Source organism: Rhipicephalus microplus, chromosome 4 (assembly GCF_043290135.1).
Source record: "Rhipicephalus microplus isolate Deutch F79 chromosome 4, USDA_Rmic, whole genome shotgun sequence".
Classification (NCBI taxonomy): domain Eukaryota; kingdom Metazoa; phylum Arthropoda; class Arachnida; order Ixodida; family Ixodidae; genus Rhipicephalus; species Rhipicephalus microplus.
Window position 1 is genome coordinate 54,182,656 of NC_134703.1, and position 72,089 is coordinate 54,254,744.

Sequence of the window (72,089 nt, forward strand, 5' to 3'; positions counted from 1 at the left end):
ATCCCACACTCATGATGCGCTCGCGGCCGTTTCGCTAGCTTCACATGTACTACGCTCGGTATTACGTGATGCGAATGGACGACACGGGTAAATGACACATCCAGGCATGATAATCACGACATGCGTGTCAAGTAACAACATGACTAGATGCCACACTGATGATGCGCTCACCGCCGTTTCGCTAGCCTCGCTTATACCAAATTTGGTTTTACGGGACGGGAATGGATGACGAAGGTATGTGACTGGTGCAAACATGATAATCATGAAATGCGTGTCATGTGAGAATATGACTACATGCCACAGTCAAGGCGCCAATACATTTTAACGTGACGTGGTGCATGTGTTCGTCGGTGTTCATTTCGTGTCGTCACGCCGGCGATGCCACGCCAGGCGCTGGTCCTGCCAAATACTTGCAGTCGCGCGCCGCGCTGCGTTGCCTTGACGCATGCGCGTTTCAGTGCGTCCGGCGTCCCTCTATCACGAAAAGAGGGAGAAGCAGTGTTGTCTGGGTAATGCAGTGACGCGAAATGCAGCATGTCGCATTTCATGCTGGTTGCCGTCGGGCCGCGCCAACGGACGCTGCCACGGCCACGCAAGTCTCGCCTGGCGTCAGACTATAGAATGTTCGCGTTTTGCTAACGTAGCGTCACTGTGCCCAGCGTACGCGCCGTCAACGCTACATTGAAGTATACTGGGCTCTTCATGATGCGCTCGTGGCCGTTTTACTAGCTTCACATATGCCAAATTTGGTGTTACGTGACGTCAATGGATGACGAAATATATGGCTGATGCAAACATGATAATCCTGACAGGCGCGACATCTGAGAATATGACAACATACCACGCTCATTGCGTGCTCGCGGCCATTTCGCTAGCTCCACATATACTAAATTTGGCATCATGTGACGTGAATAAATGACGAAGGTAAACGACACAATCAAACATGAAGTGATGAAGTGATGTGCGGCATCATTTACCTTCACCTCGTAACGTTGTGCTGATTTTTAAGTTACATATCAACCTTTCTCATTCGTGCTTCGCATATCAATTCCCACTGTACGTGGAATCTGCCAATTTTTCGGTCCTCCAGTTTTTTTTTTTCTTTTGGGTAGCTTCCATTTCAGTCATTCTTCGCTTTTACTCTGGTCACTCGTGGCTAAAGGCTGAAAAAGTTTTGATAAGGTAAATATTGCTGAAAAAAAGCGCTTCATAATGGAGTTGGTAATTAAGAACAGAATTGAGAAAAGTGAGAATAGGGAGACCAATACATGTGTGTAACATGTTATCACTTATTTCGTTTATATATATATATATATATTTTGAAGATATTGCGCAATCGTTTCAAGTTCTAACTGCTTAGGAAAAAGGCTTTCAGAAGGCGTCATGACAAGGAAATGCCCTTTTGTGGCCCCGCCTTGCTATCCGGTTTAATTTAAATGCCATAAATATTGCACGTATATGACTCCTCCAGCTATATATAGACAAAGATCGTGCAAACAAGCCTTCGACTACTACTTATGATATATGTACACGATCACCCATCTTACAGCGCTTTTAGTAGCAATGAAATTGACATCTTTGGTCTCACGTGAGTGCCGATGTTACATTGGAGCAAGAGCTGCCTTTCACAGACCAGTGTAAGCCAATGTTACTAATCGGGACACCATAAGCACACGAATACTACATTTACCCAAATGCGCCATACCTCGAAGGGTTAGATTCCAAATAAAAAATGCAGCATAGACGGTGACTGCTTACTGGTTCAATTGAAATTGATGCGCACGGTGCGAAAAAATATGCCAAATTTTGCCTTCTACTTCACCATATTATCCCCTGTCATCGTTTGTTGTGGTGAAGGCCTAAATGACTAAATTGCGCAGTGTCCCACGTGTGAATTGGAAGTCTCTATAAGAAAATTACGTTGCCGTGTACCACCTCTTAATGTCTACTCAAACAGGTCTGGTCTGGTGCCATTCCCTCTGTGCTCAAGCTGTAATGAACCTGAACATATTGACCATTTTCTTCTCACATGTCGCTCTTTTAAAATCAAAGGACAAAGTGCTTCGAAATTTTGATCAAAAAGCTGGGAATATCACTTACTAGTCCTGATATTTTGTCTTTTGGGGTCGCTTCATTGGGACACAGCGACAGGAACATCTGCGGGGCTCTTTGCGAATTCCTATGTAACACAAGAAGATTACCTCGCTGAGCCATTGATCAGATCTTGTTTTTTACTAGCCAATCTACCATTTATTATTTAGCTGTTACACTGCAATGATTTAACCTTCAGAAGAATTTTATATAACGATTAATCCTCAGATATTCAACAAATTATAGTATTCGTTTCCTTGCCCCCCCCCTTTTTTTTACATTTTGCGAAATCAATATCACAGTCAAAACAAAGTAATCCTATTCCCCTGGTCTGGAAAACTTAAAGGTTTTGGCTTGCATTAAGCACCGACTTCTTGGCCAATCCCCCTTAGCTGGTGAGAGCCACAAAAGTAAGGATCAAGCAAGCAAGCAAACAATCACTGCGAAAGCTGGAAAGCTATAAAAGCTCAGAGTCCATTCTAAACATTTTTGGGTAGGTGCTACAACCACACTGCTGGGTACCAACTACGCCATAAATAATAATATATTTTGTGTAGTAGACCAAAATTCACTATGCTATCTTTTGTCATGTTTTGAGGAAGCGTGGTATCCGCTACACATTTGTTAGGAATTTTGTGCAAACTTTTTTAACCGCAGTGGCTGACGACGATCAAGAATTATGCCTGAAATAGGTATGCGCCACAGTCAATAGGTAATGAAGAACAAGTTTTCTAATGGGTTGGAGCGTTGTACGACACACTCGTTACGCAATTTACATTTTCTGACGCCGGGCGGTTCCTTTGTTGTTCTTAAACATTTTATTATTAATAACGCGATTCTTTTCCCGACTACAAGCCTGCCTAAGGCTAGTTTAGAAATGAGTTCCAAGCACTGGCACGACTCAGTGGTAGAATACTGGGTTAGCATGCAGCGAACCCGGGTATATCGTATTTTATCGTATTTCGTTTTCTTTTTAAACGAGATAGATAATTTTCATATATACGCCACCTGACGGTGAGCTTTTTGTCAGTTTCGCTTCGCAAAGGAGCGTGGGATAGCTAGCGCCATCAAGAGGGCATGCAAACCGAGCCGTCAAATGCGTGAGTGCTGTGATGTTTGTGTTGGCGGCTAGTTCTTCGTATCAGCCGCTACAATCGCACCGCTTTCTAGCTTGAACGAGCTCCTATTACTCTCCGATAAGCTTTCTGAGCTGTTTCCGCTGCACAATGAGCAATATTTTGTACCTTTCAATGAGTTGGACGAGCAGTTTTGCTTGTTATGACTGACAATGCATGAGTCATGGATCCAACCTGCAAGAGACTCTGATAGGCGTGCCCTCTCGACACGGTCCGCGTCCTGCAGGAACGCAAGAGGTGTCTGTGTGCACTGCAAGAAACGCGCATCAGCGTCGCTGGGACAAACAGCCTGCGTCGTCTGCTGCAGCATCCTCACAACGGCCGCAGACTGTAGTTCGCGTCCACGGTGCAAGAGGCACCCTTTTACGAAAAGGGTCTATAGTGCTTACAGACACCGATGGCGGTAGTGGTGTTGGAAGCGGAGAACTACGGCACCACTCTTCGAGCTCATAAGAAATTTTTGCTGTAAAAACATCAATACAAACGGAAAGAAGGCGTGCTAACCTTGTAAACAAGTTTATCAAGTACGCTAGCGAGGGATTCAGAAGTACAGGCAAATTCATTGAACAGTCTGCATCTCTAGTCACACTTATCATTTTAGGGGCGAAGCTCTATATAGCGGCACCCGTTCGTCCCTCGTAGCTGTTGTAGTAGTGTGTAACAAGTATGACATTTGGACCTCCAAGGTAGTGCCGGTGAGAAATTTCTTCTGTGCGTTGTTGAAAATAAAAGACGGTGCTCAACGTGCATGCCAATGGCTGCTAATGGGGGAATGAGAGACAGGAGAATTCGGCTTTTAGTTAACGCGCACGCTGCGAATTTCTTATTGTTCAACAACGCACAGAAGACAAGAAAGGGTTGCTACGTTATACTCGCTGGGCGTAACCTTCTAGGTTTTAGAAAGGGTCAGTGAGCATTCGGCCGCAGTGCCATAAATACAGCGAACTAGTATATACCATGAACTCGAGCTGCTTAAAGGTGGGAAGTAGACACGAAGCGCAAGCCGTAAGAAAGTGTGTGTGTGCCTCCTCTCGTTCAATCCTTGGAATGTCCGCTGGATGGCGGTGCTTTTATATGAGGAATATATGATGAAAAGATGAGAGATGGCGGTACTTGGAGTGTTGAATAGATGGACGAACGGACACACAGACAGATGCATGGACTGACGCACGGATGGCTGCACGGATGGACGCAGAAGCAGATGCATGGACAAAAACAGGGACGGACGCAGAGATGAACGTGCGGACGCACGAACAGACGCACGCACGGACGGGTGCATGGACGCACGGACGGGCGCATGGACGCACGGGCGGCCACACAGACGCACGCATGGATGGACGGAATCAAGAACGAATGGATGGATGGATGTTTCGCCCTACTATCCATCATTCACTCCGTGGATATGCTACCATTTTTATTTTATTGTTTTGTTGAACTCCAAAGTTAAGAAATAAAAACAAATTTTAATGAGCTATTCATCTGTGAAAACGTTATTTCCAATGGCGCGCGACAGCGAACTGCCACAATAGTAGGCCATTTGTTCACGCCTAATTTCTCGTGAGCAAATGTTTCAAAATACGGATAGAATCTTGTTCCTCTTTTCTCGAGCCTAAAATAAAATAATAAAATTTTTTTGTTTGCGTGTGTAGGGCTTGGAAAAACAAAAAAATACTGTTCTAGAAAGTACACCTGTATTTTTTTATACTTTATTGGCACTATTTGCATTGAAAAAAAAATGGATCGCAAGACTACAAAAAAAAAAAAGATACAAGCATTAGAAATCCGACGAGTAGATACAAAATAATAAATGTGTCTTACCACCAGAGGATGGAAAAGTGCACGAGCACAATTTATGACTGGGACAACAAATAATGTTCTTTATTTTCGAAAATTAGGTGGTCTGATAAATTATGAGGTTCTTTTAAAAAAAGAAGCCGAAATTGGCGCACTTGCAGTCTACAAATGAAATGAAATCAGTGTAGAGAGAGCAGTGGAAGAAGCAGACGGACTGTGATGGCTGGCTTGCATTTAGTTATCCCTTGCGATAAATAAATTTTTTGTTCACTGAGTAGATTCCTGCTTGTATAATATCCTTTTCAAAAATGTTGCTATAGAGGATCTAACATTGGGAACGACTACATCAGAGGACAGGGAAAAAAATATTGCAAGAGGTGTGTATGTTGAAATGCGCTGCTTTAATATGAATGCAGGACCTGTCTGTTCATGAGCGTTATTCATAGACGCTAACTCTGGCAATATTTAGGCTGATCGGAGCCTCATTTCAAGTTTACACTGTTTACCGGTTTACCGTTTAAGCTGCACGACTGCAGCAGCCGTACAGCGTGTTTCATTCTCACCTCGGGACGGCTTTAAGCTCTCCCATAGTAGAGTACCCTGTGCTCTAAATCGTTACCCCTTTTTTCTAACCCACCCCTAGTAATTGACTTTTCGGTAAATTTTGTCGGACAACAGGACTCAAGGCTTATTGCATGCATATAGCCCAAGACATTGATTGATGGCGAAGTGTCCACAAAAAAAAAAAGCTTCGTAAATGCGGCGACACGAGCTGATGCGGAGTTTTCGCCGAAAACACTCATTTCTTCCTGGTATCTTTGCACATGCTTGCTACAGCTCTTCCGTCCTCAATTCACAATATTTAATAAGCAGAAAGAAGCCCTCTGAAACACGCTCACCAGCGAATGGGCCACGCCTGCTTTGTTTGACATAGTTATTTCCGCTGGCAGTGTGAGATTAAGGAGGCACCACCCAAAAACATTGGCTGGGAGACGTTGAGTTTGGAGAGAGCCCAAACCCAGATAATAAATGAAGCGTTTTTCGAACGAAGAGCAGATTCTTGTCTAGGCGGCTGGCATAGAGACATCTGAGCGAAATAGAAAATGCATAGACTACGCGTGCAAGGGCGCGCTTAAAGGAGCCTTTCATGCACATGGCTTTTGTAAAATTTCGAACTCATTCAGCTTCGATTAGCGGGAGATTGTGGCCATGGGGTGTTTACTACAGCGTGTGCTAATTGAATCTCGCCTTGTGATGGGCGCAACAGCCACTGTTCAAAAGGGTTCCCCATGCGGAACATGCAGGTGATAAAGACAAATGCTCAGCGTAATCAGCAAACCTTGTAATGGGAAGCCAGCAATAACTATAAAATATCTGTTACTACGAGTGGGAAAATGTGAACGGAAATCAAGAAGTCAGTTCTTAGACCGGTGACGTTATATAACCTGCGTCTGTGTCTGACACAGCGCGAAGCGCCGTGCTTATAATACATAGAGGCGTTCCGAAAAAAAAAGTCAGTTACAAGCCCTGTCGTGTATGCAAACAGAGCTTGCCTCCGAAAAACGAAGTGGAAGCCAAACGAACACTCTGAAGATGGGAGTGAAAGTGTGCGTTCTCACAATAATTGTCAAAGAGGACTAATTTCTTTGTTAATTGTGGGTAAGAAAACGACTTGCAGAAAGGAATAATGAGTCCTTCGAACACATGTGGTCTCAGCTTTCTCCATTCACGCATGTGAGTGCTCTGAGGACGCTGCGATACAATGAGGAAGAATAACGATGAAGAGGGAATGGTGGATGGTCAGTTGGTAGTGATTTCATGTATCTGCGTTTGTAGAAACGCTAAAATATTCAACTTTTTCTCGAATGTTTTCAAATCTCCTGAGAAACTTACACATTGAATGTTTCGTTTTGACATCATCAACGGAGTTGTAAAGCCACTGACGTCCATGCAAAGCTCAGATAGTTTTCAAACTTCCTCGACGACTCAGTTACCACATTTCTGCATTGAAGTAGGCTTGAATGTTTAACGACAAAATTATCTGAGCCAACGGTCAGTAAGTGTTCGCAGTCATAAGCACCTGACAGAGTAAGTTGGTCGAAATTACAGAAAGATGAAACTTTAAAACTTATGTGGAGGTAAGCTTAGTAGCTTGACCTAAATCAATGATAGAGAGTTAAAAGTGTCCCCTGGAAATATTCTCTGTGACTCTCACGAAAATTGCTGCGAGAGGCAAAAAGGCAAAAAAATCTAGTTTTTGCCCTGAAGCATAAGCTGATGTAACAAATCTGATGAAGAAACTTCTTTTCTCGAATGGCTGACATCCCCGAATAATGAGCCTTCGTTTGAACAGAGTTATTAGAAAGTACTGAAAGGCCCATTGTTTCAACTCATGGCAGGTGAGCGCGTGAATGTGTATCTTCAACTCGAATAGACCCATGCAAGCTTTGTTAAAGTCAAGTATAGAGCAACTACACAGACGTAGATACGAATATATAAACATAACTTGCATATGAGAGGAGTAATGCCAGTTGTTCATGTTGCTAAAAGTACAAGAATTGATTGTTTTGAGGCACCACTGCACCAGTGCATTTTAAACTGATCACTAAGCTTTATATTGTGAAATCTCTTCATAAAAAGACAACCATTGTAGTCTTTAAAAAAACCGTACAGCTAGCCTTCATCGACCACAAAAAAGTTTTAGCTCAAAATTTGATAACTGTTGCATAGTTGCCAATATTAACCTCTCCAGGGCAACTAGTATACGTTGAACTATGGATTCTATGCCCCGCACTAAGTAGTGATAGAGATACTTGAACACAATATAAAGCAGTCTGGGCCGATGCCCACACTAACACAAGTAATTTATGACCTGAATACATGTTTGAATTCTATCTAAGGCAGCAGTATATACGTTCTTATGCTCACCTCCTCTCCAGTCAGCTGACTGAATGTCTTCAGCTAACATTTCTTTGAACATGTAATAATATTCATGTGCTTGTCAGAAGTCAGTGTGCTACGTCTGTAAGTGTGTTTACAATAACTGTAACGTAACCTTCAATATAAGGCAATGTCAGACGTAGTAGAATTCAGGTAAAGATAGGTACATAATCGACAAAAAGAAGGACCTACAGAGCTATTATTTTATAGTAATAGCTCGTCTTCCAATGGCGTCCGCATCTCAAGCAAACGATGCACCTGCGGTATTGCTACGCCGCAGGCATCTAATCTGCACACACCATTGAGTTGGGATCTTTGTGCATAGGCGGGACATTTGCGGAGGTCCTTTCCCTGTAGGATGGGTTGCATGAACAAAGAAGGTAGCGCCTGACTTTTTAAGAAACCGAAGATATAGCGAAACCATAAACTATGCTTTTCTCCCCCCTCCCCCGAGCAAGAAAAGGTTTTGACCCTAAAAAACGTAGATCCCAGCGTACGGCGATCACTTTGTTGATGTGCTTAGATCAGTACTGCCGGCGGTCATTCCCTTCGGTCGGGGCTGTTTTTTTTATGAAAGGTTTCCTCGTTATTGCCGAACGTTTCTCGTCCTTATTGCTTTTCAGTGAGTACGAGCAGCATTCTAGGTCCACCATGACCAATTGTCCTTCAATTGCTTCCAGTTAAAATGGGGGAGTCAGACTCGCCTTGAGAGGTTATGTGATACACCTGTGCACGCGACAGAAAGTCTGCGTTTTTTATGCGAAGTTAGATGGAAAAAGCCACTTTAGAAGCCTAGTGAACCATTATGACGATTTTTATGCTACAGCCGGAGACGCATGAAGGCCCTCAGTGGTGTAAGAAAGTAAAACGAGCACAAGTTGTGAGAGGAAGTAACCCTCACAAAAGGCAACACAGATCTTTTTGTAATCAGCTGTTTGGCGCATGGCTACAACTATGGCTGGCGTGATGGCTGCTTTTCATGCCTCACTAAGATGATGTTGTATAATAGAAACCAGAAGCATGCATGTAACTGAGGATGACTGTTGCACTTCCAGCAATCACCACTGTTTACAACCATACGCGCATATGTATCAGCACATGGACCAGTTGCTATTTACGGGGAATACGTTGTTACAACCTTCAATCATGGTGCATTTCTCTAGCGCCGTTTCACCGCAGCACATTTTTATTCCAGTTGCATTCACTTTTGAGCTGTGTTTTTTCTTCATCAATGAGTTTTTGGATTTTTATAGTTTTATTTGATTTTTTCGCTTTATAGACTTATTGCAACCATTGGCAATCACTTTCCCTAATTGCACTTCTATGTGCAACAAATAACTCATGCGTTAGCCTCACCTGTTGCAGCAAAGCAAGAAGCACAGCACCCTTTACAGGAAAGTCAGTAAAATTTGCAATGGTTGACGAACCCCTCTCTCCTTCCTAAAAAACAATAAAAAAAACAAATCACAGGCTCGTAAATACGAAGTTGGGCTGGGCTGTAGTGTTAGCCATGTTCTTTATTCCAAACACTTCTTTCTTTGTTATCTTGCCCGGATACCATCATAACTTCTTGATAGCGTCCACGTAAAAACTTATAACTGAGAACTTGTTTTTTTCTCTTATAAAGAAAAAGAACCATCACTATTTCTAAAGAACTTGGCTTGAAAACTTCGGGTAGAGTCTTTTTGGGTTGAGAAGTTGTGAGCCTGTAGTACGAAAGTATTCAATGCGCCATAAGCGAACAGACACTAGTAAAAAAAAAAGATCAGATGGATTCGCAGTTCTTGTTTTCTTTGTGCGAACACGAATCTTCCATTTTCTCTTTACACTAGCAATGCATTAGCTCTTGCATGCTTCATGACGCTTCCATCTGCAAGAATTTATCTGATGGATGCTCATGGCAAAACATTCTGCGCAGTGTACCAATCAGTTATCCGCACTAACGAATGAACACTTAGCGTCTCATACAAAAACAACAATAGTGACAGCAACCATACCACAAATCACTGGAAGCACATGTGCTCTGCCGCAGATTTCGGATCGAGGTCATCCCTTCCAGATCTCGGATATGCACTGGATCGCATCACGCCTCGTTTCATGGGTGATGGAAATACAACTGCGTAGCTGAGGCCTGGATGCCCCATTACTGCAGTTCCAGATCTCTCAGTCGCCTAATTCTGTGGCCTCGCCAAGACCCTTTTCTGCAATTGCGACATGCGCGAACATCTCTTATAAGCTGCGTCTCGGTATTTTTTGAAGTTTGGGTCAATATATGAGCCCCATTTTTGGTTTGTAGCCTTAAGCACTGTATTAAGCACAAAAGCACCTAAGTATTACCTTATCGTCCCAAGGAATATTCGCTGTCTCGAATGTTCTTGATTTATAGATGGTGTAGAACAAGAAAGGACTTCTTGCGAGTTGCAACTTTCTTCTGATATCTATTTAAACACTGGTGCCTTGCTTCTCAAAGTACGTCGATAGGTTGAAGCATGTTCATAAAACAACTGAATCACATAACGGGCAGTTGTCAGTTGCATTAGGGAAATAACAAAAAAACAGGATGCGAGGTTATTGATGGCTGACCGTACAGAACACTGGGCAACGTGAAGTATGAGTTTGATGCTAATCCCGCTCGCGGCATGTTGAATCGGTCTTACGAGATGACGTACGGCCACTTTTTTGCTTTTTTAATTTCCGCGAGGGAAAAGAGCACTTTTCGGAAGAAGAAAACGCGTTTCTTCTCTAACACGCACAGGCATCTGCCTCAAGTTTTTGTTCTCACCATTTCAATTTGTTTTTGCTTGCCTTCATCGTCTCACTCATGCGAAGTGCCTTACCGAGAAATGGAAACTGTCGTCCCTTTTAATGTAAGAACTTTGCACCTTTGTGTGTCCAGGTAAGATAGAACACGAGGTTGCAGTCACAATTCCTAATTTTGATGGAGTCAACTGTATGCTTTGGTATTAACCCCAGAAGAATGAATTAAATTTTGGTTGTATGAAAAAATGGTTTGTTCGCCTGCAAAAAAAAATAAAATTTGACAAAAAAAAAAAACATTTTACAGTCAGCTTTGCTATTGCCGAATTTTATGCACACCAAAGTAAAAAAGGAAACAGTGCACTCATTGGTCACCCTACTTATACCTTTCCGATAACAGGTGAAACACAATTTTAGGGTCCTAATATTTTTCTTAGCCATAAAAAAAGTTAAAGTAAAAATATCCCAAGCAAAATAAACCATACAAAAAAGCCTATATTTCAGGAATTAATGCCTGCGAAAACCCCCAGCTGAGTATATAAAAAAAGTATTTTCATTATAACATTGATAATTCCGCTTCCTTTAAATAGAAATATTCATTTTACGGCACTTGTCTTTGTTTCCCAATTCGGAATAAACTAAGTGGTTCAGCTGAACAATTATATTCGAAATAATTTTCTCAAAAATACCTTTTTTTAGTTTTTTAAAACCACATGGCTCATGTCAAGGACCTTATCTACCATTATGTGTAAAAAAAACGTTGCACTGTTTTAATAATTACCAAGTTGTAACGTGTCCCACGTGACCATGTCGTCCTCACAGCCGTGCCATTCACTATCTGCTGGAAATCAGACATAAGTGGTTCAAAATAACTGAATGCAATATAATCACAAAACAGGAGCTCTACACACACAAAAGCGCAACCAGGTTGCATGGTACAAGAAACTTTGTTAAGTGATCATCCGCTTGACGAATCCGCGGTGTATTTTTTCTACAGACAACTTCTACGAGAGACTCGAGCCATGTACAGAAGAGGTTGAAATCACGGTATAAATAACACTGTTTACTGTGCGCGTGTTCTTTAATTTTATTTCCTCGGACATTCATCATCATCATCATCATCATCTTCGTCGTCATCATCATCATCATCATCATCATAATCATCATCATCATGACTACGTTCACTGCAGGACAAAGGCCTCTCCCATGTTCCGCCAGTCATACCTCCCACATGCATACCTCTTTGGACATTATCTGTTCTCAAACATATAATGAAACGAGTCAAACAAGCAATTTCGATTTTATGAATTTCTCATATTTACTCCGCAGAAAACATTTAAGATAGTGGTGTCGTGACAAATACTTTAGAGAGAACAAAAACAACAAGGCCAAGTGTATTTACCCCGCAGTACACTTGAGCGGCATCTGGGTCGTTTATATATGACACCCAAATGTGCGGTGTTCGCTCCAAGAACATATCCCTCAAAGAATGTAGCAGCAAACTTTCTACGCGAATCTTTCTATTTCCTAATGCGCTAAAACGATTGCATTGCTGTTACGGAAACCACGGATTCGAACCACGTTGAAAGCTGGCATCTGTGAGATGTAATGCACGAATGAAAGCAAAAGTTCAGATGGCGTCAGGGAAGTGGCCATGTTTCGTGACCCGAATAAACACGGGTGAATGCGCGAAGTTGCTCGTTCGGTAAATAGCGTATAAGCCTCCTCCGCATCACATCAATTGTATGCGATCGAGCACCCACCCAGAGTAGGATCACTAGAATTGCCTCATTTCCTTTTCCATTACGAGACCGCACTGCACTTCGCTCGGAAAAGGCAAGCTAACGCTTACTTTCTTAAAGGACCTGTTTGAGAAGATCCCTGGCTCTTTCATGTGTGTTGGTGTGCTTTACGAAACGGACTCCAGGAAAGTATCATTGCTCTTGCACAGCACCACGCAGGAATATGACAATGTGCAATACTGTTGTAACAGTTTAGCAAGAGTACCGAGTTTAACGCAACAATAGCAAAAAGTTAGACTAGTGTGGTAATGTGTCCATGACGCGTTTTGATAGATCAGATAGTTTTACGGTTTTACTTGACGTTGCCACATTCTATATTTCTTGTCACAAATTTTTCTGGCGTATCTATTCGGTATCATATAAGTCTTAGCCGTCGTTGTGTAATCTAATAAAATAACGCTAAACAGCTCATGTCCCCACCTTCGGCATTCACAGCTCTATAATCTAATAATTGAGTGGTATTGCAGAACCCACTCATTCAATTTCCTTTATTCAACATTGCCGACTTTTGTTCCCTGATGTTTCAGTTAAGCTATTTATCAGACGTGGTATAGATATTGTAATTTTTTATAATTTTAAAACGGCTGTGACGGATATTTCTCTTTTATCGTATTAGACTATTTTCTTGAATCGAAGCACGTTCTATTAAAGAATAGGTATTCGTGTTTTCCGGATAACTCGAATTCCCTGTATATTTTAACAGTCGATTGATTTGTATACATGGCCTAACGTCCCATAAACACCATGTGATTATGAGACACGCCATAGTGTAGGGCTCCGGAGATTTCGATTTCCTGGGGTTCTTTAACGTGCACCCAAATCTGAGCACATAAGCCTACAGCATTTTACCTCCTTCAAAAAATGCAGCCGCCGCTGCCGGGACTGCAGGTCAGCTATTTGACATTGAGATTTTCTGAATATGCTAAATGTTCGAATTGAAAGTTACGTCAAACTTGCTGTGTTTTGGACTATTCCCTAAACGTGTTTTTTTTTCGTAGATAATTATGTGAAAGTGATTGCATCACTGATTATTTGGACTGTATAATTTAAAAGCTAGTTTGTGCATTTATATGTGCCTGCTACACAATGGTCATAACGCGAAAGTCTTGTGCTGACAGTATCACAAGGAGAAAAAGGAAGCAAAAAAAAATCTTCTATCAATAACATTAAAAAAAAGTGAAACCCAACCTCCAACGGCGTGGCATTGCTGTGAAAATAACGGTCTGGTCAAAAGAACAGCAAGATCACTCGAACGAGTGCGTGTAATTTGCCACACCTGCTTTTGCCAAGTTGCAACAACGCAATATCTCGGTGCCTTCGTCGATGGAAAAGTCAGTGGCACGCTTTTTTTTCCCAAGTCCGTTTCCTTTATTTAGTTCATGTTTCTCAATATAGGATCATCTGATGTCACTTTGTGCCCCTTTTACGCCTGACAGAGGCTAAATGCGTTCAAGCTACCGCCATCCTATGTATTCTTATTTTGCCCTGCCTTCTCTCCTCTCATTCTACTCAACGCTGCAATTTGTTCTCCGTAAAAGCGCACGTCCACCTTCGGCACTTCTTTTCAGCGTGTTCTGTTATGGGGACGATAAGAGCACTAGAAGCTGTAGACACTGCGTCTCGGGTTCGTGCTATGACAGAAGTGAGGTGAACTGTCAGAAGCAACGAGGTTAAGTGTACTAATTCGTGTGCCCCAAATAGCCCCAAATGGAACCCGAAGTCACTTACATGTGCGCTTTCATAGAGCTTCATTGTAGGCCTTCTCTTGCAGAGTCGGAAAGTGATGGTGCACTCAGAGGTGCTCCTGCAGTGACATTGTTAATCCGTTGTAGAACTGACTTTTTGCTCATTGGATATTAGTGCAGAGAGAAAGAACTTCATAGTATACTTTAGTGCCGTGTACGTTTCAGACTTTTTTTTTTTCGGGACAACATTTTGCTATAGAACTGCGCACATCACATTGGTGAAATACGTCGTATGAGCCATCGCTTGGCAGAAAGTTGCAGCTTCCCATATATTGTAAAATACCCGCTTCTCAATAGAAAGTAAGTAGTGTTTGATTTAAGGTATTTGCAATCACTGTTTCCTGCTTCTATTGACGTAGCTGAATGACGGCTATGAAGAACTTCCACGCCATTAAAATCCACAGTTGGGTGGAAAGCAGTGCCGGTACAACTCAATTTACTAAGTGTGCCTAATATATTAAGAAAAATAACACCCCAGACGTTCTCTCTTAAAAAAAAAGCCTTTAAGTGGGCGACAAAATTATTTTCTTTTTGTTCTTGCGCTGCAGAACTTAGAAAATTGCAGTAGTCGAAATTATATAAACGTCAACCTCTCAACAGCAAACCAGTTAGAACAGACCATAGCAAAAACTGGATTACAGAAGACAATCAGTCAACGCACTAAGCTTATCGTCTATTGAGGCTGAAGATGCGGACTGGATAATCTGCAGCGTGAAGAATTGCAGATAGCAAAGAAGCAGGAACCCAGACTCCCAGGTACATTTAGAGCAACAATAATACAGAATACGAAATATACCAAAGAATTATACCGAAGGATATATATGAAATATACCAAAACTTTCATTTGCAAAAAAAGGTACATAAGTTTTTGCCCGTTAATATCATATATGCAGTACATTAAGAATGTAACTTGGCAAGCTGCCTAAACAAACAAACAAACGGTCAAACAAACAAACAAACAAAAAGGTCATGATTTGGTGAAGAAAATGGCTCATTCGAGCTTTTTTTTTTCATTTTATTGGTGTCGTATGAAGATTTATTAGAAAAAGCTGTGGCGACTTAGTAGTCAGAGTAGCACATGTTAGACAAAAGTGCAGATATCGCACACAGCAATTCAGGTGCCACAGCGTATCTTCTTTTTTCTCTTCTCTACGATTACCCCCGGGAGGCAACACAAGCCATCTTGGGTCGTAAGGCGTAGCCAGTGTCAAGAGGGGTTTAAGTCGGCGTCCTTGAACCATGTCACGACCGCGAAGTCTGAGGTAGTAGGACGGCGTTATGGGCTCATAGATGTAGTTGACAGAAGACTGAGTACTTTGATGCGGTAGGGGTCATCACAGCGTGCAAGAAAATTGATTTAAGGCCAGGGCTGTGAGGTGGTGTCCACAACCAAACGAGAGAACTAGTCGGGAAGTCTAGATAATCTACAGCGTAAGGCGCGTCATTGTCAAGTTGCATTTTTTTCACGACACCCTACCAAATGTCGCGTGGCAATTTATCAAAAAAAAGCAGTGACGCCTTGGCAGTCAGAGTAACACCTGTCTGACAACAATTCAGATCTATCGCACACAAACAGACGTCCGAGCGTGTCTTAATTTTTCTTTTCACTACACTAGGCATAATTCATCAGTATGTTTTGTGAGGCTAACGTCTTAACATGGAATGAAAGCACATTTTTTTGCCACAGTTACATTTAAAGGGCCTTTATTACTGGGCGTTCAATATGAAGCAGCAATCAATAGATCCTACTCATGGAGGCACCATCACTATCAAACAGAATTCCTTTTCCCGAAAAAAAAAAAGGACGATTTTTCACCGATGGCAGCAGTATTGATTGATGCGTCAAAATAGAAAGAAACGCAAAATATGCGGTTTTCGTTAAAGAAGTATAAACCACAGCTATAACGTATCCATATTAAGCCGATGTACGAATAAACGAACATAAAAATATGCTAAGAAGCTAGAAGTCGTACCGAAAGCCAATTTAGTACATGTAATACTGAACAGCTCATTTTTATTTTTCGTTCGATTGTCGAGAAAGCAATACTTTGAAGATATTACAAAGCATATGTTGCTTGTGAATATTTGTTAGGACTGCAGCTTTGGAAAGTTGATTGATGATTAAGATAGATTTACCAGCGGGAAAAGACAGAACACTTAAGAAGGAACAGACACATGCAGCACTGAATTCACAACTGATTGATTATGACTGCGAACGCAAGGCCTTTTTCAAAGCACACATCATTGAAACAAAAAAAGGATAACATGATGATAAGAAGCGATGAAAAAACTAGTTGCAACTCCTTGCCGAAAAAAAGGCAATCAACCAAAGGTAAGAGCGCAGTCCGACATTCTTAAACCACCAAGTACACTCCCAATATACTAAATAAGTGAAAAGTATAGTTGATCCTAAAACCAACCAGCAAACACGTTAAAGCCAGAGAAGCCTAGGCAGCCACACAAGAAATGGTAAGAAAGATATAAAACATCAAAAAGTAAAACCGAAATATAAGAAATGTATGAGGCAAAGGAAAAAAGACCTACTCAATAGGTATGTGCTGTAGGTAGCTCACTTCCTTGTCAAAGACTGAGAAGGAGGGCCTGCTGACTCATCTCTCACCAAGCCTCTGAATTCTCCCAAACAATTTTCTCGCCACGCATAAGACAGTGCGGACCTCGAAATGCAGGTTGTAGCCAAAGTCTTTGCAGTGCATCGACAAATGACTGCAGGTGACCACTGACAGATTTCGCTTGTGCTCTTTGAGGTAAACATCAAGACACCTGCCCGTTTATCCGACATAGTACTTGCCGCATTAGAGTAGAGCCGAGTACACGACTTCTTGCTCACACGACACAAAAGGATGACGGTACCTTCTTTCCTCTGGGAACAAAGACATGTCCGAAACAATGAGGAAGCAGACTACCTACAGCGTATGTTTTTTTGTTGTTTTTTTAACTCCGTGCTTCATACATTCTTTATATTTGTCGACGACCACCACATCCTTACTTCTAGCTTTCCAAAGTTTATAGCATTTTTTGTGAATATTTGTCCTGTAATTGTTTGTATTTATTTACATTATCAGTCTCAGATTTTTTCTTTTATTTTTAATGCTCTGTACCCGCTCCTACGATAGCCCTCTAACCGGGATGCAGTATGTGAAGATAAATAAATAAATAACTACATAAATAAATAAATAAATAAATAAATACCACTGCATAATATAGCATACGAAAGCCCAACCACATCAAATGGCCCCGGACCTTGAATAAATAACAAGATTAGCTGTGCCAGAACCCAGTTTGATCATGCATTAAAAAACGAGCAAAAAGATGTACCCCAAAATAAATATTTCACTTGCACGATAATGCTCTGGATATGTAAGTTTACTGCTGTGGTGACATCAGTTATGAAATAAATTACGCCATGAACCTCCTCTATTTTAGGCGATTGCCTTTACGAAAATCCGTTAGATTTTACGTCTGAGATGGAATCACGCCCGCCAGGGTAGCCTTGGCGAAAGCCAGAACGAAACACCTTTGCGTATATGAGAAGTACAAATTGAAATACATGTGCACGGACTCTATAAACATATGCACACCTCTAAAACGTCGACACAAAAACAGGTTGAAAGGATACGCCCAGAGCACGAAGGGGCACAATGTCCAAAGCAGTACCAATGCAGTCCTTGCACTGATACTGCTTTTCCGACAAAAAAAAAGGCAGTTTAGCTGTCAGGGCAACATAATATTCACTTTTATCACTTCATTTCATAAGGATAGCGAAGGATTCCTTAATTTTTTCCTCTGAAAGTGTCCCCCCATGGCCTGGAGGCTTTCATGTTACGGGTGCTCCTAAATCGCTTCCGCGAAGTTGCTCACGCTCGCTAGAAGCGGTGCTTTGCACGTTAGCTGCTTGCTAACAGAGCACTTGCACCGTTGACATCCCCTACGGCTTTCGAAGAAGCAGGCTTTCGCACAACCGCGTACGACATTCTGAAAGTTATATGTACCTCGTAAAAAAACTTTTTTAAGACCAATAAAAGTTTTTGACAAAAATAAAAAAAGGGCTCAAAACAACAAAAATAATAAAGAAAAACTTCCCATCAATAGACTTACTGCTCACGCACGCCTGTACATATGCGCATATAAAGGCTTCAGGTTGCCTTTTATCTATATATATTAAATGGTAGTATCGATTACCAATACAAACTATGAGTTTAGTAATGTCTCCGAGAACCGAAATCTTAGGCTTACAATTATTTCATTGAATTATTGCGCACATACATTACCTACTACATACTCATATGAAACGGACAAATATAAATATGAAACTTAACATATTAGGTTAGATGACTTTGTTTATGAATTCGTTTCCATGCAAACATCCTATTACATAGAATATGAGTGGTATATTGTTTTTTGTAGCAAGTGCAAGTTCCATTTTACTTGGTAAGCTATATAAAAATTAGGTTAGACTAAAATCGTGTGCATACTGTAAACCCTTATTGGAGAGCTTTACGAAAACTAGTCATCTTAGTTACGCAGAACTTTGATAGGAACGCTAAACCATTGTCTTGAGGTGGAAAACGTAAGAAGCAGCTGGAAATTTCCGTAACAAAGAACTTACTTTGTGATATAATTTCCTAAAACAAAGACATATCTTGGGGGTGGTAACGTTTTAACGCGATATCGCTAGAGAGCTCGTGTTGCAGAAATTTCGCCGTCAGCGTTGGCGCCGTTGGTTGTGAGCGAAAAAGCAAGTTACAGAGATCGCCGCGGGATGTCCACACGTGCGCGCGCGATCACACTGAGAAAGCCGCGCATTCGAAAGAAAAAACAAAAGCTCTCAAGGTCACGAGGCGTAGGTGACGTAGTTTCTTTGCCCCTGCCACCATTCCATGCTTAGCTTCCAGCGTTTTCGTCGAGACGAGGGAAGAGATAATACAACTTCAGCATGCGACAAGCCTTTGTAACTCCATTCCCACTGGACGGATTCTTAAACTTTTTGCACCGTTGAATTCGTTAGGCAATAAGCTCTTCTAGCGAATTCATTCCATGGTTACTTGAAAGAGTGTTTTAGGGCCCTTTTAACGCATTTTTTACAGGTGTCACGACGAAAATGAGCCCATTCGGCGATAATAGCGCACGCTGGTATAATCTACTGTGTGCGTATGTGTGTGCGGGCGTATGTGTGTATATAACAAAACATATTATAAGTGTGCACGTAGTGATTGAAGGGTGCACCAGGGGTCAGATTTCGCTATCGCGTTCAACTCTTAGAGGCAAAGCTTAAGGGTCCCCCAATTTTTCGCTCTTTCCCAGCGGCAACATTTTAGGCCGAAAATGACCGTCCCCGAGTGGGCCTGGTTAGGTGACGCGGAGTTTACTCGTGTCTGTTGTGAACCAAACACAGTTGTTCTGCACGTTCACTCACTCACTCACTCACTCACTCACACTGCGTATAGCTGCGTCTTATGGTGCCGTTATTATTTATTGAAACCTTATCGTTTGAAGTTCTCGAGTTAAAGCAAGTAGAATCCGTTTTTTTCCTCCCTAGCAATATCTTACGCTAATGACTGTCATCAATATTTAGAATATTTATATAAAATTAGGTGGTCGTCGACATAAGTCATACAGGACTACTATAATGATTACTATAATTTCATTATGAAGGCGAATGCATGAGTGCAATATAAATGATGATCGTGGTAGACCATGAGAAGATTCAAAATAGTTAAAAAGGAGATAGCGTAGTCGCACAATAAACTTCTTTTGCAGTGTAACGGGGCATCTAAACTTACAAAATGATCCATTGTTTTTCATTGGGCAATAAAACTTGGTGTGAAGTAAGGACTGAAAAGTTCGCATTCTTCTCATACAAAACTACATTTCGCGCTATCGTGGGTGTGCAGCCAAATACTTCAATCGTTTGTACAACTCTTGTTTGCTGGTTATAATAGAACCAAATGACAGTACGTAAATTATCATGAACTTACATACCTTGTGTTGTGAAGGTAGATCACAAGAGTAATTGGCACTTGAGAGAACATCTCGCTCGCTCCTTAGGCATGAAAAGCCACACAGTTGTTTCTTTTCCGTTCTGCATAAAACCTATCACCCTAAAGTGCAACACACCACCTGCATAGAGATGCACATAGACTGGTATACGAGCACCAATTCGTCATTTATTAGTGAATCACACAAAGATCGAAATTCTTCATACTAAACGGTTGAGGAGCACTGCTTGCAAGAAAATAATCGTCAAGCGTATATGAGGTGAAGACCAATGAAATTGAAGACATTGTTTGTAATACACGGCAAGAGAAGCTTTTGTTTAATAGCTGAGTTGATGAAAGTTTGCATAACCAAGTTTGATACGAGTTATGCCTATTTTCGTTCCATGCGGCGAGCAATGTGATGAAGAAGAAGCCACGCGCGAGTTACAGCTTCAGTGTCATCTAATGTATTTATCTACGCACTGCATTGTTCTTACGTTATGCTGCAAAATGAACCCCAATTGAGATCATTAGGTAGCGACAATGCACGGAAAGCTTCTCTTCAAGCGATACTGCTACACAGCATGAAGAGCCGTCATGCACATAAAGTGCCCGTGAAGGAAGTTGCAGAGTTCTCTCAGGTGAAGGACGAGACAAATGCGTTTGGTGTGAGCAAAATTAAAGATGACTGCAACCTTACTAGGGCAATAGCATTATTACAATAAAACAATACAGGATTGTTCTATTTTGACGCAGTAGCACCAAACTCAAGCAACTAGTTTAGAGGTTTGCGATATCTAATAAATGCCACTATAGGTGATTATTACTCAACATTTTATTGACGTAAAAACCTCTGCTTCTTTTTGCTTATTTTAATGCATTAGTATATAATGCAGTAGCATGTAATTATGAGGCAGGTTGCAAGGGGAGGGTACATAGCAATAATTTTTGACTGGTGATGTTTTCAGAATGCATACGATACCCAAGTACTGGAGTTCTTCATTCATAGCAGTTGCAAAACGTTGCTCCAAAACCCGAACTTGACCAAGGGCGATTCTCCGTAGGGTTTTCAAATTTTCGCGCCATCTGAGAGCAGCAAAATAAAACACTATATTGATGCCTGACTTGCTTGCGCTCCTCGCAAACTTTTCAGCGCCACACGCAACGCATGCGTCCTCGCGAGAGTTTATTGTTTTGTGTTTGGTCGACATTTGAGTCCACAATCAGCAGAATCCCATGATTTCAACCAAGTTCGAGCTCCAATTTCACAACCTGGGTCCTATGGAAAGCGTGAGAACTTGTATGATTAAAACAATTTGCTAGTACAAGGGCGTTATTGCAGTTCACTCCTGAAGTCAAACCCGTGTCCTTGTGCTAAGCAGCGCGAGGTCATAACGGTAAGGGTTCTAGTTGGATACCTGTACTATAGATATCACTTAGGCGAGGTGTGTCGGGCGATCGCGAACACCAAAGAATCTCAGCACAGAAACTCAGTACACAGCCAGAGCCACTTTCACGTTCTCTGATTTTACGTTCTGTGCATCAGGTTTCTCAACTCATTATAGAAAAGACCAACCATCTCTACACACAGGTAATTCAGTTGTCACGGATCAGCATTAAGCTAGGTTAAGTCAAAACATTGATGAAGCCTAAACTTGTTTCTCTGCTGATCTTTCCCGGCTCTTTTTTTTCTTCTCAATTTCCCTCTCTCGCTTTCCCTCCCACGAAAAAATAGAGCTATTCAAAACATCTTTTTCTTCAAGCGAACCTGCGCTATTACCATTTTGCGTCACAAAAAGAGGTTTGCACTTACCAAACTTTCAAAGAAACCCAACTTACTTTCTCAAATACTCTAGAGATATTTTTGTTTATGATGTAGTGCATTTTTTCTGAACCATTCTTCGAAAAGGCGAAGCCATTTCAGCGCTCACTTGAGCTTCACTGCTTCGGAGCCTCGAGCTTTTGAACTCATCTTATTCCTAAGGACTTTGCTAACCTAATTTGTATTCTTATATAGCTGTTATTGTATTGCGTCCTTACTGGGTACTATGTTTAAACACATTGCAAGCTGCTGTCGCTGACAGCCCAAAAAAACAAAGAGGGACATTTAGGTGCTTTAAAATGAAGTATGTTGACTTTAGCCTTTGCCCGCACGAGGCAAATAAAATCAGTCTCGATGTACAGCGTTCAGACAATTTCTGCGGAGCAGAGAAGCCTTTGTCGTCGCAATTTGTCTGCCTTAAAACAAGTACTCCCAAACATGCTTAGACCCTTTAAGATGATTGCTAAAACCTTATTTGCTTCAGTGACAAGGTTAACTCAGGTGAAAGGCTTCCTTAATGCTTTCGTATAGCATTAGGATTACTACATGAACACACAGAAAATGAATATCCATCAACTCTCGTACGAGGATATTGGCTGTCTGAATCCTTTCAAAACATTAATAATGATAATGAAAAAAGCAAGAGGTTGCTCCAGTACAACTAATGGCAGATGAATCTAGTTTTGTGATTTGCTCTATATCAGCTTGTCTGACGAATTTGGAGCTAGTTGGTTGTTCCATAGGGCCAGATCAGCGCACACTTTACAACTGGGGACATAAGAGATACTGTGATCTATATTAATGCCCTTTATGTCATGTTGATACGTGCTGCATAACTACGCCTTCAAATGCAGAATAAACCTTTAGCTGCTAGCACCGCCCCTGTATATTATTTCTTATGTCCGTCTTCGTTAAGTGCGCGCTGTTTTTGCCGGTTGAATAATAACGGTTGTGTATGAGAAGTTCCCAACCGTAGAAAACTACTACAGCGCCGCATCATCAACTTTTGTATTTGTTTGTTCATTTTAAATATATTTCTTGCACTTCATTGTACGAATGAAGTAAAGAAGACGGTAGCACGGAGTCGTATCGTATAGAGCCATGAATACATCAGCGCCACCTACTACATGACGAAAACACATTCATAACGTCAAGACTAACGTGAGAAAAATCAAAATTGATCAAGGAGTCTTCTGACTAATCGGCTCGCTGCTCAGCAGTGCAATAATTATGATCGAGAGTTATATATTTCGTCAACAAATAGTACATAAAAAGTTAACTAAAGTTAAACGCACCGATTCAACGAGTTGAATATTCTTTAACTTTGTAGAGATTTCGATAAAAGCCCATCTGGTAATGAGGCCATTGGACATGACTGCCCTAACAAGAAACTAGAAACGGGTTGCTATTTTTTGTGGTCGGTATTCTTATTTATACTTTTTGGTTATTGCATACCACTTTTTCACTCTTTCAGATGAGGAAAACGAAATGCAAGGTGGTGAGTGTCTTTTTTTGCTTTTCTTCTTTGGCTATAGATACGTAAATTATAAGCAATGCGTGCTAGCTGCTTCCCTTTCGTCAATGTGAAGCGATAAAGAAACAAGGCTTACCGACAGAAGCAGCATGAGCAATTATAGCGCCGCTTGGCATTTCTGTCTCGTACAAAAGCTAATAGAAAATAAAAAAAAATATGGGGGAAGCTCATTTCTGGTAGCTAACAACTTCGCCTCTGGCATTTCGACGTTGCTAAGCAGAACGCAGTCACCGTCGCATTCTCAGCGCGAGAAGGGAGACATTTTGAGCCTCGAGCTTGCTTACGATATTCGCGTCCCATTAGGCCTGCGGCACCGTATCTAGCAACTATGACAAGTGGGAGTTACATAACGGGCAGAGAACGCTTCTCATTTATGACGCCACGCACTTGAGTTTCGTCAGCCCGAAGATGGCTTGAAGACTCGTCAAGCGTTGATCTGTAGGCAACCGTGACGGGACCATGAGGCACACCTTTTCACATCAAATGTATACATGCTCACGTCGTCTAGGACGTGGTAATTTGATATTATTTCTTATTTATAAGTAGGCTAGCGGTGAGCTGTTTTAGAATATGCGTGGTGTGGCGCACTCAATGCCAGAGAGCAGCTTTTCAAAGATTAGAGTGAAGTCGTTATAAGGCCGCATACGCAACTTGGATACAGAAATCACACAAATTGCATATCACCAATGTTGTGCTCATTTTTTTTCTTTTTGCCGACTTTGCGCCGATATATACTTACTTTACACTCTTATAAAACAGTCGCCCTCTTTTCAACTTGTAGTCTTAAATTATCTGTTTAAAATTTTTGTAAGTTTGCAAGTTTTTTTTGTACGAAAACTAATTCTGCATTGCAAGAAAATCTGTATGCCATCTTATCAGAATATCAGAATGCCGCTATAGAACAGTTTTGACTTGAAGCACTGGTAATGCTTCAATATTGACTTGGCCTTATACGCCGGTGTGTCTTGCTGAACGTCGAGCACGTCCACTAAAGCATGTGACTCATTCGCGTGAATACCCGACTGGAGGCCGAATTGAGAACCCGTTAAGCCTATATACTGAAGAGGCAAAGGCAAATCAAGGAATACCATTACGCAGAACTTGCGTGGCTTACTCGCTTGTAGCCTCGCAATTAAATTAATGAGAGCTGCTAACGAACCAACTAATGCAATGCACTTATACACTCATTCGGTCCGAGAGGATTACTGGAAAGTGTAGATAATTATGAAAAACTTCGCATGGCTGAACATCAAATTTTGCCGTGAACATGGTCACGGTTGCAAGATATCTTAAGAGCAGGAAAAGCTGTGCATAAAAAAAGGAGTATAAATAAGAAAGTCTGTGTGCCTGTGTTTATTTGTGTATGTGTGTGTTCGCGCGCGCGTGCGCGTGTGCTTGTGTGAAATAGAGGGAGATGAACAGAGAGATAGCACGTTCTAGGAAAAGCGCACAAGGTTACAGCCCCTTTTCTTTATTTTAATGTCTGAGGTGTTAAGTTCCAACACCACAGTATGATTCTGAGGGATGCCGTATGGGAGGGCTCTTGAAAATCTAGAAAATCTCGTGTTGTTAAACCGTGCACCGACATCCCCCGTGCATGGGCCTCTACCATTAACGGTACATGGGCCTTTCCATCGAAATGCGACCGCAGCAGCCGGGACCGAACCCGCAACCTACGGATCATTGTAACCGCTACACCCCCGTGGCGGCAGACTTACCGCCCTTCTCCTGTTTCCCTTCTGTGTAACTTGTCGCCCTGACTCCGCTTAACCATGATCGCTGTTATACTTTGGTCCGGCATCTCATAAATAATTAGGCTTAAGCAACGAAAACGCCGGAAACCGTTTGCACCATGTGCTGCTTGACTTTCTTAAAGGGAAAATCAAATGCTGTGTGGTGAAAAAGGCGCAACGCGGCGACATGAGGTCAGGGTTAACGAATAAATTTGCACGCACGACGCCGCCTGCTCGGCCGGCGTATCACGGTGACACGACACGGGGAAGCGGAGGTGTGCACGATAGCTCAGCGCGCACTTGGCCGCCAACTGAAAAACGGGTAATACGCTCGCGTTCCGCAATTCAGAGTTTGACGAGATGATCAGTGGCATTTTACCGTACTGACTTCGCTCTCACGTTGTTGGGCACTCTTGAAGAGGATTGCGCTGACTCAACTCGAGAAGGATGAATGACACCATTTTTGGGTGAGTGCAGATTGCTGCTAAAATTCGCGTTTTCCAACGCGTACGTATAGAGGCCACTGACACAACAGGTAGCGGAGGTTTCGATTTCCAGCTTTGCACGTGCGTATGCTCGCGCACACATACTAACGGAGGCATGCACACCCACAAAGAAAAAAAATGTCGTTCTGACATTTTTTTTCTGGGTATGGATCGAACGCGGATCATTCGCATGGCAAACTGGGTGTTCTATCACATTCCATGCGTCTGCTTCTGAATATGGAGAAAATAACATCATCTGCTTCAAAATGCAGTGAAAGCAACTTTATGCTCTACAAAAACACGCATCCTGTGTACACGATTCACAATACAAAATGGAATATTGATGTAAAAATGAGGGAACCTTGCGTTTCGCTATGAAGAGCTGAACGCGATAGCGATATCCCGTCCCGAGGGCGTACTTTAAACATTCAGTGCATGAAATCTTTTGCAACTTGCTATGCAGCCCCGCCACAGTGGTCTAGTGGATAAGGTACTCGGCTGCTGACCCGTAGGTCGCGGGATCAAATCCCGGCTGTGGCGGCTGCATTTCTGATGGAGGCGGAAATGTTGTAGGCCCATGTGCACAGTTTGGGTGCATGCTAAAGAACTCCAGGTGGTCGAAATTTCCAGAGCCCTCCACTATGGCGTCTCTTATAATCATGTGGTTTTGAGACGTTAAACCCCACATATCAAATCAATCAACTTGCTATGCACCACTACGTGGCCTTAAGGCGATAGGCGCAGTAAAGTGTTTGCCTCGTGGAGTGGGTGACTGGCTTTCACAATAAAGTAATTGTGATAATTAGATGTCATGACGCCCGATGAAAAAGTACGTTTGTACCACGCATTATTACTGCAACATCTCATGTCGTATTGTGACGCATATATGCAGGCCGCATGTTTGTAAAGCATGAAAGTTACTTTCTCTACATTTCCAAGGAGATGAAGTTAGTTTCTCTGAATTTGCAAGCAGGCGCATGGCATAAAGACGACAATCGGATAACAACGAATATAACGGCCACAAAATGTTGAGACTGGTGGAACAAAATAAGGTGAAGCCACCAGTCAGGGAGGCTAAAAATATTTTGTCAAGGCCGAATTTTCCGAAAGTGCTGTTTGAAAACAACTTTTTAACTTATTGAAGCACAGACAGGTGCATTAAGTGACAGTCCATACTTTTGCTACAAATGCGGCTAAATTTTCGGTGAAGCTTCTGTATTCGTGGATGTGAAAGGTATTTCAGTCTACAAATCCAAGGCAGCCCAAACTGGAGCAATTGTTACAAGTAGGTTGGCTAGTAAAACTTTCACTTGTGTTGTGAAAGTTCGTAACTCCCATGCCCAAGTGTTGAAAAACACGTGTCCGTTAACGAAGGCGAGATGAAGGAGACAACTTCTTGTCAATTTTCGTGGCCATGCCTGACTGTACTTAGGTGATTCAATCAGATTCCAACGTCATGAAGTTCGTTTCGCTAGTACTATTCTAGCATTGGAAAAACAAGCATACATATTTAAAGAAAAACGCGCGTACGCCTAAACCAAATTTCGTCACTTCACGCGGTAGCGCAAATTGTCCATGATTCAGGCACCCGGCCAAAGTTTAGGCACATGCTGACCGCCCAGCCCCATTAAACTGGTGGCTGCGTTCATAGTTGTGAACATTGTCGATAAAATGGTAAATAATATGCATATCTAGGGCGTAGCATCAATAGATGAGTAAAAAGTGATATGTTCCTGTAGTAGAAAATATACAGATACATATATCTTAAGATGGTAGTGTTTCTTAAGGCGTGCGGAGAATGCTACGCTATGCTTGACAGAAGGCCGGCGGAAAGCCGTCGTCTTTCGATGACATTTTCAGCAAAGCATGCAGATACACAGCCAATTTTTCTAGAGATCCAAGATCAGTACAGTAGGCGTTCATGATAGAGTCCGTTGCACGATGCTAGGCAAATACGAATGCCACAAGAAACAAAACTAAGACTCCTCTATAGTCTAGAATGAAAAGATACTGCGGTGGGGCATGACACACTCTCGTTACATTGCTTTGCACTCAGCATTTATTTGTCGTCCGGGGTACTTCGACTGGTTTCGATCGGTGAAGAGCTGCATCAATGAGTTTGTGCGCAGAAAGACATGCTCCTCACTTTTTGTTGTGTTCAAAAGAAATGCCGCAAGGATTACTGCCATTTCCTCCAAGGCTCTGCTCTGAGGTATCACAATTAAATACTACAACAATATTTTAAATGCGAAGCATTTCTTAGCACACTTCGGCGACTTTGAGCGCATCTATCTAGCCGCCAACGACTTTTAGCTCTCCTGGCCGTTTCGATAATGATATCAATACCAAACTTGACTTGGCATAACATGACTGCAAGAAGAACCCATCTGACTAGTCATGACATGAAAATTATGACAACTATCTCAAGAATGTCATGATTTACATTTCATGTTCCTACAGCTCTTCCGGTGGTTTCGTTCACATGACATGATGAAAAACTGATATGATATGGCATGATTGCATGGCGAACACAAGCGACAGACCCTAACATGAAAATTATTATATTCGTGTCATGTAACAACATGACAACATGCCACGCTCATGATGCGTGGGCGGCCATTTCGCTAGCGTCACATATACCAAATTTGGTATTACGGTACGCGAATTGATGACGAAAGTATGGGACTTGTGCAAATATGATAATCATTATATGCGTGTCATGTAGCAACATGACTACATTCCATGTTCACGATGCGCTGGCGGCCATTTCGCTAGCTTCACTTATACCGAATTCGGTGTTACGGCACGTGAGTGAATGACGAAGGTGTGATACTGGTGCTAACATGACAAACATGAGATGCGTGTCATGTAACAACATAACTACATGCTACGCTCATGATGCACTCACCACCGTTTCACTAGCTTTACATGTAAAAACTCGGTATTACGCGACGCGAATATGTCATTTACCTATGAATGACATAGGTAAATGTCATTTACCTATGAATGACATAGGTAAATGACACATCCAAACATGATAATCATGACATTCGTGTCATGTAACAACATGACTACATGCCACACTCTTGATGGGCTCGAGGCCGTTTCGCTAGCTTCACATATGTCAAATTCGGTACTACGTGACGTCAATGGATGACGAAGGTATGTAACTGGTGCAAACATGATAATCATGAGACGCGTGTCATGTGAGAACATGACTACATGCCACAGTCAAGGCACCAATACATTTCAACGTGATGTGGTGCGCGTGCTCGCTGGCGTTCATTACGTCGTGTCACGTCAGCGTTGCGACGCCAGCCGCCGGCTTTGCCACATATCGCAGGCGTGCGCTGCGCTGCGTTTCTTTGACGCATGCGCGTTTCAGTGCGTCCAGCGTCCCTCCGTCAAGAGAAAAGGGAGACGCAGTGTTGTCTGCGTAACGCATCGGCGCGAATTTCACGCCGGTTGCCGTCACGCCACGCCGACGGACGCTGGTCGCGTCGGTCGCGCCTGGTGTCAGACTATAGAGTGCTTGCGTTTCGCTACCGTAGCGTAGCGGTGCCCAGTGTGCGCGCGCGTCAACGCTACACATTGGTCCTTCATGATGCGCTCGCGGCCGTTTTGCTAGCTCGACATACACCAAATTTGGTGTTACGTGACGTCAATGAATGACGAAAGTGTATGACCGGATCAAACATCATATTCCTGACACGCGTGTCATGTAAGAACATGACAACATACCATGCTAATAGCGTGCTCGTGGCCGTTTCGCTAGCTCCACCAATACTAAATTTGGTAGCACGTCACGTGAATAGATGATGAAAGTAAACGACGCATCCAAACATGATAATCATGACATGAAAGTCATGTACGGCATCATTCACCTCTAACTCGTAACGTTGTGCTGATTTTCAAGTGACATATCAACCTTTCTTATTCGTCCTTCGCATATCATTAATTCCCACTGTACGTGGGATCTGCCAATTTTTTTCCTTTGTGACATTCCATAGAACCGGCCATGAAAAAACACGCAAGGTTGTCTTATGGTTGCAACAAACTAGTTCAAGAAATGCGTAAAATTTGCACATACCAATCTTTCCAGTAATGTTAGGCTTACATTTTCACTTTGTCGTAAGTCGCAAGTAGAACGTACATTTTTTTATTTGTTTAACGAAACATACGTTCAAGCAGACTTGCTGGATTATGTTTTAGTCAAATTTACATTCTGTGAATTAAGAGAAACTAACGTGAAATGGCATTAGCCTACTAACAATATGTGCCAATACAAAATACCTGGCACAGGCATTTGTGCCAGGCATTTGCCTGGCACAGGCAACCGTAAGCGCCCGGTTATTTTACTTCCTACTTAGACGAATAAAAAAGCCAAATTTCAAAGTCAACTTCTTGCTAAAGCTCGCAATGTTTTTGTGCTACAACAAAGTTGAATTGGAGGAAAAAAGAAGCTGTGGACGATATCTTTCCAATGAAAACGCCTCCCGTTTTCTAAAGCAGTTCACGCGGTCTTTATTTGGAGTTTTCTTTCTTCGTCTTTCAAGAGTATTTTGTTTGTTTCTTTGCTGCTTTGTGGGCAAAAACAATTAGAAACTACCTCTAGAATCATACCTTTGCCAATATACATTCACTTCTGCACGCAACTGTTGCATAAGACAGAATTATTTGAAATCATCTTTCGAAGCACATTCTAAAACATTTGCCGGGAGCAGTGACTTAAGATGTCTCTAGAAAGTGCCTCCTGTTTATATTTTTAGCATGTGACAAAAAAACGTCTACTATTGCACCATGGCCTCATTAAACGAGAGCGAGATTACGCCTTAGTCATAAGTGTAAAAGTGAGCCTACATTCTTCACACAGTAGTGTTAAGACAATGATGAAATGGCACCTAAGCCATCGTCCCCATGAAAGATGCCAAATGCTCTTATGCACATTCCCAGAGCAGGGTATGGAGACAACCAATCATCTATACTGATGAAAACATCCGAGATCAGTGTTGCACAATTCCCGCCTTTTCATACCTTTATCAAAAAAAAATAACCTATGATCTTCGTAAACTATAAACACTTTAAAAATGTTACAACATGCCAAGGCAAAGACATCACGCCTATTTCAGTCTGCAAAAGGAGATAAAAACGAAACCGAATGTCGGGAACATGCTGGTCGGGACACATATAAAGCATGCCAAAACCGTGGCATCCGAGCAACGGTAGGCAAAGCCCATCGTCGCCACTGTGTGCTGAGGGGAAATCGAATTTTCCCGGAGCTACCATCTGTCATTGGGACGAACTCCAGACATACATCGCCTTCTTCGCGGAAGGGGCCATTCTTACGCCTTGTGCAGCGCACTTCTTTGCTCAGGGGAATAGATTTAGGTCAAGAACAACTCCCATCTCACGGCGCTGCCTCGATCTCCTGAAACAGAATAAACTAGACGGCGAAAGCTGAGGACATTTCTTCTAGGGGTCGTCGCCTCTCTCCGTCACCCGCTGAAGTGTTGGTTCTAATTTTTCTCCCTTATTCTTCAATCCAATCCACATACGTGTCGTACTTTCTCACCCTGTATTTCCTTGCGACCAATCAATTTAGTTTGGATCCTTCTTTTTTCCGTCTTCAATTTTGTTTCCACTTTATCAGTACTTGACTCGTTCAATTCTTCTCTCTACGAGGTGCATCTTTTTCTCGAAAAGGCTTCCGCTATCCTCTGAACCTGTTGAGCTTTGGGAAGGGAAGCACGGGAACACTCTCATGCGTGTTCCCCAAGACAGTGCTCAAGCGAGAGCTTATAGCTCTCTCAGTGCAAGGATTCAATTTTTTCCCCCGCGTAAGTGACATTCATGCCCTGCGATTCTTTGTGTAAGTCAGATTTTGGCTTAGAGGGCGTGGCGTCCGAGCGAAACTCACTTGAACGACACACGTGGTTTGACCTCGCTCATTCAATTTTTCGTTTTCGTGTCGCGGTTAAAGTAGTCGATAGTGCAAACTCTATGGCCGCCCCGGCGAAGGCCATGGTACATCGACGTCCACTTGATGCTTGTCAATTTCACTTAGTAGCTGGGGCGTTCAATGTTTCCTGTGTACTTGATTGCATCGTTACAAAGGCAACTTAAAAAAAAGTAAGGTGATTTGGCTCTAAATAAAGGAACGTAAGTACTCACTTGTGCTGTACATTACATTTGTTTTTCCTCCCCGACATTTGGATAGTTTTTAGCACTCACTGATGAGAGTTCAGCCTCAATAGACGTGATGTTTATTCATGGCAAATAAAAAAATTACAGATGTTACAACTGAAGTCAGATCGTATATCTAGGACATCGGCATCTATGTGAATGGAGAGGAAAGTGCCTTAGAAAACGGGAGTGAATTAACTCGAAAACTATAGCTACATGTGAAAGGCGTAAGCCGGCTTAAGCTGTGATTTAACACGCTGGTGAAGAGCGCTAGAGGGCAAACACAAAGTGCAGCATGGTTATCGTTGCGGTCAAGTACAGTGTGTTCACTGAAGCTAGATTACTTTATATCTAGAGCGTACGAGATGCGTAGCACCACGGGCAAGCGGTGTGATATATTACGAACGGATAACAATTTCCGCGATTTTCTGCAAGCGCAAGTTCATAAGATAGCGAATACATTTTAAAACAATTTATTTTAAATCTCTTTTCTTTTCGGCTGTATCACTGATGGCAGTGACTATGGTGATGGGGCCCGTCAGCGCAGTACTATCGTCAAAGTGAGGGAACCCGTCATCGTAGTGAAGTCGTAACAGTGACGGGGCCCGCCAGAAAAGCGATGCAGCTATAGCGACGAGCCCTGTTACCGTAAAGCAACGCCTACGGTGAGGGGGCCCGTTGCTGCAAGTTTGTAGTCCTTATAGACGCCACCGCCCAGCTGTTATGGTGGCGCAGCGGGTTGACGCACAGTTGGAAATGCGGTCGTACCACAGGACGTCTGTCCGAATTTTCTCTTTTTTAATACTTTTTATAGCAATGCGACATTATTGACGTTACTGCTTTCAAGGAGTCGTAACTTTACTCTTTTGGAAGAAAATCACGTCACTGTTTGTACTGGTTGTGAGCTCTACCACGTTAATTTTTCGAGGCGCAGTAAGTTGTTGGGTGCAACATGATGTGTTGTTGATGTGCGACTTCAGTTCGAGTAGCGCTGACCAACTGAATTTTTCCCGTTTTTTTCTGCTTTAAATGTTGTTTCAAGTAACGTTGTCTATTTTAAAAAAAAACAGCATCCTACAGCGAAGCGATGAGAAGAGACGCTGGCCAGCAAGAATTTGGACGGTCAGCGGAGTCGAGGTTCTCGCTTATGGACCCGGCTCGCTCAATGGCAGCTGCCACAGAGCCCTGGTTTGAGCTCTCTCCTCCACGAAGTCCACTGTGGTACTGCAAGTGTAGCGAGTTGTCACCACCACCATTAAAACGCATACACAGACACTACCACATGGTAGTGTCTGTGTATGTTTCTGTGTATGTGTATCGAGTCATCGTGTCACTTTGGTATATGCCGTGAGACCTCAACAGGCAAGAGGAAACATGCTTGAGCCAAATTTTGATCAAAGGTCACGCACACCAACAACTTCAGCAACAAGATTGGATTATCCTACTCACCACTGTGTGTCCAATGTAACGTCCCAGAAGATGTCAATCATGTTCTCTGCGGGTGCAGGGTATTCGCTCCACAGAGACAGTCTCTGCAGGCTGCCTTAAATTTTTAACGGGACTCGAACTTGGAGCTCAGCAGCTCCAGTGCGCTACGCGCCACGAAACATTCTTGTGGGCCACAAGTTTATATGAAAATTTGTAACTAGTGTAGTCTATGTGTGTGTGGCTATATTTCTTATCTGTTTAAAAGTGCATATATCATAATTATCACCCAGCAGCTGGGGTAGCATGTCAGGCGAAAAGCCGAACAAACATCTGGAGCTATTCAACGAAATATATATATCTCTCACTCATTGAGAGTTTTGTGCTACGACGTGGAAATAATGTTATCAGTGCCAAGTTCTCAGAACCCGTGTTTCATTTATCATGATCAAGAGAGCCCCGAAATACTGGTTGGCCGACTTCATGGTTTGTTCTTTGTGTGCACAAAGGAAATAACTACAAAGTCTGCAAAACGATTGCTTGCTGAGGCTTGTAGATCCTGGTGTCTAGGACACCTCAAAGAAATATCAATTTAAGAGGCTGACAACCCTAATACCACAGGATCAGTTTCATGATTTTATCCAATTGTACATACGCGTACGAACAGAATTATCCAGAAATAGGTGCCGAGGTCGATTCTGCAGAGCGACCTTGAGTTGCGATTTTCGTAACGCTAGAATGCATCAATTGCGTTTGAATGAATAAATATCAAATCACAAATATCAGAACACATACCTTTCACTGATTCACATATGATTTAGTGGCCACTGAAAAACTGTGCTTGCAGTAGGCATTCCATTGTACTTTAAAATGACTAATGATGACATTCAATGGTAATTTGAAACGACCGGTGTTATTGGTTTCCTTAGGACACGGTTGGGGCATGCACCGAGAACCGAAGTAGGATAGCAATTCACAAGGCGTTGCGCACGAGGCAGATTTACGCTATTGTGACCAGCTCTTCAAGGCGAAGCTCACTCGTCCTCCAGTTTTAGTATATCGGGATCACTTACCTTAGTATACAAATGATAGCAGTTATCTAATATAAACCGATAGGCAAGCACACCACATATGTCTAGGTAACATTTGCGGTGTACATAACCCAGGCGTAATCGGTATCAGAAACACTGGCTTTGTTCAGATTTACACTCGTGTCCAAATTTAGTGATAAAGAAATGTTCCAGAAAGCTTTCTCTCAGTACCTGCATGGCAGATAAAGCTTTCAAAATAGAGGTCAAGTTATGTTCCATCTAATTTCTTCAGGCCTGATTACGACACTATTAAACTATAGAGAGTAGTATATTTCACAACGAGATTTAGAGGGAATGAAAGACATGTTAATAACGTCGGTATAAACAGCAAAATATTCTTTTGAAAACAGCAAAAGCTTTCAAATTTATCTTAAATGTTTTAACGCTACATCAATTATTCTATGAACTATTTTCTGCTTCAGGTTGCTTTATGCATTAATGAAGAGGGAGCATCGTTTTACTTCTAGAAAAAGTAGGGATGATATGCTACATTTGGCTGGGAACGAAAGAGCTAAAACACTCGTGTACTTCATGTCAAGTGAAAGCTTAAGATACCCTGGTAATCAAAGTTGACGTGGTGTAGATCGTGTCGAGATGATCGCATGGGTACGTATACATGGCCTACTTTTTATGCAACTTTCATGCGTCAAGGTCTCATGCTCTTTATATAACACTGGCCCTGCAGAGCTAACGTTACCACATCGGATTTCGTACTCTAAGCAGCACCTGTGGTATACAAAGACCTGTCGCTTTGTGTACTTTCAGAGGAACCGCAGACACCGCCATGAAGTGAGCAGGTGACGTCATGGATCAATACGCGGTAGGCAGAATACTTGGCTTGAGAACTCCTAATGGAACTCATCCGAGAAGCGTGTGTGCAGAGGGCAAACAGTGAGTACGCCATCTTCCGCTCCCCTGGGTAAACAACGTTCTCGATTGTGACGCTGCACAAAGGGCCGGGTTCTCACCACGAGAAAATGATATGGACTCTTGTGGGTAGGTGCACAGGGTAACCTTTCGAAGACATATTTCGGTATGGTAGCGAGTGTCTCTTTCGAGGGCTCTATAGCTTTTGGCTCAAGAAAGCGGTGAAATATGCAGACCTTAGTAGACGAAACATAGTCGCCTGTATATGCGAAAGCACGCGTAGAGGTTAGCGTATTATGCCGCTTGTCAGAATGGGCATTTTAAAGGACGCTACTTTTATTATTTTGTTTTATTAGGCTTGTGCTCATAAAAACACAATTTGAGTTACGGGCATCAAGGTTGTGTGCTTCAAGAATCCAGGCGATTCATTGAAATCACAATGAGTTTTAGTTTTTTGCTCGGCAAGTGGGATTAGTCGGGGAGAGATGACTTTAGACAGCAAAATGGGTGTAACTTATACTGGATACATTTCTAAACAAATAATTACTCACCTAATGTTGAGCTGTTAATATAGCTGCAATGCGTTAATCTGCCCACGCATAAAACTGATACAGTTATTCAGTGCAATTTATGCATGAGCAATATAAACCTGAACCAGAAAACGGCAGAAGAAGCGGCATGGTTTGTGTATACATTTTTATTTTACTTTATTTTTATTGCTACATACTGCAGCCTCAATAAAGCATTTGCAGGGATGAACAAAAATCTAGAACGAATCAACATTCCTACAGGCTTCCAAAAATTCTTGAAGTGGTAGAGAATGAAAACATTCGGGCAGCATATTCCAGGTTTCTATAGTTAAAGGAAAAAAGCTGTATCTAAACATGTCATTGGGGGTGAAAAAAGTTTCAATGTTAAGGCCATGGTCACTGCTTGTAGACAAAGATCTGGAAAATTTCCGATATGATTCTTGACTCTAGAGTGCTGAATCGAAAAGAATTGATTAAATTGGGCAGAAATTTCAGGCATTGAACATAGTGACGTTTTGCTAGTTTAGCGAGACCTAGCTGGGGAAGAAAATTTGTTGAAGAAAAATACCTGTCATATCTCTTGCATATAAAGCGCCCAGCTTTTTTTGAATGGATTCTTGTTTCTTGATGATACAGTTCTTAAGGGTATTCAAAAACACACTACTATATTTAACAATAGGGCAAATAAGAGTTTTGTAGGTAAGCAGTTTGGTGTCTTGAAGTGAAAGACAGGCCATTATTCCTATTTTAGGGATGAAGCTCCTTATAACGTCGCTCAAACGGCTCCGTCGTTACCGCCTCTCGTTAGGTCTTGAACCAACCATAGAGAGCGGTACTTGTAGTATACGCTGGAAAATGCAAATGACACGACACAGGAGAGCGCTACTTGTAGAAAAGGAAGATTGACGTCGCACGTACGGAAGAAGAGAGAGAGACGATCGCGTGTTCTTCGGCAGCGCCGTACGCCAGGGGGCACTCTATAGTACAACAAAAGCGCCATTTTGGTGCACGCACGCATTCAGAGGCTCGGCGACGGAGGATGAACAAAGCTGCTGAGTGGCGTGCGCGCAGGGCGACAGCGGCTGGTGCTCGAAGAAGGGACCCTGACGTGCGGGCCGGCGAGGCAGAAGCGCGCCGCGAGGACCCTGCAGTACGACAACGGAAGACCAAAGCGGCGCGGAGCGGCGTGAGGACCCAGCTTCGCCCCACTCCCCATCATTCACTCCGTGGATATGCTGCCATTTTTTTTATTCAGTGAACAAATTTGTTTGGGCTTTAAGGAGCCATCTCACCTAAAGAAGTTTAGATTACGTAGCATCATAATTGAGACATAATTGTTAAAGTACATTCTCACTTCGCATGCACTGCTTTGCTGTCAAATTTTGTTTAAACGATCGACTGAAAAACGTACGACTCAGGAAATTAAAGGCCGAGTGCACTCTGTCATTGAGAACGATTCAAATGAAGTCTGGTGGTGTGCGCATGTCAGTTCACTACACTTCTTGCTTGTATGATTATTATTCGAAGTCTAGTTAAATATATATATCCAGTAAATATCAGTATTGAGCAGTTGTTGCAATTGGCTTGGTCATGGCTTTTTCGAGAAAAACAATTGGTGTGTACTTTTACTGCTGTGTCAAGCACACAACAGATTTACAAACGGAGAATTCATTAGATGCTTCATTAAACACGAGAATTCACCGTCGACATCAGCAACACGAGTGACGCAAAGAATTGTCACTTGATGACTTCACCATATGACGGCATCATGGCGTTACTGGAGGGTACATTAAGGACGTCATTATTTCAGAAGGGTGTCCCGAAGGGCCACTTAGTACATGATACTACTGGGAACAGCGCGCTGAACAGTGTTTTCTTTTACTACCTTTCAATACTGTTTTCGCGCTCTTCCCTGCTGATGTCATGATGACGTCACTGTAACGTCACGTGAAGTTACATCGCATGATGACCTAATTAGAGTTATTCAATCATTGCAGTTGCGAAGCTGCATTCAAGAAGCCGGACACGGAATAGGCCAATGTTGCGGGAATTAGCAGACGGTCGCACCATGTGGGAGCGAGAACGCAAAACACAAAATATTCATTTCACAGCTGGCAGGCAGATCAACAGGTTGTGCGATGGTCTTCAACAAACTCCGGACTTCAGGGCCAAGGACTTGTCCGGATTTCGACACATGGAGCATATAGGCTCAAGTTCGATACATGGAGCCTACTGGGAGCATATAAGGAGCTCATGTGTTTGAATTGACGTATTCCTGTGGGATGTAGTGGCCAGATACTGCACCAGGGTGGCCAATTATTCTCTGGTGAGGGAGTGCGTTACCAGCGGTAGTGACCGATGTGGCCGCACCCCAGGCCTCTTAATGCAATTCCATCATCACACGGAAAATTTTTAAAAACCCAGTTGGGAACAGCGCGGCACCGGGATTCGAACCACGGACTTCTTGCAATCGAGGCTGATACTCTAACCTCTATGCCGTCACTGCTAAGTAACTCATGATTGAATGACTCTGGACATCCTCACATGACGTCATCGCTTGGTCAAAGGAGGGCCGATCACGGATGCCATGTAACAAGCACGTTAGCAGCCGAAAGCTGTCGTGGAGGGGAGGATCAATAGATTGACTGTGTAGAAAACGAAGTCATACTACGTGAATAAATAAGGGAGTCTGTGAGTGTAGTTTTCTTGCACCCGTCAGCCTGTGTACGGCCAACGTTCACAACGCTGTACAGTACTAGTGAAAATGAAAGTAAGTACATTAGATCCCTCTGCACTCTCCCCAGCCGTCGCTCTGCGTACTGCTGCGTGGCCCAGCGTTTATGAGCGTCGACGCGCTACGTGATCGATGACTCGGTCCCTGTCGTTCGCTCAACGCGGGCCAATTCTTCCACCGGCGGTCACGAATGCGCCGTAAAGCCACTCCCTCTACCCTGCCGCAGAAATTTGCCGGCGGGTCTCGGCTGCAATTCTGGGACGCTGATTCGGTGCATGTCTTAAATGTGCGAGTTGCGTGCGTGCCACTAAGTTTCCACGCGTCCCACATCTAGGCCCACTAAGTTCAGCTTCAGCAATTTTTGAAGGCAGTTGCATACTGCTGGCATGAGAGTGTGCTTGGCTAAAAAAATTTGTGAACTTGCAAAATATTCGTGCTATACAGATACTTAGAAAAATTACCCGTGAATAGATCCATTACAAAGGTAATGATTGGTATACACAATATTCAGAGACAAAAAGATTACTACTACTACTACTCCTACTACTGCTACTCCTACTACTACTACTACTACCAGTACTCCGCCCCGCCAAGTTGATCTAGTGGCTAAAGTACTCGGCTGCTGACCCGCAGGTCGTGGGATCAAATCCCGGCTTCGGTGGCTGCGTTTCCGATGGAGGTGGAAATGTTATAGGCCCATGTGCTCAGATTTGGGTGCACGTTAAAGAACACCAGGTGGTCGAAATTTTCGGAGCCCTCCACCTGCGGCGTCTCTCATAATCATATGGTTGTTTTGGGACGTTAAAACCCACATATCATCATCATCATACTACTACTACTACTACTACTACTACTACTACTACTACTACTACTACTACTACTACTACTACTACTACTGCAACTACTACTACTAGTAATTGATATATGAAATGTTCGTTCTAAAGCCACTATATGATTTTGAGGGACGCCGTAGTGGATGGCTCCGGAAATTTCGGCCACCCAAGAATTTTCATCGTGCACCTAAATCAACGTACGCGGGCCTCAATGATTTTCCCCTCTATCAAAATGCGGCTGCCACAGTTGGGATTCGATCGCGCGACCTGGAGGTGTGGAGTCGAGCGCCTTAACCACAATATAACCATGGCGGGTGAAGCCTTCCTAGCAATTTTATTAACGAATGAGTTTCACGTTGCTGCCAGAAGATGTGAAGATATTCGAAATGCATTTCGTGAAGAGTAATGTGATTCGGCCTCTCCTCAAGGCAAAACAAACGCGAAGGGTGTTTTTAATTTAGAGACTGAAAATTAGCGAGGACAGCTACTTGATTAGTCTTTCACTGCACTCATCTCTGCTTCGCTCTTACGGCTACTGGAACTAATGGTCTCGCACGCTTAAATGCGTATATGTGGAAGTCCACCAATTATAACTAATTAGCACTGCCCAAGTTAATGAAGATAGCTTTCACGCTACATATTATAATGAATGGCTGTCAAGAAAACGGTTTGGCCTAATCATCGCACCGTGTTAGTGTCAGCGGCTCCGTTTTCGGGATTTTAGTTTACTTTCAACTGTATTCAATTTCAATTGTCTCCTGTGCTTTAGCTGGGTTTTAATTACTTGCCAAAGGATTTATAGCATCTGTTTGAAGCCTGAACTGAACGTAAAATGTTTATTTTGCATCCGAGTGGAGGATAAAAGCTCGTTGATTCATTTTACAATCAATGAAGTGTCTTTTGCTCAAGTCGATGACATACATACATACACACATACATACATACATACATACATACATACATACATACATACATACATACATACATACATACATACATACATACATACATACATACATACATACATACATACATACATACATACATACATACATACATACATAGAGAGAGAGAGAAAATTTTAATGCGGAAAGGCAGGGAGGTTAACCAGAAAACATATCCGGTTTGCTACCCTGCACTGGGGAAAGGGTAAGGGGAAAGGGAGGAAGAGAAGCACAAACACACATACACACACTCGCACACAGTAGTGTCACAATCGTTCTACGAGGCGGGTCGCTCGCAGAAACTTCATCAGCGCCTTCGTTGCTTTCTGGCGTGAAGCTCGATCTTTCCGACATTCCAAGATTGACTGCTCAGAAAATGGCTGGTCGTCGAGGCGAGCAAACACTGCTGAGAGGGACTGTCGCTGAGAGCTGTACTGGGGGCACTGACATAAAATATGTTCAATTGTTTCGTCATTGTCGCAATGGTCGCATGTAGCGCTGTCTCTCATTCCGATGCGGCAGGCAAAAGCGTTCGTGAAAGACACCCCAAGCCACATACGGCAGAGAAGGGTCGTCTCGGATCGGGGTAGGCCAGATGGAATAGTAAGTCGTAGGCATGGGTCCAGGCGGTGAAGACGGGTGTGGAGAAAACCGGGCGTATTCCGCATAGACCTTGCGACATCCTGCGCAAGCGTATTAATCTTTGCTGCTGCGTCGCTTCTTGATAGTGGAATAGGTTCCATCACTCCATTTTCGTGAGCATTCTTAGCTGCATTGTCGGCATGCTCGTTACCGATGATGCCGCAATGGCCTGGTAACCACTGAAAAGATATGTCATGTCCTTCGTCTATTAGGTGATGGTACAGTTGTCGTATTTCGAGCGCCAATTGATCTTGAGGTCCACGACGTAGAGTATTGTGTAGACATTGGAGAGCTGGTTTCGAATCAGTAAAAATGCTCCATTTTTGTGGTGTCTCTTGGTCAATCCTGCGGAGTGCGCTGCGGAGTGCCGCGAGCTCCACGGCTGTCGATGTCGTCTTGTGTGACGTTCTGAACTGGATGGTTTCGGCTCTTGCTGGGAAGATCACAGCTCCTGCAGATCCTCCAACAGTTGTCGAGCCATCCGTGTAAAGTTTGACATGATCTTTGTATTCTTCGTGTAGCATGAGTAGAATCATCTGCTTTAAAGCTGGCGCCGAGAGCTCCGCCTTCTTGCGAATCCCCGGCACTGTCAAGCGCAGTTTTGGTCGGTCCAAGCACCAAGGAGGTGTTAGTATCCGTTCCGGAGGTGTGTAGACTGTTGGAAGGCACTCACGGAAAGTCAATACTCTCTTACAGAAGGAGGCACTCGGTCGATCTTCTGGAAGCGAAGCTAGGTGGTGGGCAGGGGCGCGAGCAAGGTGTCTAATATGAGCTCTAAGCACCTCCAAAGTAATGTGCACTGTGGCCGGATGATCTTTGGCGATTGCGATGGTTTCCGCTGTTGATGTACAGCGTGGTAATCCAAGACAAACTCTGAGTGCCTGGCCCTGGGCGTTTTCTATTGTGCGTATACTGCTTTTGCAAGCGTTCGTCAGAACCGGCAAGCTATACCGCAGGTACCCCAGAAACAGCGTTTTGTACAAATGCAACATCGCGTGCACTGATGTGCCCCACGTTTTGCCTCCGAGGAACTTGAAAAGTTGTGCGATGGCCGTTAGGCGCTTCTTTAGAGTGGCCACATGGGGACTCCAGCAGAGATTTCGATCGATCATGACCCCCAAAAACCTGTGGGTCCTGGCGTAGCAGACACTGTGTCCATTGATGGCGATGGGATATGACGTCATTGCCTTCCGCGTGAACGCGACCAGCGCCGATTTCTCAGGAGAAATCTCGAGGCCTTGTTCTCTAAGGTACGCCGATATTGAATTCGCTGCTTTCTGGAGTCTCGCACGTACCTGAGGACGTGTTACACCTGATGTCCAGGCACAAATATCATCTGCATAGAGAGATATCTGCACGGAATCTGGTATGCGTTCAACGAGACCGATCAGAACCAGGTTGAACAGTGTGGGGCTCAATACACCACCTTGAGGAACACCACGGTGTGTATAATGTTCAGAAGTCGGCCCATCATCAGTTTGCATAAACAATGATCTCATATGTAGGTAGCATTGGATCCAGCGGTACACTCGCCCACCCAAACCAACTGACTCGAGGGCGTCAAGTATGGCTTCGTGAGAAACATTGTCATATGCTCCTTTGACATCTAAAAATAGTGCGACAGATAACCGTCTGCTCATTTTCTGGTGTTGTACGTAGGTCACCAGGTCAATGACATTGTCAATGGAGCTCCGAAGACGACGAAAACCGGCCATGGCGTCTGGATATATTCTATGGCGTTCTAGGAACCACTCGAGTCTGGCAAGGATCATTCGCTCCATCAGCTTCCCTACGCAACTAGCCAGCGCTATTGGGCGGTATGATGTCAGCTCTAGAGGCGATTTTCCAGGTTTGAGAAGTGCAACCAACCGGCTTGTTTTCCACTCTCTGGGGACCGTTCCATCTCTCCAAGACTCATTGAATACTTCCAGCAAAGCACTTCGTGCTCGATCACCGAGATTGCATAATAGGCGGTATGATATGCCATCCGGCCCAGGCGATGACAATCGATTGCATGAAGCAAGAGCCACATTCAGTTCTTCCATTGAAAAAGGCAGGTCCAGGTGCGGGTCAAGTGAATGTGGCGTGTAATGAGCAGTAAGGGCTTCTGTGCAATTTGGTGGGCCCGCAATCTTCCTACAAAAATCTTCCGCTACCTCGATATCCCTTCTATTTTGGAAAAGGGCCAAGGCTTTAAACGGAAAACGTTGTTGGGGAAATGTGCGTAGGCCTCGCACGGTTCGCCATATTTGAGAAAGCGGTTTGCGAGGGTCTAGACTCGCGCAAAATTTCGCCCACCGTTGAAACTCCAGTTTGTCTATACGACGCTGGATCTTCTTTTGCATGCGCCTGGCCATCCGTAGATCTTGAATGGATTTTGTGCGTCGATATCTACGCTCCGCACGCCGACGAGTCGCACGGAGTCGCTCTAACTCCATGTCCGTTTCTGAGGGCCTTGAAGAATATGCCAGCGTGCGCATCGCACTCTGCGCTGCTTGTTTGATCGCTTGCTCAATGTCAGAGGTTAAGCCTTTTTCACAAGCGTGTTCAATGTTGGTTTTGAATGCTGAAAGATCGATCTTCCGTACGGTTTTCGGCGGGTGGTCGCTAGCAAAGCCTTCGATGGTGAGATAACTGGGGATGTGATCGCTACCATGTGTCTCGATGTCTAAAAACCACTTAACGCTTGTGGCGAAGCGACGTGACACGAACGTCAAGTCCAAACAGCTGCTGTACGTTGATCCTCGCAGAAATGTAGGGCTCCCATCATTAAGTAGAGACAGTTCATGAGTCGATACAAATGAAGCCAGCCTCCGGCCCGTGGTATTGACTTTTGAACTTCCCCAGATTGGGTGGTGGGCGTTGAAGTCTCCTATAATTATCCACGGATCCGGGACGCTCGAAAGAATGTCATCCAGTCTTTGGCAATCAAAACGGGCTGAGGGAGATAAGTAGACACCTATTAATGTGAAGGTGAGGGTTTTCTGCTTCACAGTCAGGCAAACATATTGGTTCTCATCATGAGGCGACACAGGTTGAATGATGTAGGTAAGCTCCCGACGAATATACACAATGACCTTGCTGCTTTCGTTTCGGGTTTTGGACGGGATTGATTCGTAGCCAGATAGCCTGATCGGGTTTGATAATTTCGGTTCACATATTACGATGATTGGGAAAAGGTTAGAAAACACGTACTGACGAAAATCGGAAATCCGTGATCTAAGTCCTCTTGCGTTCCACTGGATGACTGATGCTTCTCTGACGTCTTTGCGGAACGATTGTTGATCTCCTGCCATGACTCTACGCGAGGGAGGCGAGGACTGGGCTCAGCGCGTCCAACACCTGTAACCCGCTTCGAGCGGTTGGAGTTCCCAGGCTTCTTAGTATGTCTGCCATGACAGCGACGAGGGATCGTAACATCGGGATGATCTGTCGATCGACCCTTGACACATCCTCAACGGAAGTAGACTCGGTGGAAGGTGTAGGGCGGCGAGGCCTCGCAGGAGGCTCCTTTGCAGGCTGTGTACGCGGAAGCGTAGGCCACTCATCCGCAGCTGTGAGCTTCTCCACTTCTTTTCGCTTCGTGCTTACTACTTCACTCGTGCTCGGAGGAAATGGGTTATGCGCAACACTCTGTCCTCCACGCCTCCGTCGGCGACTACGTCGCCGCCGTACCCTTTCAGCAGCCTCTCTGTGGGTTGAATTGTCCCTAACCATTTGTTTGATAATGGCGATTTCCTTCTTAATCCGAGGGCATTCCTTGGATGCAGCATCATGCGGACCATCACAGTTTCTGCACTTCAGACTTGTTGCCCGACATGCGTCTGCAGTGTGCGGCTCAGCGCATCGGGGGCATACTGTGGTGTTTGTACATACACTCTTGATGTGACCAATTTTCATGCAGTTATGGCACTGGAGTGGTTTAGGGACAAATGGTCGAACAGGATGTCGGAAGTGTCCCACTTTGACATGCGACGGAATGGAATCTCCTTTGAACATTATCTTTACACATCGGGTGTTTCCGAGGCGAAGTACATTCGCGATGAGAACTCCTTCGTTCGCTGGTTTTATGAGAGTTGGGAGGTCCGAGTTTGCTATGGCCAAATCAATGTCGTAGATTACTCCCGCCGTGCAGGCACCGTCCATTGGAATAACCGGTCGTACTTTGATGCCTCCCAAATCTGATACTCTGCGAAGCTTGTCTATGGCGCTGGCAGTCATTGTGTCCACAGCTAGAATATTCTTCCGCGTGTTCACCCGGATATCCTTAATGTCGTTTGGTGCTACCCCCTCAAAGTACATAGAGAGAGCTTGCCTGTTTACTGCTCGAAGGCTGATGGTGGAGTCCTCGGGCATGAAGAGGATGGTGTGCGGCCAGCATTCTCCTTTTGACTGAGACGTTAATGTCCCTGCTGGTGAAGACGACTTGATACTTCTTCTTTTGGCCTTCCTGCTTCTCACGGTCTCGAAGTCGTCATCCGACGAGTCGTCGCCAGTGGCCGAGTACAGTTCTGTGTCCTCGCTGGTGCTCGAACAGGTGCTTCGTTTCCGCGACGAGCTTGCCAAAGGTGGTCTATGGTCGGACATAGCCGCAGAAGGCTCCACGTCCACAGCCATGATGCAGTGACTATCACCGTTGGCCTCACTGGTTCTGGGCCAGGCGCGCTGATTTACCGAGGAGCTCGCCATAGCAGACCTCTGGCTGGGCGGACCAGTGGATGACTCCGCGTCCGTCGCCTTGGGGCAGGGAGCAGCGTCTCCCGTAGAAAGCGAAAAACTTGATAACAATGCTCGGAGCCGAAAGCAGGAGCGTTCTATGAAGAGACACTTCGTCGTCGTCCCATACATACATACATACATACATACATACATACATACATACATACATACATACATACATACATACATACATACATACATACATACATACATACATACATACGAACGCACGCATGCGCGCACGCAAGCTGAGATAAGGAAAATTGATGATATGCTTGATGAAACTTTCCCATACAAAACGAAATAATTAAACATACGTATATACAATGACAACCTATATACCGGCGAAATAAAGTCACTCTAATACTTCACTTTCCATAGTTGAGTCTTAACTTGCACCTTCCTATGAAAAAAAGAAAAGAAAAGATTCACTGGCAGCAGGTGGTAAGCAAAAAAAAAAGAGCTCGGTACACTGGGCTTTGGGCACTTCTTTTTATACCGATCTTTGTCAAAATTGCTTGAATATAGATTATTCTTGCGCAGAAAGGATTGGCATCCGTGATGGCACTTACAGAAGTGTCGAATCAACGAGAAGCAGTGTGGCATCAAGTTCAGCCTCGTCGTCTCTTGATGGCCTCTCTGTAGCTCATGTCGATGTCTCCTTTTATGCTTAGTCGAGACGCTGTCCCCGTTTATTACAGCGAAAGGGCTCATGGGATCAGCACAAGGGCTGATTCTGGCCCCGTAGTTGTCTGCCGCTGGTGTGCGTAACAACTATAGCACGAAATAAGATAACAAAAACTTACAAAATAAAACATACCAGGGGCAGAATGGAAACAAATATAGAAACCGATCCCTCTGTGTGGTAGCCCAGCATACGTTAGCATAGAGCTATGCCGATATACATCTTTTAAGCTTCAAACTTGCTTGATCGCAAACTGACCCTATGCAGACTTACTCCCTTAATATGCCTAATGAAGTGGTTTAGAACTGTAATATAACAATCAGGTGTCACAGCATGCGAATTGCGTAACGAAAGGGTCATCGAATGCTCCAACCCAGTACAAAAGCCGCAGGCATAATTCCTCATCTTCGTCAGCTACAGTGTCCAACCAATGCCCATAATTCCTTGCCAGAGTGTAGCGGGTACCACGTTTTCCCGAAGAATGACGAATAATGTTATAGTGGACGCCTCCCCACTACTAAAAAAGTTATGATGATTTATGGCATAGGGGGTACCATGCTTCTATGCTTTAGTAGTTGCCCCAAAAGTGGTTAAAAAAAGAGACTCTAGGAAGGCCACTCTTCCAGCTTTTGATGTGACTGTGCTGCGCGTTCCGCGGACGTTTTGCGTTTTTTTTCTAGTACGCTGCACAACTTTCTCATACTACGTGATAGCGAACGATTTCGAAAAGAGTGTATTCCCCGAGTCAGTTATGTAAAGCTACAAAAAAAAAGAAAGAAAGAAAGGAAAAAAAGAAATCAAACATAAATTTAAAATTTCTGACTACGAAGGCGGTGCTCAATCTCCCTTTTTTTCAGCTAGGTCTCGCATTCATCACTCATCGCCCCACCGATACCACGCCCAACGAGCCTTGCCTTACAGGGTGTGAGTACAAGGAATGAAGGGGCCGGTGCAATCACACGTGTAGCTGTTTCGAGAGTAACATAAAAAAGCGTGCTTGGTTGCTGAAGGGAGCGATAAAAGAATGGAGAGAGTGAGGAAGTAGAAGAAGAGGGTGAGGACGTGGTGGCTGACCAGGGTATCACCATAGCCAATCCACTGCATGGCTGAACCAGAAAGTTCCGAGGTGCAACATAACAGGAGTGTGGGGGAGGCATAATTCTCCCCTTGTCGACAGAACGAGGCACTATCTTATTGTTCTGTTGGACATGTTCTTTTCTTCTGGCCACGAGGAAGTATAGATCAAATATTGAAAACAAAATGCTGAAGTTAGTGTTTGAAACAAGCTACACCACTACCACTTACGCGAATCCCACCTTTTTTAACTGGTTGTCACTCCCAGCTGCAGTAATTTCTACGTTTGTTTTCGGTTGCAGTCAACAAAACGTTTCTCATGATGATGACTGTCGTTGAATGAACTAAGTGCTCAAAGAAGAATGGATAAGAGTTCATAAATAACTAGACGTGTTAAAGTGGTAAAGACATGGAAAAAGCAATGATGTCACGCATAAAGTGTGCTTATACTTTATTGTCGGTACTGAAAAACAACTGTTACGCTAATAGGCCTATTGAGAACGGGCGACTATAAGCTGAGGGACTTGAAGTGTGAAATTATATAAGGAATCATCCACTTTATAAAGCTTATCTCGAACAATACCGATGCACACGTTACTCAGAAATACTGTGGTCCTAAGCACCGCAATTAAAGCATTCCGTTCCCTGAGAATATTTTTGCGTCAATTTTTCGCGCTGCATAAAACTATGAATGACAGAAGGTAAGGTGGATGAGCAGAAAAGATGTTATTGCGACAGCACGTCATTTCGCGTAAAGGTGTTGTTCCGAACTATATTGGTGTAGGAACAATTTGATTTAAGTGATTTTGTTCATCGTGGGTATAACTTGAACATCTAGTCAAACACGGGGACAACAAATGAGAAACGAACAAGGACAGGAACATCGTTGGACTACTTATTGAAAAATTTTATCGAATACCATTTTTATACCGTGTCCCTGAAGTCTTTATTAAAAATTTTAACCCTAGAGCTTTTGGAGCTTGGGAAAACCCCTTATTCGTGAACAAAATTTTTAATCATCAACAATGCAATAACTGGGCCCGCATGCGCTCTCGTTGTTTTCTTATCGATTTCCGGTTTCGTTTCTAGGAAATGTTTGCCTATTTGTATGGCGTGGAAAGCACTAACTAGCATGAAGTAAACACAAAAGAGTGAGCGAGAAATTACGGGGGAAGTATATAAAACGACATGCAGACAGAAAAAGACAGTTACAGAAACAGACAAAAAAAGGGAAAGTGTAATGTATACGGTGCTGATGCCATTGGCGTTCTTTCGCTATGCTCCACCTTGGTTGTGAGAACTTTGTGCTACTCGGACGAAAGTTGAGTCATTGAAACCAGCAACGTCAGCTTTCGAGCTCTATTATTTCTGCAAAAAAGCTTCTTCTTTCACTCGCTGAAGGGTTTAGGTACTAGCGGCCAGGTACTTCTAGTGCAATATGCGCCGGCACGAAGCCCACCTGAGGCTGGTGCCTGCATTTAACCTGCATTCATCTCGCTGAAGTTTTTAGACAAAAGAATGCAACGATTCTGAGGTTAACACACTTCTTGCAAGAACGTGCGGAGAAATGGGACAAGGGGAGCTGGTGGGAAATAGGAGATGCACCTCGCTGCGCCCAGCTCTGAAAGAGCCTTCATAATTTGAAGATGTTTTTCTGGAACTGGCTGCAGATGGTCCATGGCTTGCAGAGAAGAAATAGAAACAAATGAATTGTAGGTGCATAAGGAAAACAAGGTACATGTAAAGCGAAGGACTGTTGGGCATCTTAGGAAAGGGGAGGCAGAAGAGAGATGAAAAGGCTGTCGGTGTCGAGAGTGCAGTGGAAAGACAGCGTTGTCGACAGCGTAGTATGGCACACTCACTGCAGCGCCTGCAAGAGTCACTTTTTTCCTCGTCTCCCCAGCCGGCTCTCTTGCGTCGGCGCTCGAAGTGGCAGTAACGGTGGTATGTTGGCACTCTCCATCCGCACGGTGGCTTTGTCGTTCGCCTTCCATTTGGGGTTCGCTGAGCTTTACGACATGCGGCAATCTAATCCACGGCACCTTGCCAGCACACTGTGTGAGGCGGAAGTCGGCAACAGAGCAAGTATAGGCGTTTTGCAATATATATATGTATATATGGTACGATGTATAGCAAAGTAAGGAAACGCACCTTTACTGTTGTTGCTTGTGCGCTTGAGCGAGAACATCGAGGGTGAAGACATGCGTTCAGCATCGGGGGTGTGGAGCCGCGCCGGTTGAGTGCTGCCATTTCCAAATGACGCCACCCCGCCGTCTATACAAGCGTCCCCTTCCATCCACTTCTCCCTCCTCCTCGTGAATATTTCTCGAACGCGTAAAACCACACGCTCGCAGAACGAGATGCCCCGACATTTAAGAGAAACTCGAGGCCTTGATCGTGTGAGTCATTCAGGCAAGCGGAGGTTCTGGTCCCCCTTGCGCATAAATTGCAGCGGGTGTGGTGGGTGCGTGGTGTGGGGCACGTCAAGGCGTGTTTGTTTAAGGTGACCTCCATCCTGAACAGAAAACGGTGCTCTTACCACTTCGAAGCATTTCTTTGTGCTTATTATTCCACCCTCATTTTTGACGCCTGCGCTCTACGCAAGCCGTGACTTTGGTTCAGTTCCAACCTCCCTGAAGTTGTTCCGGTGGCGTTGCGCAATTGTCTGTTTTCTCCGCGAAGCGACGCTTGCGGGGATGCGCTTGTCAAGTTGTCAAGTTGTCGTCTGGTCTACTTGCCATCAATGACGATGATGGGAAAATGGGAAAAGGAGGCACCTTTATACGACAAAAACAAAACGAAATTTCCTTGACGAACTCACAATTGAGCGAGTAGATAAATTGAAGTGGAAATGCTACACGATTCTGACTAAATGATTCTCGAGTGTCCTCCCTTTCAGTACATCGCCTTCACGTTTCCCTGAACTAGCGAAAGACTTCGAAATTTCATTCTGATTAAAATAATTTAAATATTACAGGATCTCCCACTAAAGCCGACCGTGAGTGCATGCGATGCAGTGCTTGGGTGGGATGAAAGTCCCGTTCATCAAAGGCACCTTGCCCGATGTTAACGCGTCTTCGCAAGTGGGGAAGTCATGAATTCAATGTAATTCATGTTGCTGTTTGTCATCTCAAACCCTTCCTTCTTGGAGCTCGCCACGGGGGTTCATCGCTACGCCACGTGGGAGCACGTGGGTTCTTCACACGTGTACAGAATCTCGTTCCCAAATGCAATCACGTGATAGTTGAAACGTTGTAGTACGTCAGTTTAGATAAACAGTCATTTCAAAAATAATGACATGATAAAAATTCCACAATAAACCTTTCTAGGTGATTTACGCGCAGCATAAGGCCAGCCACGTATTTTTGTGACGTTTCTGTATGGATGTAATCACTCTATAAAATAAACGATTTTTCCCTTGTCACTGCACGTCAGCCATCTCATTTTTTTTCTCGTCAGGAAGTCTTAAGCATTATTATTGGCTCTTGATTTTTATCGGGAAGGATTTTAGAATAAAATTCTTTTAGCTCTTTTTAGCTCTTTTAGCTTTTTTTTAACTCCGTAAGCCCAGATGAGTTGTACCAACGCGATATGTAGTTTTGAAAAGTGAGTCGAAATGTTTCAGAAATAAAGTTCCAGAAAGGTGCCTCTTCTGATATCGGCAATGCAACGGCGTGTTCCTGCGAAATAACACCGCAGTGTGTTTCACGCATCACTGTACTTTTTCTTTTACTGTTATTTTTGTGCCTCCTCCCAATAAACATCATTGCCTGTACGGCCTTAGAATGCATTTCAGACATGTGAAAACACGAAAATTGTCTTTTCGCTCTACTGCCAGGGGCGTGCGGAGATATGAGCGAGTGCAAAAGCTACATTGTCGTGTAAGGACGGTGGTTAGTACATATGTCATGTGCTTTCAATGCAAGTTTGCGCTAAAGTTACAGAGAGCACGCTGTTCACTTCTTTCACCACAGCGGCCGCGTTTGCGAAAAGAGCACACTGCTCTTTTCACAAAGGGGTAACAACTGTGGCCACAGGTCGGCAAATATTGTGGAGCTCACTCAGACTCATTCATTAAATATGTTTTGCACTTAGTACTCACCGGGACTCAAACTCGCTGATATTTTTTCTGCGCCGGACTCATTCAAACTCACGCTGAGGAAAATTTTCTTCAACCGCACTCACACGGACTCAAACCCACTAAAATATTACTTACCCGGGCTCACTCAAACTCAGACTCACGGATTGATCTGAGTCCAAGTGAATCCAAGTGAGTCGACTCATGCGTCACTTTGCCGAGCTATGACTGTGACAGTTTGCACTATTCTGTGTATACTTGTGCGTTAGTTTCGTGTGTCTCTTCTGTGTTGAAGCAGTGCGCTTCAAGTGTCGAGTTTCGACAGCATTAGTTCGCGCTAATCCTGTGCGTGTTCTTGTCGTGATTTTTTTCTGCTATGCCAATGCAGTCGACCGACTGGACAACCGGATTTCTTCGGAAAAAAGAATCCTGCGATACCGACAGGACTCTATGTCACAGAAGAAGGCTGCGAAGGTGCTCCTGCGCTTTCTGTGATCAAGTGGTCTCTCGGAACAAATATATGATTGGAACGCCCTGCATGTGTGTGCATGTGTATCTCTTTCCTCATTTATTTTATCTCTCTCTATCTCTATCCTCTTTTCAACCCTTATTTTCCCGCCCCTGTACAGGCTAGCAAACCAGTTCATCTCCCTGCCTCTTCTCTTTATTTCTCTCTTTCTTCTCTTCTCTAGCAGCACGCTGTGAGTTTCGAGTCACTTGCTGCTTTTCGCGTGACTTCACTTGACGTTACAGTTCGTTTATATGGCATTCATTTCATCTTGCCGTTGTGGTGAAACAATGCACAATAAATGTTCCCCCACCTCTGTGAAAACGCCTTTTACTTTCGTGGTATGCGGATTCGCACGACAGCGCGATCAGCTATGTTTTTTGTGTGCGGGTTCGTGTTCACCATCTCCAAAAGAATACATTCACGCACAAATAGCAAGGCATATTTTAAGCAGTGCACTGTTAAGTGGGCTTCGTGTTTGGACATTGCAAGCATCGTAATCAGCGTAATGATTTGTTTTTGTTGTACTGAATCGTTCCGGTAATTCCGATTGTTAGTGTGCCCAAGCAAGCTATCCGTGTCTTGTTTAAATTATTACACGTTTCCTTCACTTTATGACGATTCTTTCTTAAGAGCCCGCGATGCTTCATTAAGCTGCCACCGCATTTCGCATTTCCAAGGAATGGTTTCAAAACACAATAAAATGCAGTGCTGCAGTGACTGGGACAAAACAGTTTGGGAGAACACACGATACGTAGTGGACGCGGAAACCACAACTTAATAACTGAATTCAATAAAAACAAAATCACAACATATCCATGAAGTGAATGAGGATGAGTGGGGCGAAGCGTTCATCGGTCCATCTGTCCGTGTGTCCGTCCGTACGTGCATGCTTTCATGCGTCCGATCAGGTTCGAGATTTATGACTGCGCACGGGTAACACCGACGAGACGCGAGCCAAGAAAGCCGAGCGCAAGCGTCTTCAACGCGCCCGCAACTCTGCTTCGTCAATGCTCCACCAACGATCCACCACGTACGGCGACTATCCAGGAGACTGAGAGAGACACTCGTTCTTCGCTCACTCAGACAAGCGTGCGCAGCAGCCAATCGGAGAGTAGCGGCAGTTAAGAGATTACCGCCAGAGTAACGTCACCTAGGAAATGAGATGAGAAATGGTCATCCATTTTTTTTTGCCTTCTTTTCTTTCTCGCCTCTTCTTCTCTTGGTTGTGCGTGACCGGTGACAAGGTTAGATCAAGAGGAGCTTCGCCCCTAAATGCATGAAGGAAAAGAGTTGAACACGAGAGAAGGGTATGACTAGTTTACGATGGGGGAGGAGATGACTATCTTGCTGAGCACTGTGCTGGTGGTATACAAGTGGATTTAGAACTGCGATATGGCGATGACTCATAGAGTCCTTTTTTCTAGTGTGCTGGCTTAATTGCTTCATGTTGCTTTGGATAAATTCGACTTCAGTCAGGGTTAGTTCAAAGAAGCTAGAACTTATGCATGCGCTTTGCTGGTTCGATACGCGAAAAGCTTCTCAGATTTCTGGTATGGTCCTAGTATTTGATTATGCCAAAACTGACTTTCCTTTTTTTTTGAGCATTGGGCTACAACCACACTCCATGATGTACATGGGAAGATTACATCAAATAACTGTTTGCTGGCATGCATAGCGATGATCTTCGAGCCGTTCATTGAGGCATCTTTCCGACTGCCCCACATTTGGCTTGCCACATGTCAGTGAGATGGTGTATACAATGCCTCTTTCACATTCAATGTATTTATTGATCATGACGTATTTGAAATTCGTTCTCCGCATTTTGATCATTTACTTTTTCACATTCCTTTCAACTTACCTGGAGGTGACGATGTAACATTTTTATCTTTTTATCTTTTTCGAACTATAGGATGTATAGGACCACTACCAAATTTTGTTATGTCTCGGGGGTAGTATATTTGCGCCAATATCAATTTTTCTTTTTATTATGTATATAGTTAGCAGGATGTACGGTTTCAATTACACCTAATACGCATAGCTTGTACGTTTATTGAGAATTGTGGAGGTTTTACATACTGAAAGCAGGATATGATTACGAGAGACACCGTATTGAAGCGCCCAGAAAATTTTGACCTTCTGGTGTTTTTTACACAACGCATACACAAATCCACGCACAAATGAAACACATACCAAAACATTCAAATGGAAACAACAAATGAAAACACAAGTACACACCAGCGGTGCTTCGCATCCTCGCATGGTTCCCTTTAGTGGGAGATGTAATTTTTTATAACGGTACAGTTTTGAGCGTTATATGCGAGCTACGAATGCTTGCTGAAAATCGCGTCTTTGAATGGGTCCAAAATTGAGGCATGAACAGTACGTCGTTTAAATTTGACATGTGCAGACGGGACGTACGAAGTAAAGTGACCCCAAGCAGTTACAGAAATTCAAGCACCTTGGCGTTCGGCTTCGCTCGCTGACAATTAAGCACATGCGAAGAAAGCAGAAAAATAGATGTTGTGGAAGGGCCGAAGCTTATCGCATCTCGGCAGCTGGCCGTTCCAGAGAGCCGTGGTGGACAAGCAAAGCCGAGCATTTTTTTTTTCGCGGCTATGGACGCAAGAAGGGTGGATGAGTAAGCGTGGTAAAAAAATCGTTCTACTTTTTCAGCTGTGCGTGCTAAATTTTGTTTCTCCTTTCTGTACGTCCCCCATATAAACGCAAGGTTAAGAAATCTCTGACGTCTAAATTTATATTTTCTCGATTGACAGTAGAGGGAAACTCAGGCCACAGTGAGGCGCACTGTGTTCATTGTCAGATTAAGTTCATAATGTCTGGCACGAGAAAAAAAAAGGCCTGTAGAGAAAACAAGATTATTCAATTTTCACTGCTCTTGCGCATGGCGCTCGACGGCCTTCCATCACCGTTTTCGCCAGGGTAAGTTAACGACATTGTAACCATTACTTTCAATGCTGTGACATACCTAATTATTTGTTACGGACACATGCCGTAAAGAAGAACAAAGACAATTTGATGCAGAGTAATTCGCCTGACTTTAGCTTTGCGTTTATCTTCCCCCTGTCTTGCTGTTTTTTTATTCATTTTCCTTTATTCAGAGTAACGGTCCTTAAAGGCCTCGGCAGGGACTGTGCAAGTTGAAAATACACTGTGGCACTGCCACCCAACAAGCATTATCAGCAATAACGTGAAAGAAAATTAAAAATGATGCGCACAATGCGCACTCAAAACTAGCGGGACATTATACTGAAGCTGACTCAGCCAAACATGGGTAGTAAAGGTGTAGCGTTTTTGTTAAAACATTGCCAGAAGAGGAAGCGACATTAAACGTTCTATATCAGCTGAAACAGTTAAAAAAGAAAAAAAAACTGGTGAAAGGTGAAATAACGTTGCCCAGAAGAAACACTTGCTATATCATATAACAGTGTACAATGATAGTTATTGATAAGGGGCACTTAAAATTTGTAGACACCTTGTATGGAAGAGCTGAACTCTCCTGCTGAAGGGTATTGAGTAGTGCGTCTTATAAAACTAGATACTGTGTAAAGTTATGCACACATCAACTAACAAATTCAGCTTCACTGGAACAAAAGAAAAGAAAGAAAAGAATACTGGACAATTTCTTATTGCCAGCTTTGATGCAAAGCATCGTCGACAACGTCACACTGAGAAAGTGATACGTGCGTAACTTTATTTGCTCAAGTAAACAGCCCCGCATTATCTAGCTCTATAGTTTTGATTTTCTCATATACCGATGAAGCGACGCTCTCAATATTTTCATTCAGTCCGCTTCATTCCTAAATCTTTTTCACCTTTTGGATGATAGCAAACAGGGCGAGTGAGAAGTTGAGGTTAACCTTGTTCCCCTTTCCTCTTTACTTGTTCATCTATGCGCACACGCGTTTTGTAGTGGCATATTAGCCGCACGCGCAGTGTCAGCAGCACAGTCTGTTTTCTTTAAACCATTTTGGTCTATTTACCATTCTGCAGTAAGTATATGTTAGTGTTGATCGCCCTTGTTTCAAGTTATTGCAGAATTATTATAGGTGCGAGCAACATCTCGAAATATTCATCAGTGTTTACATATTATAGTGAACGTTGTATATAAATGTACGCCATTCTCGCATATCTGCACGAACACGCGTAGTTGATGGCTTCTCAAGTTCTGTACGGTGTCAATTACGTATCTCTCCTACTCCCTGCACTATCGGACGACGTTGCTGAGATCTGCGTGGCAGGCCCCTGTATTTTGCATGGCTTGTCAGAGTAAAAGCAATCACTGTCGTCTGACGGCGCGGCTAGTTTCGTCAGCCTGCAGCGGCAAGTCAGAGTGTTGCAGTGAACTTGATACGACGACACAGCAACGGCAGCTCTGACGTGAATGAGACGCAGTGCAATATGCAGTGAGTGACGATTAAGATGCCTCTCGTTGAAACAAGCTATATCGATCCGCCGGCCTATGACAAAAGAGAGAATCCAGTTGAGTAAACAAAAAAAAAGATGAGTTACAATAAAAAAGAAATGAAGGCGATGGTATGCATGCATAGAGGTCTTCCGCATGGACTGTGATCTACGGTGGAAGAGAATAGAGTATAAGGATACGATATACACTGCCATTGTATGTTCATGCATGCCCTTTTGTGCTTGCGTACGCCTGCGTGTGATACAGGATTCAAAGGCCTGGGGGGAAACGCGTCTGGCTAACGCGAAAAGAAAAAAATAAAAAAATAAAAACTGCGTTTATTCTTCCAGAAGGCGACGACCTGTATATACGGTGTACGACAGAACATTAGGTGCCGCAGGAAAAAATCACTGCGAATACAAAGTTTATCATCTCTTGTGCAAGCGCCTACCGTACCGTTCATAATGAGGTATAGTGCCGAAGAAGGGGGGTTGCATTTTCTGACATTTTGCAAGGATTGAGGGTGAACCAGAAATAATTGCCGTCATATTGCAACAGGCAAATAACGCGCCTTCTTCCTTTTTTGCATGCGTATAAGAATTTCCACTTGCTTACCTATTCCTTGAAGAAATCCCCTTGTCGAATAGGTGTTCACTTGACAATGGATTCAGATTTCTTCACGTTGTTTAGTCCACGAGAAACAGAAAGACAAAATAAAACATACCCGGAGATTAACTATGCTGCACTCAAATTGTTACCTTACAGGGGTGGAAAAGTAAAATAAATGCACAAAGGTAAAAGGAAAGATCGAACAACCGATACGCCCACACGCAGCAGCGTTGCCCACGCGTGTAAATAAGGTGGCAAACTACGGACTGTCTCATATTCCGGTTCGCTGGCTACTGACGAGCACATTTAGATATGCGAGAGTAGCTGGATATGTCGAGCCCCTAACAATACTTTAATTAATACAGATAGAAAATATTGAGAAAAATACAATACGCGCAAAAGAAATACGCCAAATTCTGTGTCCATCTTTCATGGTTTCATTCTCTTTTCTAAACTCACTTGCATCTACGGCAAAAAAAAACGTAACTGCAATTTTCGAAAAACATAGGCAACTATGCTGCTGTCATCTCCTTAAAAATTGAAAAAAAAAGAAACCTATATGAGCGAAGACTACTACGAGAAAGCTGTCAGTATTGAGAGTTGTAATGTTCTCTGAAACGGCGCTTGATCAAGCAGCAGCTTTAGTGGCAAAACAATCCGTTGAACAGGAACAAGTGTTGCATCATAAAACAAGCATGCAGAGAATGCACTACAGAGGCGTACCTAATCCTATTTCTAGGCAACTTGTGGACCCAAGTAGGCATTTTCTTTCTGTTTACTTAATGAAAAACCCTATTTACACTCAAGAAAATATTTTTATTACGGGTCTTCATGGCAGAACCATCGCTGGGATAAACCCACAATTCAGCTTCGTATTATTTATCAAGCTTTAGGATATCTCACGTATGCTAGTTCATGTCATGCAGTCCCCCTATTATGTGCGTAAATAAATAAATAAATAAATAAATGGTAATGCCAACACATAAAAAAAAAGCTTTGTCACCACGTCAAAGGTATGGTTACGTTTAAATGGAGGTTGAGTTTCTAAACAGGATATATAGAGCCAAAGACTACTTATATTATCTCATTTTTGCAATACTGGCAAAGGAATACTTAGCCCCGCCGCGGTGGTCTAGCGACTAAGGTACTCGGCTGCTGACCCACAGGTCGCGGGATCAAATCCCGGCTGCGGCGGCTGCATTTCCGATGGAGGCGGAAATGTAGGCCCATGTGCTCAGATTTGGGTGCAAGTTAAAGAACCCCAGGTGGCCGGAATTTCCGGAGCCCTCCACTACGGCATCTCTCATAATCATATGGTGGTTTTGGGACATTAAACCGCACAAATAAACCAATCAAAGGAATACTTATTCTTCCTTTTGTGGTGCTCTTATATTTCTGGTTACGTTTGTGGCAGATGTACCGTCACTTTGATTTTCTTCTCTAAAGTGATTTGAATAATAGAACAAGCGCAAGCTTGTTCAATGACTGTGTCGTCACAAGTGAGCGTGTCGGTTTGGTCAGGGGCACTTTTGACGCACAACTAATGCCGAGAACAAAGCAATGCTAAAACGAATGCAAAGCAAAGCGAAGCATGATGGTGATCTATTTTCTTGTCGTGTTCCCACTAAGCATGATGGCTCCAGAATCAGATGCGAAAAGCTATAATAAAATTATGGACGATGTTAAAAGGGATGGTAACTCTAAATTCAAACAGGATACCGAATAAAAATCCAGATAAAAAATAGCTAAATTATGAGAGAAAGGAATAAAATACGCAAGGCTTATTAACCCTACAGCTAGCAGATTTGTTATAAATAAAATATGTTTGAATAATTTCCCTCATATTAATTGGTGCAAAAAAGCCATTGTTGAAAGATCGAAGGTCGATACTGCAATCGCCCTAGTTTTTTTCGCTTGTGCAATATGTGACAACTGAATAGGTATCCGTGTGAATAAAAAACAGAGTAGTTGCACGAAGTAATGAGGTTACTCGGACCTTATCCCCTATTTTCACTAAGTATAGCACTGGGGAAGAATTGCAAACCGGGATTACTGAATGGTACAATTAAAGCAAAATGGTGGGTCTAAAATTTCGTATGCATAAACTGTAGTAAGGTCTCGGGCAGAGCAACGGTTTAAGATAGGTACCGAGGAGCTGAAGGCAGTGAAAGAATGCGCCTACTTAGTGCATGTGTACACTTGCGACTACGATAGAAAAACATTTCTTTATGCTGATTAGGAAAGTGCACTTAAGCCAGGTATTCTGGGAGCTGCATCCGGATTTCCGGGGGCTTGAATGCAAGCCTCAGGAAAGTATGAATTCACTTCCGTACTGCTGCGCCACAGCTCTTCTACCCTATGAATCTACTTCCATGGTAGCGGGCCGCAAATGCTCTACACACACAGACACACACACACACACAAAAAAAACGTACTTCTACCTCCAAAGCTGTGAAATACTGGTGCTGTTGTCTAAATTTCTGAAGTAGTGTTTTATCGAGTTCTTTTACATCAGAGTTCAATCTGATAAATTTTGTATTCCGAAGTTTAAAGTTTGAAAGAAGCCCGTCTGGTTGGGATGATACATGACCGAAGGCGAAAAACCCGGAGGTACTGCGCCAACCAAAGTAAAAGATTTCACTTTGAACAAGGCTTACGTGCGGAAGCCGAAACGTCCTTTTTCTGTCTTTTTTTTTTTCTTTTTAAACTTTTCCTTTGGTCGGCACAGTGCGTCCAGGTTTTTCACCTTCAACCATTTTTGTATTCTCGTATATAGTACGAAGAAAAAAAAATAAGGAAGCATGCATAGATATTCGCTCGGCAACGCTTTTAAGACAGAATATATGCGAGAAGCAGCTATAAACCTACACGTAATAGAGGGGGGGGGGGGGGGAGGGGGCGTTTGAACCAAAAAAAAGATCTCGTTCGTTTTATAGGCTCGTAGGGTGCCTGAAAATTCCTTTTGTATTTTCTCAGGCATTGGTTTTGATGACTTAGATCTGAATTACGCTTTGTTTCTATAGTAAGCATTTCTTTTAGCGCCTTTAAGGTTTAGGCATTGAAAAAGCTCAGGCTCTTTTGCAGCGTTATTAATTTAGGCTTGCTGTTGCTTTCTCGAAACTGCTGTGTACAATATTTATAGGTCGTTTTGATGTACTTTTGGTTATTGTCATTTTGCGAAACTAAATGACAAAATAGCTTCATAATTAAGGACAATGGAATGATGATGTACGCTGTGCAGAAGTAAGAATACGAATATTTCGGATACGTGAGAAAAGTTTTACATGCACGTAACGGTGCCCTTTCAAGCAGGGGAAATCTAGTGTTCCCACAATGACTTATTAGCACCTCGTTGTGTTCGCTTTGATTTTACGTTACCTCACCAAAGTTACCTCACCTTAGCCACTAGACCACCGCGGTGAGGCCGTCGCCTAGAAGGCTGACCACAAACAGATGTTATGATGTATAAAAACTAATGTATGAATGTGGCCTTGCACGACCTCTACGCACTTGCACTGATGTCAGCAAGCATTAAAAGGAGGAGGATGTGGGCTGCTCAGTTAGGTTTTCCCTTGCACGAGCTCAACGCTGATTACACTGATTGTAATGGTATATCCTCCAACCAATAAAACAAATGAGTGGACTAGCACGAATAACGACTCATAATCGCACGAAACGTGGTTCGAGAACAGGAAAGGTTCATAAATAACAGCGGCGCTTAATTCCTTTAATGTTCTCATTGTACTGCAAGGTTACACGTGCGGAATACAAATGAATGCATGAACATGCAGCATTCGCTGTTTACGCGCTAAAAGAACTATCGATTTTTCGGGTGTGGGAAGGCGTGTTCGAAAACGTGAGGAGCTGCCGCAAACTCCCGCGCTAGAAAACGCCTTACTGTAAAAGTTCAGGAGGCGGAGGCTGAGGGTATAAGCCGTGGCGTGCATGCATAGAAGCGAAGTGAGAAACAGCGTAGTACTGCCATCGCGGGAGCTTTAACATCAGAGCTGTTATGCTCGAAGTTTGCCGTTTGTCGTACAGAAAGATAATAAACACAATACCGAACTGGCATGTGTTCCCTTTGTACTCTTCGTAACGCACGTCCTGTTATTCTTGACTCCTTAAACACAGGCGTTCATTTGTCCAACGTCGGATGCAATTTCTTCATGAAGGAGAGAACAAGTACATGGAGGGGAAGTGTATGTGTGTGTGTGTGGCTCTTTCCTTTCATCACTGCTTATTCTTCAAAACACCGCATGTCTTATTTTGACACACTGAGATGGGTTTTTCTCTCAGTGACTGCCTTGACGATGTCTTAAAGATGAAAGGTGCGTGGCTAAGATTGTGCACACATAACCAACTCTAGCTTGTTGAACAAGGTTTCGCGAGCAAAAAATTGTTGAAGCAACAAGCAAGCAAAAAAAAAAGTTCAAGCAAAGCTTAAGTAAGTGAGGCCCATACCTGGGCCAAGGTCGCCACTTTGTGGTGTTTTAAGCCACTGACAAAATTGCACTTTTTTAGCTGGAAGAGTCCCAAATGGGACGAACGCGTACAATGACGTGTTGCGCGAGATAATCACAGAGGCCCAGTTCATTAGGAATTAATTTACTTCAACGCTCCCACAAGACAACACCACGATCTCAACCTATAGAACTTATAGAGGAAAGCGTGAGATATAAAAGACGCGTTTGTAAAGCTTCTGGAGTGTAATCGGGGTGCAGTGGGTAGCGTGCTGAAAGGTCATGCGGTTGACTCCCATTGACTAAACATTTTTTTTTGTTGCCCTACCATCGTGTCCGTTTTGGTGACGTCGTTTCCGTGACGGAAGTACGTCTTGAAGTTTTGATACAGTCCGGAATAAAATAATTTTGCTTAAAAATAAATATTTGTTATGTGGTCTCAAAACATCAACACCACACGTTCAGAGAATGCCACTGAATCATTTACACTACGAGAATACTTGTGCATACTTGCCCTGCACTGTGCAAGCATTGAATGCGCTAAATGTCATGACCAAACACTAGCAAATTTAAATCTAACGAAAACTAACGAATGCCCTAAGACTGACCTAAACGCAGGGAATAAAAATACATTTTTAAGGAAGCAGTACTAGGTGAGTAAACAAGAAATGTATGACGCTGTAGAAATGTATTCCATGTGATGTCCCGGTTGGCTAGCTAATCCTTTATCAATTATGTCGTGGTGCACATATATCTATTCGAAACACAGAGAAGGTCTCTGCAGAAACTGTACGCTGCATTGTGGAGATTCATCAAGAGACTGTCCTCACTGAAATATCGTGATCGTACCACAATTAGGAACCGAATATGTTTTACAAGCGCAGATACATTGACCCATACATTACATGAGACTGTGTTATTTTATTTATTCAGTCTTTTTCAGTCTCTCTTCTGACAACTGTGATACATTTTGCGAAAAAATATAAATTAGCCAAATATGAGTTCATGCTCCCAAATATTTTGCAATAGCAGCAATACTGCAAATCAGATATGCAAAATATACTTGATAATACCAGCAGGAAAATGATGCTATTGCGAATAATGTAAAAACCTTTGAGTAAGCAGCCTTCATTAGAGTGACAAGATAATATCCTCGTCAGCTTCACAAATAAGCTACATGCTTAGAATTTTATTTCCGAATTTGGTCCAGCAATATTTGCCAAATTTGGTGCAAAAGAAGCTTGTTGTCTTCGGTATACAATTTATAGATAAATAATAAGATACCATACACATATAGCAGATTTGAGTCCAATAGAAATAAGGAATCAGATAATCAATTTTGAAAGTTAGCATTACTACAAGAAAGGTAGCATGCCGAACGCTGTAGAAAGGTATTTTGAATGCAAAGTCAACAGTTATTTTTTACGTAAATTAGCACTTCGATATATTAATTTGAAATGACTGAATAAAGTATGGGATGATCTCTTATTTCATCAGAATTTTACATCTCTGCTCTAGTATTTTTTATCATTTATCTATTTTATTTGCATCATTATCAATGTTTCGGTCATGCATACGATGACGATTTTTCGCTCACGACCAATGACGCTTACAACGACGCCGACACCGGAATTCCTGCAAAACGAGCTTTTTCGCGCTATCGCGTTAATCAACGTACGCACTAAGTGGTTGAAGTATGCCCAAGGAGCAAGATATAGCTATGCATTAAACTCTTAAAGGCGAAGCTTAAGGGTTCCCCAATTTTTTATGTCTTCAACATGTCTCAGATGAGTACGTGATATGAAAACGAGTCGCTGTTGCGACTCGCGAATAAATTTTTTTTAGCATTTCACAAGTATTGCGCAACATAAATAGCAATAGTTCATGCTTTTGCTTAGCTTGTACTTGAAAATAAGCACGTGGTCATATTTTCTTGCTTTCGCTTGCCCTATTTCTTAATTCATTTATCTTGCCGAGGTAACATAAAGTCTTGCCGAGGTAACATCAAGTGATTGAAGTGCTGTCGTAATTCAATAGCTTAGTTTTGCTGCGTAGTTGCGCACCAAAAACCAATTTATTCATCATATGAAGCGAATACTTGCGGAACTGTTATACTTTTCTCTTTGAAGGAAGTATAATGTACTCCAGAACCGTAATGCAGGGTACTTGGTCCTTTACTTTATGAAAAGTAAAACCAGAAAAATACAATAAATTTGATATATCCTAGGCGAAAATTGGAGTATGAAAGGCTAAACTTGTATGGGGCTTTAAGCATAGAACTGGAATCTTGCGAAGCGATGCGGAAATCTCTATCCCTGTATTTTAAACGCACTAGCCGTGTTGAGAATTAAAGCAAGGTAGAGAGAAGAAAAATGCATAAACAATGGAAAAACCAGGTTTCATAGGCGAACCCTAGTTCAAACAAACACATTCGTCCTTCTTTTTGAAACAATGCTAGCGCCATAAGAAAACACATGGAACTTGCAGTAGCGATTGATAGGCAGAAAGGATGGAACGAAATTACAATGGTCACAAAAAGCCTTTACTTTAATTATATGCAGGCAAGAGAGAAGATTGATGAACGGCGTCCAATTTTATATTCGAGGGAAAATGAAGAAAGCGAGCAAATACACTCTTCTGAGGCAGGCCCCAATATCACCGACATTAGGCGCTTGTGCGCCAAAGCACAGTAAAAATCACGCTGATAGCACATGCAGTAAACGACATCGAATAGGCTGCATATTTGCTCAAACACGACGGGCTATGTATGGGACTAGATGACAGAATTCTTTGGCGCCACATTGAGGTCTTTTAAAAATATTTTCCCACCATTTGCATCCTTTTTGCACACAATCAGTGCCTGAAGAATAGCCCACCTTTCAATTTTGTTGATTGATTGTGGGACTAGGTATGTAAACATTGAGACACTCGATCGACAATTTAGCAAAAATAAACCAAAAATTATTCTTTGTTGCACAATGAATTCACTTGTTGCTTTTTGCTCAGTGGCCTATTTTGAACATTTCTATATATATCCAGTATTTTTCAAGCCAAGATGCAGTGGCTGAATTCTCGGGATCAAAACAGATAAAGGTTGATAGAGAGGCAGGGAGGTTAACGAGAACATTTTGATCAATAGGTGCTGATGCTTTCTACACATGGACTTGCGAATCTAATCAAGGCGCATTGATCTTGTGCAGGAATCGAAATGCAAAAGAGAACTTTTTATTAAACACAGAAAGAATGACCAGCAATTTCTTTCGTCATGCATCTACCTTAGCGATAACGACGAGAGATATGAGGTTATGGAAAACGTAAAACAGAGCAGCATGACTAATTTATTAAATGTATGGATTGAAACAGCAAACGGCTTCATGCAAAACATTGAGTGAAATTTAGCGTTTTTTTTTTCTATTTTATAGAAAAACTTACTTACACTGAAAAGTATTTCACCAGAAAACAAGATATCGTAAAACAGCTACGTGACCTTATTTAAAGGAGTAACCAGAGTGGCGAAGTCGCTTGAGGAAATTGAACTTGCGAAGTAAATACCTCCCAAAACTAATTAGCCGGCTCAAACTTATTCTTGGGCGCCTCCTAGGTTTCAATACTTTTGTATAGACTCGTGCTTTCTTCTTCTTTGAAACAGTTTATTTTTACGCACGCTTTTATATTTTTGTGTAGCTGTATTTTGAAAGAAGCAGTAACATAATCTATCGCATGAGTTACTGAAAAAGAAACGAAATGATTTCTGAAGAGAAAAATTAAATTTTATTTCGGGAAATTGTCAATGCTGCTCACGTGCACTGCCGAATTTCAAGACGGAAGACTTGTACATTTAGTGGAGAATGAAGATATGACGAAACTTATGTTTTAGGCCCAGAAAGCTGAACTTTCAAGTCGTAGTAGCCCCATAGCGACCGGTGTACGCCAGACATCGGTGCTGAAACACGCGAACAGATGATGCTTTTCGGGATGGATACGTGAACGCGTGGGTGGAGAGTCCTTTACCTGCCCGGAAGGACCAATACATTATCCTGCGATATTTTGTGTAACGTAAGAAAGTTTTGTGTAACGTAGGGGGTAATATCACTTTTTTAAACCAAGGTTTTCCCCTTGCTTGGTGATTATTGTCCAGAAGTGGCCCCGCGATCTCCTTCAAAGCGACCACCATGGAACTGGCGTTAGCGAGAAAAATTAGAGGAGGCTCGCAGCGAGCCCCACAGACAATGCGGCTCCCCTGACAATTGAATACATGAGTACCCAGTCTGGCCAAGGGAAATCCGAAAGTGGAGTTAACTCTACGCAAACAAGTAAAGAAAATCGTAAAGCAGTAGCCCGGAAACACGGATTCGCTTTCTCGCTATAGGTGTCTGACTGAGCATCGCTTGCAGCCGGGGCTTTGAATTGGACAGGATGCCAGAAAAGACTCGCGAGGCCATCGCAAACGGGAAAGTGGTGGCTACGAAGGCGAGGAAGGGGGTTATCGTGCACCATGCCATTATCCAGCACTTTTTACCTCATTAGTACGTAGCGCTAAGTCACGCTTTGCCGACTGTGGCGATGTAAGTGTACTTTAAGGGTGTCTCCAGCTGGGCCGATCTCGTTAGCCTCCTAGTAGAGCTAGCATATAGGGAGACCAAGTAAACCTAGTTCAAGGGTAAGGTGCACGTCACACCCTTTTTTTTTTGCTTTAAATGTACACAAGTAGTAGTTTTGATTGTACATCGTTTCTAGCTCAGTGTTTGTAGATGCGCAAATAGTGCGGGAGCGAATCACTTTTAGCTCCTATTATTTCTTATTAGCAACACGACTCTACTACTTCCGTTTTCATGTCAACAAATAAAATGTTCCACATAAACTGTGAAGGAAGGTAACTGATAATGTTAATAATATGTATATAGTGGCCGAAATAACAAGCATACGTAACTACGAACGTCGAGGTTTATACTCAAAAGGAAGACACTAGCGTGCAGCGGGGTCTGGGTGGCGTTGTCCGTTGGAGAGCTGGCTGTAGAATTCACTGATGGCCATAAACGGGGAGAACGTTGCAAAGGAGCAGGCTCTGAATGCCGGGGTGACCTGCTCGTGGTGTAAAGTGTCCGGCAGTGCACAAAGAGAGGGGAGGGCCTGTCGGGCGTGTCATTGCCGCTGACTGTAAATAAGGAATGCTGGTCTAGACGCACGTGTCTATCATGCTTTGTTAGACATAGCAGTTAATTATGAACCATACATGTTGCCCTGAAGTTTCAACCATAGTTATACGTATGCAACCAGTAGCAAAAGTTTACGAAATTACTGCTCAGTTGCAGACAATTATATAGATCTAATAGGGCGTCACACTTCTAATCGAATAGTTACTGTGTAATACAGGTCGCAATAACTACTAAAGGCTGGAATATTTCTTTGCAAGCAATGTTTTCCGAGAAGGCGGAGATATAAAGCTTTATAGAAGGCCTGGAATGCCGAAAAATTTGGCTGGAGGGTGCGCTTACTGTCAGATAACTGACAAATGCATATAACCTTTGAAATAACACTTGCAAATGATATGTTTTCACATCACATTAACACCAATGATATGAATGCCATCAGAGTTGTTGGACCACTGAAAAATAAGATGATAATGTTTATACTCAAAGCCATGAAAAAATACCAACTTTAGCTTGCAGGAATCCTAGCAATAAATAAATGAATATTACGAGCAATTATACTTCAGTAAAATTTGCTTTTGGCCTAGCGTGTTCGACATGGTTGAAATAAAACGCTTGCGCTAAATTAAGACACGTCCACAAGCGAGGACACGGGGTGAGCGCTAACCCACACTGTTTTGTTCATGGATGGAACCACTGAACAAATAGAGACACCAAGAATGCGTGTGCATACGCCAAGATAGATGAAAATTACACGTGCACAACCACAAGTCCCCTCTCAGCGCTATACAGGCTCACAGAAGGATCAGCAGCACGTGACGATGCCTTCTGCGATATTTCAAAAGCTTCAAGGACTAACTGCGTGTTCATGTCACCACTTATGTATATTGATTATCTTAGTATCATTTAGTCGAGGGTCACACGTAGATGTATTGCAATACTCAGCTAATTTAGTCTCTTTCTCTATTTGTTACATTTACCAGATGCTCGCTCGCTCTATCATTTATTCGGCCCCCCGTTCGTCCTATGCAGACTTTTCTGAAGCTGAGAGGAATTTCATATAGCACTCTGGCTGCGAATTTGACGAAGGGCCTCGTATGCCTTTTCTTCGGTTGTGGTCATTCAGTGGTTCCACATCCTTCAATAAAGCCGTCTGAATTCGTGCTTGTCTCCAAGCCCACGCTTGTAAACATGTCTTATTTTCACACAACCTTTTTATTTCATGCATTGGGAGCAACGTATCAAAAATAAATGTAATCTAAAGGCTTGTCGAACCATCGGTGAAAGAAGCGCCGACAATATTACCGAAAGGTTGTCGGCACGAGCAATCTCTACAAAAGAGAGACTCGGTGATTTGTGTGGCGTATTTCGGTAACGAAACGTGAGCGCCGAGTCTCTGCTAACTTCACGTTTCAAACGATCATTCGAAACCCACAGAAATACTCATTGACTCCCACCAAAACCTAAGCAAGACTAGTGTCTTCTAAACGCGAGTTCTTTCTATTCATGAATGGGCATAGCCATCTGAAAAACCGGAACAATGATCGGCTGTGATCATTCCGGTAAACGAGGGAAAGGGCCAAAGAGAAAACTGAGACCTAGATTGAGAACAAAAGGTTGGCTGAATATATAACGATGGTATTCAAGAATAAGGAGAGGAAGCAAGAATAAAAGAAGCACAAAATATTAAAGACGAAGTTCCTGTTTTGGTATTCTCTTTATCAGTCGTACTTTACAGCCTTCCGCCTGCGCATCAAGGTATAGCCTTAGGTTTCGTTATGCGTGTAAGCGTACCCTAAAGCCAGCCATTTTTCGTTCACTATCGCACGTTGAAAGTGAGTGGCGCGTGTACATTGCGCCGCAATCAAGCACAAAAATCGCAAGGATAGAAAAAGGAATTGTACTCAAATTACTTACGGTCCGCATTCAGGAAAATGAATGAAACTGCGCTTGTTTGTTCTCTTGTGTTCCGTTGGTTTGCGCTTCCAATTATTTCATTATGAAATGAATGTGAGTCTGCCAAAGTTTTTGTTTATAAAAACTGTGTGTCATTTTAGTGATATTTAATTTGAAAACATAAAGGCACTATTTGAAAGAGGTTTACGAAAATTATCACCCATTCTTCCCGATGTATTCACATAATTTTTTGGTGGAACATATCTGCGTTTATTGGAAGACAGGGTTGCTTTAAGGGAAGTTCGGGACACGACTCCAGTAGTTCTGGCTCATGAACAAACTTTACCAATGATTACTCTGCAATTCTTCTTCTTATGCGTAATAGGTAGTTGCCAGCGTTTTTCTAACCAATAGTCATCAAGTGGACGACATATTAATTTCATTTTGCTTAACATTAGAGGCATGTCAGTGCTCGGCATACTCACTCATGGGTACACTCACTCAAGCTTATTTGAACGTTGTGAGTATGAGTGAGTGACCAGGAGTGTAAGTATAGAGGTGAGTATTAATGTAAGTGAGCACTCAAGAGTGCCGGTAGGCGTGAATGATGAACATGATTGAGTGCCTATGAGTGTGAGAAGGCGTGAGTGAAGGAAAATAATGTTGGAGGAGTGAGTGTGAGTAAGTAATCTTTTACAGTGCGGACCTATGCATGTCCAGAATAACATTTATGCGAAATTCAATACTTGTGTGGTAGTTACGTCTTTGACATTGAAGTGCGTACGAACGCGATCCGAACGATGTACTGAAAGGCTGTTGCGAAGAACGTACTATCTATAGAGCTTACCAGAGAAATTAATGACTGCCTTTTAATTTATAAACCTGTTTCTGCTAAAGACAGATCGTTGTTTTGGTAATCCCGATGTAAGTACGTTTCCTTTTTTATGACAAGCTGACGTTTCGAAAGAAAATGTTCTCAGTGAAGAACCACATTCAGAGGGTTTAGACGTGGGTGTGTTAGTCGCGTCCGGGTGCAAAAAAATGAATATGTCCGGAAAGGGCAAGCTGATGTATCGCTTTCTGACTTTCATAATAGCCTAATATCCAATAATGCTTCTTTGTTAGCTATGCAACATAGCTCGTGCTCCTTAGGTATAACAATGAAGACGGACCTGCTTGGCGATATTACTGCTTTCGTTAACCAGTCCTTCAAGCATCATTGAAACTCTATGGTGATTAGAGCGTCTAGACTACTTAAAACAGTCCATAATCTCTGTTGTAAGATAAATTTACAACGCAAAGCTTGGGATCAAAAACAAACTTAACTGTTGTCCCAGTTTGTAACACTTGAAGATTTTATGCTATATTGTACGGATTTTCGCGAACTGAGGAGGTGCATCTGGAAAATTGTATGAATACTTCCGTGGTCTTTACCAGCCTCCCTTTTTTTATATGCCTTCTAATATTTATATAGCACACCTCGAAACAAAGAGGCTCAGTCAGGTGCAGCGTATTAGTGCTCTCTCAAATTGGTTCCTATGAAAGTTTGCTAGACTTCATTTATAACGTTTCCGTCTCAACGCGGAGATGTGTAGTAGCTGGTATTTTTTTAGAAATATCATTTGGGTACGAATTCCATAAATAAATATAAATTTAGTACATAACCTTCGCTAAACAAATGTAGAAGTAATTACATCATGGCATATATAGAAATTCTAGAATTTAAATCGTTAGCATCGAAGGCAATGTCGTGATGAACCAGATTCTGAGAGCGTACGACTATTGAAATATGTACATTCTTCAAAACTGTATTGAAAAAAATAATGAGGAAGTGTACTGGCGTATGAGTAGTCTTTCAGTTTAAATGCAAAAAAAGTGGTAATTTTCTGAAAAAAATTATTTTAATTAAACAATGATCCTTTACCATAAGTTTGAAAGCGCTTACATAAATATCGTCTCGAAACTTGTTTCTTAAGGACTTCAACTCAGAAGTAGCTCGCTTGAAGTGATCTTTTCCAGTATGCGTGCTATGGTAATTAGACGGAGAGTTAACTACGGAAATTTCACAAGTTCCGTGATTACGCAGTTCGAGTTTCTGAGTAAGCAAAGTGAAGTTTTACAGACTTACGAGTAAAGCTATGAAGTACCTACTGGGTGAATTAATATACATGAACACCCGATATAACGAATTCGAAGCATTCTCACTGTGTTTTCAAGATTGTCAAATTTCAACCGGATGTAAAAAAAAACATTGATTACTTCCTACATGATCTGTTCGCACTCGTTCCGTTTATCAACGTGGGAACGTTTGTGAGCACCCTATGTATGAGAATACGGCCGAAAAAAAACAATTCAGAACGAATATTCTGGATCAATTATGGACTGCCTAAAATGTCAATATGTCTCGATGCACATGCAGTACTTTTTCGCTAAATTACGAATGGCATATTAGCTTTATGTTCGGAGTGAACTAGCTTTACAAAAGAATGTATATGAAAGATGCGAAGCTAGGAAAGTTTAGAAAGCTTCCCTTTGCAATTATGGATTGAGGCAGTGCCTAATTGGCTGAGTATTTTTTAAAACTAAGTTTACAGCTTAGGAGGGCTGCTCAGAAGGTTAATAAGTGCGAATCTGATGAGCTGGTGTAGTTAATACACGGCATTTTTCTTCTAAATTTTTTAGGGGCAGGCAAATGAACTGCAGCAAGAAAAAAATCTCGAGAACAAATCGAATGCGCGGAATAAAATTGATTATTGATCCTCAGGAGAATGTTAGGAGTTGAGAAAGTCTACAGCGTTTGGCGCCACTTGGCAAAGCACATTCCTTGTGTGCCAGATATAACGAGAACTATATTCGCAGAAAAGAATCCGTGTATTACTTTTTCGCGTATTGAAAGGAACACTCAATAGCAAAACCATTTTTTGTCGTACTAGTAAACTACTCCTACAATATCAAAAACCGAACGCTTGCGGTGAGAAGAAAGTTTGTAGGCGGAAATATTCGTAAAAAGAAAAAAATCCCAGCACATATAGTCTGTCTGTCTGTCTGTCTGTCTGTCTGTCTGTCTGTCTGTCTGTCTGTCTGTCTGTCTGTCTGTCTGTCTGTCTGTCTGTCTGTCTATCTATCTCTCTATCTATCTATCTATCTATCTATCTATCTATCTATCTATCTATCTATCTATCTATCTATCTATCTATCTATCTATCTGTCTGTCTGTCTGTCTGTCTGTCTGTCTGTCTGTCTGTCTGTCTGTCTGTCTGTCTGTCTGTCTGTCTGTCTGTCTGTCTGTCTGTCTGTCTGTCTGTCTGTTGATATGCTGGGCTGGCTATACACCGGAGGGATGGACTGCTTCGACCATTACAAGAAGCTTCGCTCCTAAAATGTGGGTGGCGACACCACC

General features: G+C 42.9%; 1 long non-coding RNA gene across 1 annotated transcript; it reads left to right on the plus strand.

Annotated features, from left to right (window-relative positions):
* The first annotated feature begins 25,631 nt into the window (after positions 1-25,631).
* On the plus strand, positions 25,632-52,177 carry LOC142813914 (uncharacterized). The gene is made up of 3 exons (XR_012894733.1): positions 25,632-25,817; positions 35,300-35,425; positions 52,029-52,177. It is a non-coding gene; the product is annotated as an uncharacterized LOC142813914 (long non-coding RNA).
* The last annotated feature ends 19,912 nt before the right edge of the window (positions 52,178-72,089 follow it).